Below are 71,896 nucleotides of genomic sequence, written 5' to 3'. Positions count from 1 at the left end.
GAGGGCGGGGTGTCTCTTCCCACATGCTCGTAGCGTGCCCCTGGGGCCTGGCAGCTCCGGTGCACTGAAGGGGGGGTCTGGTCTGTGGCTTCACCTGGGGCACGACTAACCACAACACTATGGAGCCCCCTGCCCTTAAAGATTTTTTTTTTTAATTAGGAAAATACTGCAATTGAACTTGGGAACATAACCGTGACTATGTCCTCCCACTTATTAGAAGAATTTCTATAGAATAGATTTTCTTTATATAAATCCATGTGATAATATGCTATGTTACGTTGAAGAAATTCTTTATAAACATTACTAAAATTCACCTAATACCAGTGAATTCACTGAATGTCAGTGAAAGGATGCTGGAGAGAAGGGCTGTATCTGTGTTATTACAAAGGACAGCCCCACTTCAGTTTCTAAGTGCTGTATTGGAAATGATTTTGCCTCAATTTAAGAGTTTTCTAAACATTAAACTGTTAAAACATAAAATGCTTTATGAGATAGCAAATGTCTTACTTCTGGAATAATTCGAAGAGGCCGTCAAGGGTGTTACAGAGGGGATTCCTGCGCAGGGTGGGAAGTTATGTTAGGTCACCTTTGCTGTCCTTTCCAACGCAAAGAGCAGATGATTTTATCATCTGGAATAACTTGGAATTGCTTCTCAGTTGTCTTGTTCTGATGGCCCATAACCCATCCCAGTTGCTCAGTTTTTCCAAAAAACAGATATCTGAAATTAGAGTTGGAAGTATTCTTAGAAATTCAATCTGCTCTTTTTATTCAGGGAAGTTGATTTGTCCAAGGTTAATGACAGAGACAGAACTGGAAACAGCTCTCCTGGGCTTTCTAGCTGCTTGATTATCTGGCCCAGTCTCCACAATGCTGCCACACTTGCAAACTATACTTGTTATTCGAAACCTTGCTGGCTTTGTCATCTTTTGGGGAGTGTGAGGGAAGATGGGGTCAGCTACCACGCCCAGGTCCTTTTCATGCCTTTCATACTGTCTTGATCCTTAGAGGAGCTTGTCACTCTGATCCTTGCCTGTTACCAATTCTTTTAACTCCCATTTCTGTTGGAGAGATGGGAATGTGCTTGGTGACAGTCTGGGTCTAGGAAACTGTAGAATTCAGGAAGTGTTTTTAACTTTTGAATTGACATTTCCTAGGTTAAGATGACAACTGAGTAAAAGTGACACAGGGTAAGCACAGAAAGGGAGCAGGAGAGAGTAGTGACAACTGGTTTGTTGGAGTAGTAGAATGGAGAATGATTTGCCTTCTTTTAAAATTTTCAAAGTTGCTGAGTTGTTAATTTTTCATTAATGATAAGTCGTGAGAAATATAGACATAAGTGTGTATAGGTTCTGCTCTTTATCTTTTAGTTCAGAAAAATGATGTGTGCGAGCAAAAGGCCGATCAGCTGTTTCGTCTACATGGGAGTGAAACTTAGAAAATAAAAGTGGAATTACTTAACATTGTTTTGAAGCATTAGTCATCGTAATTAAAAAAGGAAGTCATGCATATCACTGGTGGAAAAAAACAGTCACTGTTTGTGAATGATGTAAGCATATGTGTCATCATATTAATTAATAGCTGATATTAATACCAATAAGGGAGGTCAGTGGAGTGACCAGTTATAAAACAAATATTCAGAAATCTGTATATTCTTTTTAAAACAATAGTGATCATCATTTAAAAATTATAGTGGAAAAAATGTTTCATTTATAATAACAAAATGCATGAAATAACTTAGGAAAATTTTCACAAATACATATGTAGGACCCAAAGTGAAGACTCTATAAAGGTCATAAAAGATAACTTGTTTTTGGACAGAAAGACTTACCATTGAAAATATGTCAGTCCTCCATAAATAATCTTATTAAGTCAATGCAGTTCCAAGCAAATAACTCATGAGCTTCTTCTTTTTCTTAAAAAACAACAACAACAATTATTCTAAAATTTTTCTATAAGACTGTGTGGGAAGATGGCTAGAAAATGTGTGTGTGAGTATTGTGTTTTGCTAGCTCCTGCAAAATTTATTATAAAATTTATATACAGTAAACACTTTATTGGTGTACAGGTCTTTACATTTTGACAAATGCATGGAGTTGTGTAACCACCACCACATCAGAATACAGTTCCATCCTGCCCCCAATGCCCTGTGCTGCTCCTTTGTAGTCAGACCCTCCCTCCACCCTAATCCAAGGCAACCACAGATCTCTTCTCTCTCCCTCTAGTTTTTTTTCCATTTCAAGAACGTCATATAAATGGAATCATACAGAATGCATGTATGTCTTCTTTCACTTAATGTATTTGAGATTCATCCATGTTATGTATAAACAATGGTTTGTTTCTTTTTACTGCTGAGTAGCATTGCTTTGCATGGAAATATACCATATGCCACATGCTGTACCATTGTGTGGAAACAAACAGATCACAGTTCATTTATCTAGTCATCCACTGAAGGACACTACATTGTTTCTGTTTTTTTTTTAGTAGTTATGAACAAAGCTGCTATAAGTTTTGTGTACAGGTTTTTAGGAGGACATAAATTTTCAGTTCTATGGGGTAGTGGTAGACATGCTTGCTTTATCCTGGCCTTAGGGGGAAAACATTCAATTTTTCAACATTAAGTATAATGTTGGCTGTAGGATTTTTGTAGATGTCCTTAATCAGGTTAAGGAAGTTCCTTTATATTCCTAATTTGCTGAGAGGATTTTTTTTTTTCCATAAATGGATGCTAGGTTTAGTCAAATGCATTTTCTACATCTATTGAGACAATAATGTGGTTTTTATTCTTTAGTCTGTTAGTATAATGAATTACTACGTTGGTTGATTTTCTAATGTTGATCCAAACTAGCTTTCCAGGAATAAACTCTACTTAGTGATGGTGTATTTCCCCTATTGCTAATATTTCGATGAGGATTTTTCATCTATGATTGTGAAGAATATTGATCTGTAGTTTTTCTTTTTTTGGATAATATTTCTCTGGTTTTTGTATCAAGGTAATTCTGACTCCATAGAATGATTTGGGAAGTTTTCTCATATTTTATTTTCTGTAAGTGACTATAGAGTTTATATTATTCCTTAATTAAATGTTTAGTGACATTATCTGGGCTTGAGGTTTCTTTCTTGGAGGTTTTTTTTTTTTTCCTAAAAAACTTCCAACTCACTTTAATAGATACGGGAATATTTAAGTTATCTATTTCTTTTTGAGTGAATTTTGGTAGTCTGTGGCATTGAAAGAATTAGTCAATTTCATCCGAGTTCTCAAATTTATCAGAGAGATGTTTATAATATCCCTTTGTTCTCTTTTTAATGTCTCTAGGATCTCTATGATATTTCTTATTTTGATAATTTATGCCCTTTCTCTTTTATTCTTGGTCAGTCTGGCTAGAGATTTATCAATTTTCTTGATATTTTCAAACAACCAGCTTTTGGTTTTATTGATTTTCATCTATTGTTTTTTATTTAATTTGTACTTGTTCCTATCTTTATTATTTCTTTTCTTTTGCTTGCTTTGAGTTTAATTTGCTCTTCTTTATTTCTAGTTTCTTGGGTGGAAGCTTAGACTATTAATTTGAAAACTATCTCTTTTCCAGTATAAGCATTTAACTTCTCTCAATTTCCCTCTAAGCAGTGCTTTCCTGGCATCCAACACATTTTGTTAAGTTGTATTTTCATTTTCATTCCATTCAAAATATTTTATAATTTTCCTTGTGACTTACTTTTTGACTGAGGGATTATTTAGATGTATGTTGTTTAATTCCCAAACATTTGGGGGATTTTCTAAATATCTTTCTGTCATTAATTTGTAGTTTAATTCCATTATGGTCAGAGAACATATTTGGTATGATTTCAGTTATTTTAAACTTGTTAAGGTTTGTTATGTGACTCAGAGTATCGTCTTTCATGAGGAAACTCCATGTGTACTTGAAAGGAAACTATTCTGTTGGATGGAGAGTTCTATAAATGTTAATGGGGTTAAATTAGTTGCTAGTGTTATTCAGGTCTTTTTCATTCTCGGTGATTTTATGTCTACTTGTTTTATTAATTACTAAGAGAAAAGTGTTGAAGTCTCCAAGTATATTTTAGAATTTATCTATTTCTCCTTTCATTTCTATCATTTATTTCTCTATGTATTTTGATTCTCCATTGTTGAGTGCATATGCAATTAGGATTGTTATATCTTTTTGATGAATTGATGCCTTTTACAACTGTGTATTATTCCTTTTTACTTTTGGTAATTTTATTTATTCTAAAGTTATTTTGTATGATATTGATATTGCCACTTTAACTTTTTTTAATAAACAACTTTATTGCACTACAGTGTACCTACCATAAAATTCATTTAAAGTGTATAGTTCAATACTTTTTACTATATTCACAAGATGTGAAAACATCACCTTAGTCAATTTTGTAACAGTTTTGTACCCCGAAAAGAAATTCTGTATCCATTGGCAACTAATACTCTTCCCCACTCCCCTCCTACCTACCTTTAAGCTATAACCAACACTAATCTACTTTCTGTCTCTATAAATTTATCTATTTTTGATACTTCATATAAATAAAATCATACAATGTGTGGTCTTTTGTGGTTGGCTTTTTTCATTTAGCATGTTTTCACGAGTCATCTATATCGTAGCATGAATCAGTATTTCATTCTTTTATATGGCTGAATAATATTCTGTTATATGGACACAGCATATTTTATTTATCAGTTGATCAGCTGATGTATACATGTGAGTTGTTACCACTTTTTTGGCTATTCTGAATAATGCTACTATGAACATTCATGTACATTCATGAACATTCAATTTTTTATGAAGACATAGATTTTCATTTCTTTTGGTTGTATATCTAGGAATAAAATTGCTGGGTCATATTATAATCCCGTGCTTAAATGTTATGAGTAGCTTTTTCTAAATTAATGTTTTTATGATATATTTTTCTATTCTTTAACTTTTAACCTATTTATGTCATTATATTTGAAGTGGATTTTTTTGTAGATAGCATATAGTTAGATAGTTTAAAAATTCAATCTGACAATCTGTCTTTTAATTCATGTGTTTGAATATTTACATTTAATGTAAATTACATTTAAGTTAATTATTGATATGGCTAAATTTAGTTCTACCAGTTTATTATTTTTTTGTTTGTTTCTCTGTTTTTCATTTCTCTTTCTTCTTTCCTGCTTTCTTTTGGATTATTTGAATATTTCTTTTAGTATTTCATGTTAATTTGTTTATCAGCTTTTAAATTATATTTCTTTGTATCATTTGTAAGTGGTTACTCTAGAGTTACAATATGTATACCTACTTAGGGTTTTCCACAGTCTGCTTTAGATTAATATTTTACCAGTTCAGGTAAAATGTAGAAACCTCGTGATCATAGGTATTCCTGTAATTCCCCCCTTATGTTGTATTTCTCATAAGTATTATATGTATATCGAAAACCTGATCAGAAAATGTTATATTTTTCCCTTCAATAGACACTCATAGTTTCAAGAACTTAAGAAGAATAGTTTATAATATTTAACATTTCTGTTGTTCCTTCTTGATTCCTGAAGTTTCAAGTTTATCTTTGTTACCACTTTCTTCTACCTGAATAACATTTTTAGCATTTCTTTTATAAAATGTCTTCTTGGCAGTAAAACCTAGTTTTGCTTCATTTGAGAATGTCTTTATTTCACTTTTATTTCTGAAGTATATTTTTACAGGATTATGGATTATAGTTATTTTTTATTCGGCACTAAGAAAATGTTGTTCCACTGTCTTCTGGCTTCCAATGTTTCTGATGAGAAATCTCTAATTTTTTAGATCATTGTTCTCCTATGTGTAATGTATGCTTTTTCTCTGGCTGCTTCCAATATTTTTTCCTTTATCTTTGATTTTCAGCACTATGACTATGATATGTCAGGGTATGATTTCTTTGGGTTTATCTTTTTAAGAATTTATTGCACTTCTTGAATCCATAAATTTGTCTTTCATCAAATTTCGGAAATTTTCAGCCGTTTCTTTGAAGAATTTTTCTGCACTGTTTTTTGGGACTTAAATGGCATGAATGTTAGACTTTTTGATATTGTCCCATAGGCCTCTGAGGCTCTGGTCATTTTTAAAAATATTTTTTCTCCTGAGACTTCTGGTCAAGATGGCGGAGAAGGTAAATGCTCTCACGACCACATCAAAATTACAACTAAACTACAGAACAATCATTATTGAGAATTGCTTGAAGTCTAGCTGAACAGAAGTCCTAAAACTAAGGACATATATGAAAATCCATATCAAGACTGGTAGGAAGGGTGGAGACATGGAACTGGCTGGTGCCACACCCATGTGTGATGATTAAAAATCAGGAGGGCTATCTCAGCAGTAGAGGTTCCCCTAGAGAAACGAGGAGTCCTAGCCCCACAATGGGCTCCCCATCCCAAGGTTCTAGTGCCAGGTAGAGACGTCCCCACAACTTCTGGCTGTGAAAACTAGTGGAGGTGTGGATGAGTGAGATAGGAGGCTGCTGGAGTTCCAGGCATTCCTCTTAAAGGGTCTGTGTATGGCCTGACTGGCTGATGGACTCATGTGATCTGAGTTCCAGTCCTAGGACAGCGGTTTTGGGGGCACCAGGGATATATGGGAAAGAACTGAATTGTCTGGCTTCAGGGCAAGGGCTTGAGGGGCAGCTTTTTTCCAGACGGAAGTGCTGGAAGAATTCATTGTTCCTTTGTTGATCCTTCCCCACTCCTGGCATGCAGATGCCAGCAGGCACCATATCTAAGTCTCCATCAACCTGGCTAACACTGATCACTTTGCCCTGGTGATTTCCTGAGACTTCATCCCACCCAACTTGGGGGCCTACCTAAGCTGCTTCCAGTGGCTTTTCTACACAAATGGCCTGTCTTAGCTTACGATGTGGACTTTCCTGAAATCTCTCAAAGGTTCACAAAACCCAAACAAATAGCATCTGGCCTCTTGCTGAGCAGCCCCAATCCTGGCACTAGTGACAGCTGGCCTTGATTAGTGGCTTGGTCTCTTGAGTTACCTCCAAGCCCAGCACAAGTGGTGGCCATCTGAAGATTGCTTGCTGGTTCATGCCAGGTGGCCCTGGAAAGCGCACAGGCTGTGGCTGAACTTGGCCTGTGGTGGGGTCCTTTTCAGGAGGACCCTGGGCCATATCCAAGGACTACACACCCAAAAGGCAGACTAGGCAGGCATCAGAGCCCTGCTAAAGTGACTCCTGCTCTGTAGAGTCAGCCCGTGCACAACAGCTCCTCCACTATAGTCTCTGGCCAATCCTTACAACAAATTGGCCTGAGGTTCAATCCTTCCTATTGATGTGCAAAAGGCAACCAAGGCTCAACTACAATAGGAAGGCACATATGACCCATACAAAAGACACATCTGGAGCACCCAGCTTAGGTGACTAGGGAGACTGTGCCATTAGGCCCCACAGGACGCCTACTATATAAGGTCACTCTGTTAAGACAGGGAAACATACCAGCCCTACCTAATATATAAGAACAAAGGGAGACAGCCAAAGTGGGGAGAGAAACATGTCCTATATGAAAGAACAGAACAAAACTCCAGAAAAAGAATTAAACAAGATGGAGACAAGCAATTTCTTAGATGCAGAGTTCAAACCATTTGTTTATAAGGATGTTCAATGAACTTAGAGGAAAAGTAGATGAACTCAGTGAAAACTTTATTAAAGAGATAGAAAACATAAAATGGAGATAGAAAACATAAAAAAGAACAAGTCAGAAATGAAGAATACAATAACTGAAATGAAGACTACAGTAGAGGGAATCAACAGTAGATTAGATGAAACAGAGGATCTAATCAGTGATTTAGAAGATTCAGAACAGCAACAAAAAAGTGAATTAAAAAAAAAAAGGATAGTTTAAAGAGTCTCTGGGACAACACCAAGTATACCAACATTCTCATCATAGAGGTACCAGAAGGAGAAGAGAGAGAGAAAGGAACCGAAAACCTTTTTGAAGAAATAATGATGGAAAACTTCCCTAACCTGGTGAAAGAAACAGACACACAAGCCTGGGAAGCACAGGGAGTCCCAAACAAGATGAACACAAAGAGGCCCACACCAAGACATCATAATTAAAATGCCAAAGGTTAAAGACAAAGTGAGAATCTTAAAAACAGCAAGAGCAAAGCAATTTCCTACAAGGGAGCTCCCATAAGACTGTCAGCTGATTTCTCAACAGAAACTTTGTAGGCCAGAAGGGATTGGCATGAAATATTCAAAGTGAAGAAAACAAGGATGTACAACCAAGATTACTCTACCCAGCAAAGCTATTATATAGAATTGAAGGATAAAGAGCTTGCCAGACAATAAAAAGATAGAAGAGTTCATCACCACCGCCAGTATTACCAAAAATGTTAGAAGACTTCTTTAAGAAAAAGAAAAAGAAGAAAGATAAAAAATATGAATAACAAAATGACAATAACTACATATCTATCCATCATTACTTTAAATGTAAACAGAGTAAATGTTCCAGTCAAAAGACCCTTACATATGCTGCCTACAAGAGACTCACTTCAGACCGAAAGACACACACAGACTGAAAGTAAAGGGATACAAAAAGACATTTCATGAAAATGGAAACAAACACAAAAGCTGGGGCAGCAATACTTACATTAGACAAAACAGACTTTAAAACAAAGGCTATAATAAGAGACAAAGAAGGACCTAGTAATCCCACTTCTGGATATTTATATGAAGAGACCTAAAATGCTACTTTGAAGGGACATGTGAATTCATATGTTCATTGCAGCATTATTTACAATAGCTAAGATATGGAGGTGTCCATCAATGGATGAATGGATAGAGAAGAGGTGGTACTTATATACAATGGAATCTTACTCAGCCACAAAAAAGAAAGAAATCTTGCTATCTGTAACGTGGGTAGACCTAGAGAGTATTGCGTTGAGTGGAGTAAGTCAGAAGGAGAAAGACAAATGCCATATGATTTCGCTTACATGTGGAATCTAAATAACAAAATAAGCAAACTCATAGATACAGAGAACATCGTGATGGCTGCCAGATGGAAGGGAGTTGAGGGATGGGTGAAAAAGGGGAAAGGATTAAGAAGTACAAATTAGTAGTTACAAAATAGTTATGGCGATGTAAAGTATAGAATAAGAAATATATTTAGTAATATTGTAATAACTACATATGGTATCATATTAGTAATAGACTTATGGGTTGATCACTTTATAATTTATATAAATGTCTAATCACTATGTTGTACACCTGAAACTAATATAATATTATACACCAACTGTAATATAGAAAAATAAAAAAATGTTTTAAAAAATCTTTCTTCTCTCTGTTGTTCAGATTAGATCCTTCCTATTGATTTATTTTAAAGCTCACTGATTCTTCTGTCATCTATTTTGCTATTGAGCTATGAATTTCTTACTTATGTTATTAAAATTTTCAATTTAAAAATTGTTATATGAATCTTTTTTATGGCTTGTATTTCTTTGCTGAGAATTTCTATCTTTACTTTGTTCTGAGCATTCACCCTTACTTCATGGAGCATGGTTTTAATGGCTACTTTAAAGGCTGTGATAATTTTAACATCTGAAGCATCTTGAGTTTGAGAGTTGTTGAGATTTTCTTAATTCTTTGTATGTCAGGTAATTTTGGATTGTATCCTGGACATTGCAAATATTATGTTATGAATCTCTGGTTTCTGCTAAATTCTTCCAGAGAATTTTTCTGTTTTAGCAGGGTATCTGTGGGCTACGGTTCCAATGTTTGTTTAGTTTCTAAGGCCTCTGTAGTATTAATCTGATCACTCCACATGTACACCACCCAGCAGCCAGACTGGGACAGGGGTGGTGGGCTACACTATAGCTCAGTTCTCAAAGCTTTTGCTGTGTGCCTTTGGTTCAATTATACACACATGCAATTTCAAGGTGAACCCAGGAGTTGATCCACAGATTTAAAAGATCCCTTTTTCTAGCTTCTGCCTCTCCTGAGGGCACCTTTTCCAGGTGTTCTGCCTCGAAAGACAGGGTTTTAGCCTTTGTGCACTGTCATACAATTCTTGCAACTGGATCTGCCTCAGGGTGAAGCAACAAGAGAAAAGAGAGAAAAATAGTGAGGATTCCCCACATAGTCTTTGGGCCACCAGGCTCCCCTTTCCTAGTTCCTCTGTGCAGGAAGAAGGGGTTTTCTCTCAGTTTTGATTTTCTGTGATCTCCCACGCCACTGCCACCACCGCAGGAGTGCAGATCCATGATGCGGCTTGCTTTGGAGCAGGGCCAGGAGACTGAAAAGAAAAAAGAAGAGGGGATTTCCCCCGCTCTCTGTCCCTCAGGAGCCCCCTTTCCAGTCCTCTGGCTGGAAAGAGAGTTTCTCTTGAGGCGTTTTCTGTTCACACATGCTGTGTTGTTCTAGGATTTAGGCTTCCCTATAGTAAAGTCCAGAAATAAGGTGGAAAAAAATTCAGGAAGCTTATCTCTCTAACAGATCTTCAAATTTTTATTTCCTTCCCTAATCCACCTGCTATTATTGACTTTTCAGAGTCTTCACATGATTGCTTCAGATATCTGTTCAGGTTTTGCTTGTAGTCAAGGGGAAAGAGGATGGAGTGTGTGAGCTTAAACCATCAGGCTGGATCCAAAGTCCCAGGAAATGTGTCCAAAGCCACAGTAATCCAAATTGTGTTGATAAAAAGAAGGAATAGACAGAATAACTAAGGAGAAAGAAAGAAATGCAGAAATAACCTTACATGAGAATCATCGGGGGAAGCATTTTAAGTCAGTGGGGGAAACTAAGATGTTGAGACAACTGGCTAGTCATTTGGGATAAAAGATGGGATCCATACCCTACTTCGTATATCAGAATAAATTCAGGAAATAATGAAAAATAATAAAAAAATTATGAAACTACTTAAGGAAAATTTTGGCGACTGTTTCATAATCTTGGGATGGAGGAGTCTTAAAAAAATGACATGGAGTCTAGAAGTACTAAAGAAAAGACTGATTTGAGTCTCTAAAAATCAAAAGGTTCTGGACAGCAAAACAAAACAAAATACCATTAACCAAAGGACAAACCAAGAAAGCATGTTTGCAACATATGACCGACAAGGAATAAAGGTATATCTTAAAAACCTACAAATTCATAAAGAAAAAGATTATTTAATCTAATAGTGAGCAAAGGACATAGTAGGAAATTTGAATAAAAAAAGATAAAATGGCCTGTAATTACGGTGAATAAAAAAGGCTCAACCTCAACAAGATGCCTTTTGTTTATTAGATTAGCAAACAGGAGAGCAGTATGATGATGCTTGTGTTGGTGAGAGTGCCGAATAGTGGGTACTTTCATGCAGGTTGCGGAGAGCATAACATTTCCACAACCTTTCCAGAGGGCAGTTTGGGAAAATTTTCAAAAACTTCAAGCACATACTCTTTGACACAGTAATCCTAGACCTAAAAATTTATCCTAGGGCATACCTGGACAAGTTCACAAAGTTATAGGGGCAAGGATAATAATCACAACATTATTTAGTGTAGGAAAAATCTGGAAACAATTCAAATGTCCAATATTAGGGGGTAGTTAAACTGCTTTATCCACATACTGAGATATTAATCAGCCTTTAAAAAGGATGATCTCTCTCTCTTATCTATCGATCAATCTATCTATCTATATCTATCTATCATCTATCTATCTATCTATCTATCTATCTATCTATCTATCTATCATCTATCTATCATCTATCATCTATCTATCTATTATCATTTATCTATCTCTCTAGTCTACCTATCTACATCCATTATGATAGCAAGGGGTTTAGAAAATGTTAACCAAATGTCAATGGTGTTTATATTGGGTGGATGAATTTCGGGGAAATTTTATTTTTTGTCCTTATGCTTTTCTACATTGTGGAGATTTCCTACAAGTATCTTTTATCTTTATAAAAGGTAAAACCAATTTTAATAGGGGGCGACCCTAAAATAAATCAAGAGTGAAGAGCAGGGAAACAAAGGAATGAGTAAATGAAGACAGGCAATTAAATGGAATTACAAGAATTACATGGAAATTGATCTTTATAGTTTTTCTCAATTCTTCAAAAAAAATTTTTTTTTTACAGAAAATGCTAACCTTTAATTCTCCAACAGAAGCGAGATATATTTACATCCAAATTTCTTTATTTATTTCTGCACAAGTCCCCCCATCCTATATTCCTTGGTTAGCTGCTGATTTGACATTTCAGAATGGGACAGTATTTGTTTTAATAAGCTTAACATTTATCATTTAAAGAGTGCATCTAACCTATTTTCTCCTGTTGCTGAAAATGTTTTTAATTTTTTTTGTGATAAAATATACATAACACAAAATTTACCTTTATAACCATTTTAAATGTACAGTTTAGTGTTATTAAGTACATTCTCATTGTTGTGTAACTATCACCACCATCCATCTCCAGGATTTTTTCATCTTCCCAAACTGAAACTCTGTTCCCCTTAAACACTAACTCCTCATTCTCCTCTCCCTCCCAGCCCTGGTAACCACTATTCTGTTTTCTGTTTCAACGAATTTGACTCTTCTAGGGGCCTCAGGTAAGTGGAATCATATAGTATTTGTACTTCATTTAGCGTAATATCCTCATGGTTTGTCCATATTGTAGCATGTGTCAGAATTTCCTTCCTTTTTAAGGCTGAATAATAGTCCATTGTATAGACCACATTTTTTTTTTCACCCATTCATCCATTGACAGATATTTGGGTTGTTTCCACTTTTGGGGTATTGTGAATAATGATGCTATGAACACGCAATTACAAACCTGACAATCAAATTTTAAGAGGCATAAATCCAAAAAAGATGCAGCATATGGGGCAGTGGAGAAGGCAAGAGTGGGGCCAGGGGATTCAAGTACCTCGTTTCTAATTCTAAGCAGGGGAATGGCTCAGTTTTGGGAATGTGCACCCGAAGTTAGTCATATGAGATTCTGGCAGGGAAGAAAACTTTAATAAAACTTAAAATTTACAAAGCCTTTATGGCATATTTGTCCATCTCCAGTGTAAGAAAAATTGTAACCTGTTTGTCAAGATCCTGGGAACTTGAGTAGAGCACTTTGTCTTTTCCTGACCTACAGTAACCCATGTTTTATCGTGTGACTCAGAAGGAAGCACATTCTCCTGGGTCACGCTCAGCCTATCCTGGGATTTGCAGGAAGGAGCCTAGTTCCTTGCTGGAGCCACAGTCCATGTCAGCGTGGTCAGCATCTTTGGAGCAATATTTTTTGAGAAGTAACAAAAAATGTCACATGTTATTACCCACAACTAATATAGAACAGATTTCAAAACATGACCCTGGAGATTGCCCCAACAACACGGTTCATCCTCTCCCTGCCTCCAACTGCAAGGACAATCCCAGTGCACTTCTGAGAGGTAGTGTACTTGGCAGAGCTTTGCATTTTTGATGATAAGCATGGCAATTGTAACAGCTTTTCTAAGGGAGGAATATGGAGACAGCATCCTCAACACAATTATCACTGAATTATAAGTAAATTAAAATTTTCTAAGAGAGTGAAAATTGAACATAAGTTGAAATGAGACACTAAAAGAGTGTAAAATATGACAGAGTGTCTTGGGGTTAGTAGATAGAGCAAAACAAATGAACAGTAAGTGATTATGAGGGACTGGACCACGCCCTTAAATATTTACAAATATCTCTCAGTTTCTACTGGTGTTAAGAATGACTCCTGGCCCCAACCCCTTGAGGGGCTGGCCTTCAGGGCAGTCAGAGAGACTGTGTCCTGCTGCTTTTCTACACCTTGCTGGAGTGCAAGCCCTCAGCCCTCTTTGTTCCCAGACTGTGTCCGCAGTGGAACAGAGATGCAGCACGTGTCCCTGAGGAGCAGGCTCCACTGTGATTTTGTTTTGGGTGGTTGGCAGGATTTGGGTAGAACTTACATAAAGTAACCAACATGCTTTACTTCTTCATGAATAATTCAAATGCTTGGGGCTTATACAAAGCATTTATAAAAAATAATCGTGTTGGGTGGATTGTAAACTTCCTGTTCTTATAGCGTGTCCTTAGATACTATGGAGAAGGAGAACAAGAATCCCCAAATTTCCCTAACGATTGCTTTATCACTCACTGAAAAGATTCAGTTTCCTGGGATATCAGAGATAGTTCCTAGAGTATAATTAGAAGGGTAATGAATGGTCTCTCACTACCTTAAAATACTTCCCTAAATTGATCAGTTTGTGATCTTGTCCTCATCTGTAGCCACTTGTTTGTTTTAAGACATCAGAGGCAGCTGCTGAAAATACAAACTTTTGTTATTGTTTGGGAGCATAACCCACTAAGCAATAAGAGAATGAGCTTTGGGCTCTGATGACCCTGGGTTCTCATCCCGGCTCTGCTACTTCCTCATTGTGTGATGCCGAACAATTTACTTTTCTCTGCAAAGTCTCGGTGTTTGCATCTGAAATGCAGGGTAGCATCTACTTCACAGGGTTGCTGTGAGAATTAGTCGAGATAACACATAGATCAGCACTGTCCAGTTGAAATACAATGTGATTCATGGGCCTGATTTTAAATTTTCTAGAAGCCATATTAAAAAAGTAAAAATAAACAGGTGACATTAATTTTAATAATATATTTTATTTACCCCAATGGATTCATTATCAAGTCGACATGTAATAAATATAAAAATTATTAATTAAATAATTTACATTCTTTTTTCTCATACTAACTCTAAAATTTTTGGCGTATTTTACGCTTACAGAACATCTCAATTGATACCAGCCATATTTGGCATGCTCAGTGGCCACATGTGGCTGGTGGCTGCCATATTGGATGAAGCAGGAGTAGAATAGGGCCTAGCATGAAGGGAGTGAGTGCTCAGTACCTGGTGCTGTGTGGACTCTTTTCACCACTTTCTCCGTATGTAAATTTACCAGCTCCAAGCAGCCGGCCAAGCAGCTGGCACTCTCTTGATAGAATGCTACTCACGTCAGTTTCCTACTGCTGTGTCACAAGTTGCCACAAACTTAGTGGCTTTGAACAACACCCATCTGTCATCTCATAGTTTTGTAGCTCAGAAGTCCACGTGGACTCAACTGGGCTCTCTGCTCAGGATCTCATGGCATGCAGTAAAGGCATCGATGGGCTGCATTCTCATTTGGAGGCTCAACTAGGGAACCTAGCTTCTAAGCCCACTCATGTTGTTGGCAGAATTCAGGTCCTTGTAGTTGTAGGACTGAGGTTCCCCATTTCTTTGCTGGATGTCATTCAAGGACCAGTCTTTGTTCTTAGAGGCCACTCATTTTTTTCTCATGCTTTGCATGTGGTCCCATCATGCTTTGATTCTCTGACTTCCTCATCTGCCACCAGCTGCAGAAAACTCTCTGCTTTTAAAGGGCTCATATGGTTAAATTAGATGCATCCAGATAATCTTCCTCAAACTCAACTGATGAGTAACCTTAATTACACCTGCAAAATCTGTCATGTGACATAACATAAGCAGGGCATGATATCTCATCACCTTCACAGTCCCAGGAATTAGGGTGGGAAATCTTGAGGGCCATTTTTGAGTTCTATCCACTTTACTACTTCAAGTAGAGGTGGATGGAGGCATAAGGCTCAGTCTTGGCAGGCTCTCCTGCCTACCTGATCTGGGTGTCACTGTAAGGTTTATAGGATGGTTGAGGCCATGGCTCTCTGGAGGTAGAGGAAAGGAAAATGCTGATTGGGCAAAGGTGTCTGTAGGGCCCATACTTCCATTTGGTCTAGTGCTGGTTCTAGCGGTTGCTCCTGGGAATTCTCTCTTTTTCTCTGAACTAATGTATTCCCAATACATTAGTTTGACAAGGCCAGCTGCTGATGGGTCCTTCTAAGCACAGAGAGCGGGGGACACTGTGAGCTGATGCTGACACTTTTGGTCCTTTTGGATTTCTTAGGTTGAATGCATTGGCAATTTTAGGGCAAGATTACCTCGAATGTTTTGGAAGCAAAAACAATATTTGTTGAAAGACTGGTCATCACAATCTTTTTCCCCCTGGTCATGAGGATTAGATCTCATTTCTGGGAAGGGAACACTGATCCGCAGCAGGCAGTGCAGAACACCAGGCACAGCTAGAACGAGCAGATCCTGTGTTGGAGGACTGCCTGAGCCTCTCGAAGAGCTTGGTGTCATTGAGCCTATTTCCCTAAATATATTTTATGAGATGCTTTTGCACCTTTTATACACAAGTTAAATAGATGTTTACCAGAAATGTTTTTTAATCCTCTATCCCTATTAAAAGTCAGAAATCTTTTAAAAGTTTGGGTCTTTACATTTCATGTTAGTCACTTGGCACCGAAGCTAGGTATTGCATTATAGTCTGAATTTCCTGGGAAAGAAGCTTCAGGACACTACTGTGTCTGTGGCAGAATGCACAAATGACCATGAGTGACAGATGGCCCCTTCCTGGCCAGTGGCTACCCTACATGGAAGTCACTAAATTAGCGGGATTCCTAGGATGTCTTCTGTCACCAGATAGGGACAAGCACCAAGAAACCCTCCAGTGGGAGCCCTAGAAGTTTCTCCTGGCTCTTCATTGGGGTCCATGAGGTCCAGAGAGGGAAAGGCACTACAACACTATTGGGGTTTTTTTCAATCCTATACATTCCATTATATGCTTTTTAAAAACATTATTCTTAGTCATAACTTATATACAATAGATATACATACATTTAAAAAGTACAGTTCAGCGAGTTTTGACTAAGGTATACATCTGCATGACCACCACCATAACCAAGAAACAGAACATTTCCTTCACCCCCAAATGTTCCTTGGTGCCCTTTTCGATCAGTCCCCACCTTCTCCATTCCAGCCCAAGATAACCGATGATCTGCTTCCATCCACTATTTGACTAGCTTTCCCTCTTCTAGAAATTTATACAAGTGAAAACAAACAGCATATTCTCACGTGTCTGGCTTCTTTTGCTCAGTGTAATAGATTTAAGATGCCACCAAATTGTTTTGTCCATCATAAGCATGTTACAATGGAATACTGACTCAGTAATAAAAAATAAGGGATAAACATTGTTTATTCATCTACCAGCTGATAGACATTAGGGCTGTTTCCAGGAGTGTTTACTATGAGTAAAGCTGCTATAAACATTCATGTTAAAAAAAATTTTTTTTTTTTTTTTGACGAGGGGCCCATTAGACTCACCAGCTTGCCAAAGGAGATTCCTGTGGCTGCTGTAACAAATTGCCAAAAACTGAGGGCTTAAAACAATGGAAATTGATCTCTCACAGTTCTGGAGGCCGGAAGTTTGGAATCCAGGTGTCTGCAGGTTCTGAAGGGGAATCCATTCCATGCATCTCTCCTTGCTTCTGGTAGCTGCTGACAACCCTGGGTGTTCCTCGGCTTGGGGCTGCATCACTCCCATCTCCGCCTCCGTCTGCACGTGGCCTTTTCCTTGTGCATCTACATCCTCTTCTTAGAATGACATCCCAAATCCAGGATGATCTCATTCTGAGATCCTTAATTACAACTGCAAATACCTCTTTTCCAAACAAGGCCACATTCACAGGTCCTGGGGTTTAGGACATGGACATATCTCTTGGAAGGGGGTCACCATTCAACCTACCACAGAGCCCACAATACAAAAAAAGTAGAGCCTCTGTGAGCTTCCTAGAGGATTACTGATCTTTTCTGTCAAAATTTCATTTTTTCATCATTTTTGCCGCTGTAACTTGCTTGCATTCTTGACTTGCAAATTGAAAAATAATGATGAATTCCTCCCTCTCCCCCTTTAAAAAGCTTCTGCACAGGATTAAGTTTTGGTGAAGAATGACAAGTGCTTGCTTTTTTTTTTTTAAGTTCTCAAAAATCATCTAATCAGAAAACCACTGAATAGAGAAGACTTAAAATCTCTCCTTTGTCATTCTGCAGGTGACACTAAATGCTTTCTGGCAGGAGGAAACTCCCAAAGTGTTTGGGGTGATGCTTCTCAGTTTTGGGCTCATCTGTTTCGCGTAATTCAGTCTCAAGGTCGACACCCCTCGCCCCTGCCTCCCGCCACTTCTCCTGAGACACTGGAAGCCACTTCTGGGTCAGAGCTGGCTGGAGTTTTGCGGCTGACAGACCACTTTCACCCACATGACTTCATGTGGCCGACATGCTTGTTCCTCTCCACTCACATGCTCAGTTTCTCTGCTCTTCAGGTCTCGACTTAAATGTCATCCTCTCAAAGCTGTCTAACCATGGTTTCTGTCCTGTTCTCTCTTCTTTTTTCCCCATCTTTGTCCTTTACTGATGTTATCTATATAGTGAAGAGACAGGCAACCTCAATGTCTTTGGATGACATAATTTTTAAATTTTCTCCTGTCAAAACCAGAAGAGAGAAGTGGTAAACTTTGGGTGAAGCCGGGCCATTCGATAGCTTAGGATAAGTGTCAAGTAAAATTTCGGTGATTTTAGTTTGAATAGTCAATTATAATTTTTGTGCAATAGCACAGTAGCTAAAAATTGACCATATAGTGAGCATGGAATATTTCTATTCCCAGACCCCCTATCGGTATTTTGTGCTTGTTTCACGTCATCGCTTTTTATTGAGTTAGAATTCACATGCTGTAAAATGCACCATTTAACAGTGTATAATCCAGTGGATTTTAGTACATCCACAAGGTGGACCCAAGCGATATTTGGGTTGCTTGGCTACTGCAGAGGCAAAGAGTTTAAAAATTTTTTTCAGTAGGGATTTGTGTAGTGTCTATTAAGGTACCCAGTATTGAAACCACATTCAAAAAAAATTAAGGATATGAAAAATTAATATTTTCTTTATAGAGTCTGTTATGAGTCTGCATAGTCTCGAGTTCAGAGAGCTATGTGTGAGGGATAAGGCGGCGGATGAGATGCTGCCCAGCTGTTCGGTGGGAGGAAGCCGTGAGCCAGGGAAGGACAACTTCTTCTCTGGAAACCCCCAGGTTCATGGTTAGGGACACCAGCCACCCACGGAAAACTTTACCGAATGACACAATGCATTCTTTTATCTTGTCGCCAACCTGAGATGCGGATGCCCACAGAGGCTCCCTGCCCCACTATCTTCCTAAGGGACACTACAGTCTGTGTCCCAGGCCCGCTCAGGAGCCTGCCGAGCACATCGTCCAGTTCTGGCGCAGAACTATTGTAATCTTAGTTTCTGCATGTGTCCAGTGGGGGTGCTGGGGTTCAGCCTGTCCACCCTCCAGTAAGCAGCCTATGGGTAAGAGCTTCACAGGCTTTACGAAAGTGTGCTGCACGATGTCTTGTTACCTTTCCCTCTGGGTTCCTGCTCAGGTCCTTCTAACCAAATATTCTGCCCTGAGTTACAGTGATTTGTGCACCTGTCCATCTGCTCTACTAGAGAGGCTCCAGGCTCCTGAGAGAGGAGATATGGTTCCTCTCCTTTATTCCTCCTGGTCATTTGCCATACACCACACGTGTGCGTTTTCGAAACAGTTAGGTTAAGAAGTCAGTCCTGGCTCAAGGACCAATGCGGAGTTCTTTCCTTGTCCTAGATGAGCCCGTTTCAATATTTGTCTTGTCTCTGTGTTTCTCTGTGAGCACAGTGATTCTCGCCTGAGTCTCTCTCTTTTCTACCTGGTTCCCATCTCTGGGTTCGTCCTTCATCTGATCTTTGCTTTTAGTTGTAGCTATTCTGGCTGCTGACTCTTGTCTCAGACATGGTCCTACGTGTACTTTATGTCTGGGGTCTGCCTGCTGGGGCGCCCTGGTTCTAGGCTATCTGTATTCACCAGTTCTGAATTTTCAATCCTGCCCCCAACCCCCCACCGCCATCTGGACCCTGGGTCTTGGCAGCCAGGCTTCAAGTTGGCCGATCTTTCTGGACGTTGCCTCAAAGAGCTTACCTATTAACCTCCATGTTTATTACATGTGTGTGTTCATGTGAACATTTCAGGGTAGCAATATATACTAATGTTTTTTTCTTGTAAGCTGTTAAATTATGAAGAATGTAGAAAAGAAGAGAATAACTCAGTGAACATCCACCTCTAGTTTTGTCAATTTTAACATGATGAGATACTCACTTTGGATGGTTTTTAGTATATAAAATGTAACAGATGCAGCCAAAGCTTTTGGACTCTTCTCATGGGTCTCGTTTCACTTCCTCCTCACAGGTAACAGCTACGGTGAACTTAGAATACATCTTTCCTGTGCACGTTTTAATTTTATTTCAACATGTGTGTGATTCCATAAATGACACAATTCTGTTGTGCATGTTTTCGAACTTGATTTAGATGACGTGATATTGCATGTATCGAGTCTGCAACTGGTGGTTTTGATTCGAAATTATATTTTGAAGGTTTTATCATTGGAACCGTGATACAGTATTCTATTTCGCTCATATACCACAGTTTATCCATTTACCTGGTGATGTACATCTACGTTGCTTCCACATCTTCCCCATTAACAGACTGCCCATGTACATATTTTTGCTGTGTCTTACTGAGCAAATGAGTGAGAATTTCTCCAGAGTCTTTGCCTAGAAGTGGAATTCTTGACTCATAGAATATGAGAACTTCATACTTTTTAGACATTCTCACAGAGTTTTTTGATATCAGCTGGTAATATCAGCTTCACTCCACCAGCATGTTTGAGGCTCCTTATTTCTCTAGTTTCTTGGCCCAGCTTGGTACTGTTAGACTTGGGATTTTTGCAGATATGATGAGTATGAAATTCGACCTCAGGGTTTTCCTCATTACTAGTGTAGCATCTTTTTACGTGCTTATTGGCTTTTTGGATTTTTCTTTTCTATGAGTTATCCATTTAGATAAAAATACTTTAAAACGGCTTTATTGAGATATAATTCACACACCATACAATTCACTCGTTTAAAGTGTATACTTCAGTGGCTTTTATTATATTCACAGAATTGTGTAACCATCACCACAGTCAATTTTAGAGCACCAATAAAAGAAAACCCTTATACACTTTCCTCTAAACTCTTCAGCTCCATGTAGTCACTAATCTACTTTCTGTCTTCATAGATTTGTCTATTTTAGATATTTCATATTAATGAAATCATACAATATGTGGTTTTTGTGACTGACTTCTTTCACCTAACATGATGTTTTCAAGGGTCATCCGTTTTGTAGCATGTGTTAGTACTTCATCCTTTTTTATGGCTGAATAGTATTCCGTTGTATGGATGGGCCACATTTGTTTATCCATTAATCAGGTAATGGACATTTAGATCTTTTCCACTTTTTGGCTATTGTGAATAATACTGCTATGAACAGTGGTGTAAAGTTTTTGTGTGGGTGTATGTTTTTATTTCTTTTGGGTATATACCCAGGAGTAGCATTGCTAGTTTATATGGTAACTCTATATTTTATGATATATTTTGCATATTTTTCTTCTAGTTGTTTGCTTGTTATTTTGCTGTTTCATAGGAATTCTTATACTTCCTGGTTAACAGTCTGTCTGTACTCTTAGATGAAAATATCTTCTAGGTGCTGGTCTTGTATATATATTATTTTTTTCATGGTATAGAAATTTTAAATGCATGAATGATTTCCTGTATGGTTTATGATTTTTTTATGTCTTGTCTAAAAAATCCTTTCCCATTTCCTAATGAGGTTATTTCCCTATATTTTCTTCTAAGGGGTTTTGCCCGTTGCCTATTACAACGAGACCTGTAATCTATTGTAATTTTGTTGTGTGTTTGTTCTCCAGCATGGAACTAATCTTTTATTTTTCATATGGATAGTCAGTCCCAACCGTTCATCAACTAGACTCTCCCACCCACCCCCCGCATTGATTTCTAATACCTCCTCTGTTATACATCAAGTTTTCATGTATATGGAGAGACAGTTTCTGGGCTGATCCTGCTGTTCCATTAGCTTCAGCCTCTAACCTGTGTTGCTCTCACATTCTCTTAGTTCCAATAGATTTACGACGAGACTGGACATTGGGTAGGTTGAGTCCTTTATATCGTTCTTTGAAATTGTCATAGCTCTTCTCAACGATATTGTATTTTCCAATCCATGAACATGATGTAGTCTCTATTCAGTTGTGTTTTCTTTTGTAACTCCCAATAATAGGGCACTTTCTGTTTCCTCGATGGTGCCTTTCACCGTAACCTCACATGGTAGAAGGGGGTCGAGGGTCTCTCTGCAGCCTCTTTTATAAGGGGTAATCCCATTCATGAGGGATTTGTCCTCAAGGCCTAATCACTTCCTGAAGGCCCCACCTCCAAACACCATCACCGTGGCCTTAGACTTCAACATATGAATCTTGGCGGGATACCAAGATTCAGTTGGTAGCATCGTTCAAGGAAATTCAGGTGTTGAAGCAATAAATAGCCTAATCCAAGCAACAAGTTAAGAGATAAAAATATAAGAATAGTCTTTAGAGAAAAGAAAAAGACATACATAGCTTGAAAGGGTAACCCCATCTATTGAATATAGAGGAGTTTCAGCAGTGCTAAACAGCATATACCATCTCTCCAGAATCCTATATCCTGAATGAAACAACCCGGTTTTCCGTTTACTGAAATCTGAAGAAGAGTTCCTGGAAATTATTTTACAGAGAGATAACCCTTGGGGCCTCCAAGAGCAAACCAAAAAGCCGGAGCAGCGTGAGGAAAAAGAATTTACGCAACTCCCAGGCTTGGTGTGAACTTACACGACCTTTACACAAATGTAACTTTTAAACACATTCTAGGAGCAGAATGTGAAGCAGGTGTTGTTTGCATATATCTCTAGCTTGACTCTCAAGTGATGATGCATTTACATGATTGGGTGACAGGGTTAAAATGAAAAGCTCAGAATAGGAAGAAGGCTGTCGGGAAGGAAACAACTAACTTGTAGAGAAAATTCAGCCATTTGTGTTTTCTCTCCAGCACCTTCCCCAGTAAGTTCTCAGCTATTTTTTTTTTTTTTTTCCGTAGAACACCTCTGCTTGCAGAAATTAGGCATTTATTTAGATCTAGAAGAAACTCCAGTGCCTAACTTTTGACCCTTTAATTTTCCAGAAGAGGAAATATAGGTGTGAATTATACCCCCTCTGCTCTGGGTGTGAATTATACCCCTCTGCTCTTTCCATTCCTCCATCTCCTGAGCAAAGTGACATGGGGGAATGGAAAGAGCCTTGGACTTGAAGTCAAGAGCCTTTGGCCTCCCTGAGCCTCAGTTTTCCTACCTGTCAAATGGGGACAGTCATACCCTTCCCAACTTACAGGTTGTTTTAAGAGCCAAATGAGAAGATTTAAGAGCAAGTGTTTTGTAAAAGAGAAAGCAAATTGCAGATGGAAGTTGTTATTGCTAGTCTCACTCAGGACCACACAGTGAATTAGTTCTTTCCCTTCGTTCTCTGTTGAGTTCCTTAACACAGTACTGAGAATTCAAGGATCTTGCTTTATGTTTTGGCCTTGAAAATCAACTCTGCCTTGTATCCCTTCTTCGCGTTCCTCCTTTATAGGTACTTATGTGGCACATCACAACCAACCATGTGATTATAGTGAAATAAATGACACCCCGGTATGAGTTTAACTACCAAGTTCAGGAAATATATACTGAAGACCCCTTAGGTGACAGAAAAGTTGAACTGGACTCATGGAATCTTAAAATTGGAAGGAACTCGAATGTTATGGATTAAGTAGTGCACTCTCTCTGGTGACACGGGGAGACTTTTTGCAAAAATCTTTCGCAGGTGATCAAGCTCTCGTTCCTCTCATGCTTCCAGAGAGAGGCAGCTCCCACCTCACCAAACACCTCATCCTATCTTACACTATTAAGTGGACTGAAGTAAACATGGGAGCAAATTCTGCCCACTGACACACAACTACCATATGCCACAAAAGTCCTAAGTGAAGATTGCTTGCAAATAAAGACTATTTAAAACTCTCCAGTCTTGTCTCTTAGAACCAGTGAAAAGATGGAGTTCTAGCATACTATTTTAAATCTCTGAGAATCCTCAAAATTTGCGATTCCATTTAGAGGTAAATAATTATTGTTGAGCTCAGTTTTTTTCTGGGCTTAAGCCATACATTTGTCAGAGATCTATTTGTTGCATGTCTGCAGAGGTCACCAGGAGATAGATCTGGGTAAACTTATTTGGGATTGTTTGGCTTTGTTGTCAAGCATGCAAATTTCTGGATCCCACCCCAAAAACACTGAATAAGGGCCCTGAGTTACTTATGCATATTAAAATTGAAAAACACTCATCTATGCTACATGTTAGGGTTTATATTTTTGGTAAATCAATATCTTCTAGCAATAGCCCCAAATATTATAGATATTTTTGATCTATGCTTAAAATTCTTTTACTCCAAGGCTTGTTCTTTTTCAGAACTGTTTCAAGCTCTTCCCCTAGTAATAAAGATGAATAAAATTTACATTTAAAAGGCAAAAAAAAATTGTTGAATGCTTAATGCAATTCCTTATTTTTCCATTAAAGTTTAATATGCTTGGATCCTCCTTGGAGGATGATTATGAGTTAGATACATAGCACATTGCAAGAATTTAATTAATGCCCACAAATGAATGAACAACGCATTTTAAAGCCAACACAAAAGCACACCTAAGAGTGCTTTAGAATTTTTAGAATATAAACAAACATATCTCAGATTTTTATTTATCTTTCTAGAGTAAAGGAATAGATTGGGGCAATATTAATGAGTAAAATCATCTAAATCTACCTTGAACACCTAGAGCGATTGATTCCATAAAAGAGTAACTGCACTTACAGAAATAGAGTGAAAGTTTATATCTTTAGAATAGGCAGGTTTTACCCAGTTTCTGAATATTTCCCTTTTCAACATACTTGAGTCAGCCTCAGTTTACCACTTAGAAAAAAAATCTCACTTTTATTGTACGATAGCCTCTTATATGGAAAAATTGATCACATGTGTGTGTGTGTGTGTGTGCTCACACACGCGCACACACACACACACACACGTACGCACACACACACAGACACACACCCTGTGTGTTTAACTGCCTGATAAGCTATAGTCATTCGTTGTGTGTTAAGTAAACTAATCAATGAAACTTTTCCTTATCTGCCAGGATAAACTGCCAACTTTCAAGTACAAATTGGTTTTCCCAGGTGAATCATCTACCTTCCTGCACCTGTGAGCCCAGGGCTGCCCATGCGTGTAATTGAGTCTTAGTTCCTGACTTGGAGAAGGCATGTTAGGAGTCTTTGTTTGAGCTAACATCTTTGTTAGCTGTCAGCTGCTGTTGTATTCATCTTTTGCACAAACCTTAAGTGTTCAGCAGGATGAATTTTCCACATGTACACACTATGAACAAACCCCCCACATCAAGATGTGGAACATTCCAGCTGCGGGGAATGCTCTCTGGTGGCTCATCCCAGTCAATTCTAGCTCATCTCTCTCCCCTGTGACCTCTATTTGGATCTCTATCACCTAAGTTTTGCCTGATCTTGAACTTTGTGTAAATGAAGTCAGACTCCTAGGTGTGATTTTTGTGTTGACTTTTTTCACTCAACATGATGTCCGTGAACTTCTTTCTTGTGGAAGAGTGTAGTGATGATGTTCTTCCTATTGTTAGGTAGTATTTTTTTTCATTTGGATATACCACAGTTTGGTTTACCTGGTCTCCAGTTGATTGATATTTGGGCCATTTCCAGTCCAACATTTGGGGTTATTCTGAATAAAGCCGCAATTAAATTTCTTGAATGTGTATTTTAGTAGATTCCATGCACTCATTTTTCTTGGGGATGCAAAAGTTCTAAATTATTCCACAACTTTTTCAATATATGGTATTGTCAGTCTTTTTAATTTGAGCCATTCTGGTGGGTGTGTAGAGACATTGTATATTTGTTATCTTTTTTATTAAAATATAATTGGCATACAATATTGTATTAGTTTCAGGTGTTATTGGGGTTTTTAATTTGCATTTCCCTGACTAATGATTTTGATCACCTTTTCATATGTTTTTTGGCTATTTGATTAGTGCAGTGGCTGGTCAATATTTTTCTTTTCGTTTTTTCTTTAAGCATCATAATGCTTATTGATAGACACAAGAATGTAAAACAGGGCATGAACATGACTTATTAAATCAAGCAGATTTACTTTCAGTACTCTTATAAGAGGGACCAACTCAAATTTAGCATTTGTTTTGCATCCACAAAAACCACTTGAAAGACATTAACGATCTCTCAAAATTGATCAGCCTTGTCCAAGTAAATCATGCTTCTTTAAAAAAGCCTGAGGACCTTCCCAGGCTCAAAAATATTAAAACCCGGCATATAAAGATAGCGCAAGAGATTTGCTGGTTTGCCCATTTCTGGAATGGCTGATTTACTAATGTGGTAACGGCCACCAATTACAGTTGAGAATTTTTGTGAATGACCAAGTAGATCATTAAATATTGCAACAAGTCAAATACTACTGAGCAAAGTACATTTCTACAGTAGTCACTGACCTTACTGCATTCTAACTTAAAATGGCCTGTGCTGTCTGGTAGCCAAGAAGAGCTGTGCACTAAACTGCCTCTGCTTGAATTTAGGGTGGAATCTTTTTCTTATTGAGTCATAGGATTTCTTTTATCTATCTATCTATCTATCTATCTATCTATCTATCTATCTATCTATCATCTATCTATCTATTTATTTGGCGAGGCAACCCTTGGTTGACCTCACAGATTGCAAGGATCTTGTCCGTTTACAATCCCTTATTTTTTATTTTTTACGCCTACAGCACCTGGTCTTCCTAGGTGGTCTCCCCTCCAAGTACTAACCAGGCCCGACCCTGCTTAGCTTCTGAGATCTGGTGGGATCAGGCACGTTCAGAGTGGCATGACCGTAGACTAGCATTTCTTTTTATGTTCTGGATATAAGCCCTTTCTTGAAAATATGTGTTGTGAATATCTTTTCCTAGTCTTGGCTTGCCTCTGCACTCTTAATGGTGTCTTTTAATGAGCATAATCTCTTAATTTTAATGAAGTGCAATTTAATCTGTCTTTTATGGTTAGTGCTCTCTTTGTCTTGTTTAAGAAATCTTTGACTTACTGTGTTTTTGACTGTTGCCCATTCACAGTTTTCCCATTAGTACCATTTCTTACAACTAACTATCCTTTCTCTGATTTGGTGTCGCCGTTCTCGGAGGAAGACGATGTCATTGTCTTGATGTGGTCTTAAGCGGAAGATCTCTGTGGAAATACACAATCAGGAAAACTTTACACGTGTCCTTGGTCCTGAGTTGGAGGGCACTGGGGTCAAACTTGGGAAGAGGAAAAGATCAGAGAAGCAGTTGTGATCCACATGATTGACAGAGCTGGGAACCTGCAGGCACAACGGAGTGTGGACAATCCAGAGAGCAGGTTAAATTGAGAACTTTAAAGCCGAAAAGAGTAAAAAGAGCTCCATTCTCTTACTTTTTCGGTTATCTGATTAAGGCAGCATGAATGCTATGGCTGGGAAGAGCTGGGGTTTTCAGGTGGAGAGATCGCTATGGAGGGGCCGGCAGCATCTTCCTGGAAGACTGCATCTCTCCTGCCATCTTCACTCCTGCCATCTTCTGAATAGTGGCATGTAGTGGCTTTGTCCTTAAGCATGAGCCCTCAGCACCAGGGAAGCCGAGGAAACTCAACCTACCCTAGTAATGACAGGCAAACACAGGTAGCTAATGGCAGGTAAATATAGCCACCGGCACCTTTGGAACGAGTGTAGCAGGTTTTACCTGTTAAAGTTCCCCTTAGAATTAGGAGCATGTACAGAAAAAAGTTACATAGCAGGCCTGAGACGGTGGTCCCCAGAAAGGCCTGCTTCCAGGATCGGCTCTTGGCTGGCGTCTGGGAACTTGGATCTCAGGAGAGTCCCCACCGCTCTTAGAACTGATCAGAGTGGCTCCCTGTGCTTGACTGTACCAACAGCGTGGATGAGCTGAACACCTGCTTTTCCCCTGGGAATTTAGGATTTTGGTACGTGGCAGGCAGAGGATGCTCATGTGGCTGGTCCCCAACAAAAAACCCTGGGCGCCGAGTTTCCCTGGTGGACAACACTTCATTCATGTCGTCACAACTCATTGCTGGGGCAATTCAGTGCGTCCTGTGTGACTCCACTGGGAGAGGACTCTGGCAGCTAGCTGGTGGCTTGTTACTCCCGACTTCACCCTACATGCCTGTTCCTCTTGCTGCTCTTGTTCTGTATCCTCTCATGGTAGTAAATCACAGCCACGAGTGTAGCTATGTGCTGAGTCCATGAGTTCTCCTAGTGGATTACCAACCTGGGCTGTTCTCAGAGACCTCCAACTCAGAGAAGTATAAAAACAACACATCTCTTGGAGCACAGAGAGGTAGGCGACTTTGAGTTTCTCAAGAGTGAGTTGACATCTGTCCTCTCAGCAGACACATTTCAGAATTCTCTTGAACCCCCATCATGAAGCTGGGGCTTGGAAAGTGTGAAGCTAGAGAGGCGGGGACTCAAAAATGGAAAAGCTCTCTCCCCAGAAATCTCCTCTCCAATTCCCTTACCTAACCTCTAACGTCCCTACACGATCTCATTCCATCCTCACTTATCCTAAGAGGGAGGAATGCTTAAGTTGAACCATATGAAACTGCCCTTTCCGTAGATGGAAAACAGTCGAATATTGGCAATTTTACATAATATTATCACCAACACCATTATACAGATGAAGAAACTGAGGTTTAGGAAGGTTAAGTCATTTGCTCAAGGCCACACATTTAGTGAATCATGGAGCGTGGATCTGATGTGGGGCTAGACTCCATAACCTGTCATTCTAACTGCAGCAACAGGCTGCTATCCATGGAAATAGGGGTTCCTGTTGGGTGACGGTAAGAGATAAAGCTGGAAAAGTATGGCTTTTCCGGCTGTGGCAGCCATGGGGATATCATTGTAGATAAAAAGGCTTAAGGTGGGGGAGCAAAGAGTAGGATAAAGAGGGACATGCTATGAAGGCAGGAAGGCGAGTAGGCTGCTGTAGAAATCAGATGACACCAGGATTAGGAGAGGCCGGCAGGTAACTGGAGAGGAAGGAATGATCAGAGAGACACTTCGTGTTTTTTGTCTCCTCTCCTTGGCACATAGTAGTTGCTCAATAAATGCTCATTAAATAAGAACAGAACTAAACAGACAAGGTTAGAATTTGCTCCTAGGTGGTGAGGAATGACCACGTGGAAAATATGGGGTTTCAGGAGCAGTTTAAATGCAAACCAGTGTATTGTGAATGATTCCTGTAATGTATATAGTGACACCTACTGCCAATAAAATATGCTGTGACCCATCCACTGCTGACTTCTCTGTATGCTTTGCTCCTACCTTTACCTAAGTGGAGTGTTGAGTGGAAACTTGAACACACATCTTTATGCAGGGACAGCTGTAGGTAAGCTGTGGGCTTAAGAAGCACATTTGTGAAAAGCATATGAGTATAAATATATACAGCAGGCTGTTTTAAGAACTTCTTATGTCTTAGGTACTCTGAGTTCTGGAAGCTCATTGCACATCCTAACAAACATATTAAAATACCCTCACATTTTCTAAATACTCTTAAAGAATTTAACCTTTAAAAAACAGTTTTTAAAATTAAAATTCTTTGGTGACAGGGAACTCAGTTAATGTATGATTGCTGTGACTTCTCAGCAATCACGGTACTAGGAAGTTTTCACTAAGTGATTTCTAACTTACACACGGTTTTCAAATATAATGAAATGTTTATCAATAAATAAATTACAGTTATGAAGTGGACATGTTACGTTATGAGATTCCTTCTTTGAACATTTCTGAATTTTAAATTTGTAGAGTACTTATTGCATTCGGAGGCCAATAAAATTTTTTTCAGTCTCAAACTTTTTCATAGGTCTTTGAAAAACCTAATGAATAAAATGGACCTGTAAATATTGCCGCTTGTGTATGACTAGCCAACTAGGCAATGAAAGTCAGTTAAGACTCTCCCTTGCCTCTATTCTAGGTGTACCTCAGAATAGAACATGGGAAAACTTGCCTTTCCCTTTTGTTTCCAAGACTTTGTCCTCATTTCTTTTACAAGTGCTGTTCCCTCACTCCACTCTCATACGTACAATAAATGCCAGCTAACATCAAGGAGAGGCTGGAAACTGAAGCCATAGATACACAGGGACCCTTCCTCAACACAACTGATGTTTTCTGGGGAAAAGGTTTATGATGAAAATTTCCCTAATTGGACGTTCTCGCGCTAACATGCTAGACACTCCTGTTTTGATTTCTGATTTTCAGTGGTTTCAGACACGTTTGTTTCGTTTTGTTTTTAGCTGGGCATTTTTCTCCTGCCACTCTGAGTCAAGTGCCGATGATGAATGGTCATCTAGGACCCGGTCTGTAAGGGACTGGTCCTTTCCGCATCTCAGGTGGACTGTTTGCCAATATCTGGACATGTTTCTAGGGGCTTCATCCTGACTGGGGAGGCCTCCCACGCAGCTCCGGAACTTCGGCCACATTTGATGAGATAACAGGCTGGGTGGGTATAGAGGGTCACTCCGCGGGGACTGTCTGAGCATTGACCTCTGGGTCCCCACCATTTCAGCCTTGACCTCTGCTATCTGACCTCCACCTCGGACCCTAACTCCGCCATCTGACACTCACCATCCGACAGCCCTGACCTCCCCCATCTGGCCTCCACCTGGGCCCTAACAGCCAGGCATCGCCTTGACCTCTGCCACCTGACACCCATTATCCTCCCTGATCTTGACCTGAGCCGGTGGACGCCCCCGCGGCCCCGCGGGAATTCCAGCGGGCAACCCCATCCCGCGCCGCCTCCGGGACCCCCAGCGCGGACCCCGGAAGACGCCCGAACCTTCAGCCTTCGCAGTCTCAGCCCAAACTGATTTCTCGGAAAGCCGAGCTCTTCGAAGAAGGCGGGCCGGGTGGGCCGCGCCCATTGGGAGGTCTCCCGCGCCCATTGGCCAGCGCGGCTGTCGCTCGGAGCACCGGGCCCTCCTCGCTCTTAGACCCTCGCGGGCGCCAGAGCCCGCGGCCGCATCTCCCGAGCCCGTCGGCGAGCGTGGGAACGCGGGCGGCTGCGAGCAAGGCGGGCGGCGGGCGGTCAGAGCACAGCCGCAGGTAGGTGGCCTGGACGGCAGACCGGGGTTGGGCGGCGCGGCCAGGTCCCGGCGGGCTCCGATGGCGGGACCGCGAAAGTGCAGCTGCCTCTCGGTCTCAGGGCCAGCGCGATCGCTGTCCCCCGTCTCTGTTTTCTCCTATCCCTCTATTTCTTTTGCATCCAAATTAAAGGTCCAACTTGTTGATCATTGTGTGGCAGCTCCCAAGGATTGGCTGAGGCTTAAAAAAAAAAATCTCACTTTTCTTAAAATCTGGTTTGCATGGACAACTTTAGAATGGCTCATATAATGAAGGGAAATATTGACCCTTTATTCTAAGACTTTCTTCGTCCCACTCAAATCCTACTACATGGAATAACGCTTGTCCGGTCATGACAGTGAAACTGCCCAATAACTTACTCGTGTGAGTTAGATCGTGAAGGGACACGCGTACTGGATTTTAAAATTCTGATTGATGACAGTTAGGATTTCTCAGTGGAGTTTTAAGTCCTTTGCTTTCATCATAGTCCAATCGTCTTTGGCAAGAAAGTCTGTAAAGGGTCACAGCTAACAGGAACATTTGGTGTAAAATGACCCCAAAGCAGAGGGCAGACTCTTTAGATTGAGATATGTTACTTACCCAGAGCTTTGAAGTTCTCTGTGAGTGGAAACTAGAGACCAAATGTTCCAGGATTTTAAACTATTCCTCTGACATATTCGGGGATATAACACAATTTTTAAAACCTAAATTAGAAGCTTTTCCTTAAATAAGAGTTCTGAGCATGTTCTTTGGATTATGGCAGGTTCCCCCATGAAAAGAATGGGGGTGGGTAGTTGAGTCATTTTAACAAGACTGGGGCCAGAGAAAGAAATGGCTCTGATGCATGTTGGTCTTGTGGGGATGGAGGTTTGCGGTGGCCCTGAAAAGTGTGAGAGAAGATGAGTCCCGAGCTACCTCTCAGATACATCTTGAAATCCGTTGGTTGGGCCCAGGGCAGCATCTTATCACCTGCTGCCTGGGAAGCCTGACCCCCGGACCCATTTATAGGGTGCAGATTAGCTCCAGATTGGACTTGGGCCATAACAAGAATTATTACCTAAAAATCAGGGAAGAGGAAGTTATAAACATGTGACTAGGCTTATAAATATTTCCTGGCTTGGCATTTGGTGGCATTCATTCGTTAGTGTTCAATGGATCATAATGGATCATTATGATATATGTATCATTCATCATATTAGAATCTTAGGCTTCTTATGCTGCTTAAAATCTTGGAGCCGATTTCATGAAAATTCACGTGGGGCTGTCCGTGTGCTGAGATCCCATAACTTAATCATGGCTTTTCTCTGCGGAGTGAGTAAAATAAGAACCCCCTACTAGGGTGTCTGGGAGTTGGGGTGCCTCTCTGGGCCTCAGTTTTTCCTCTTTTGAATAAAGAGAGGACGGATTAGATGATTTCTAAAATATTTTCCAGCTTTCATATTCTATGACTCACTCTTCCTCTTAATGCCACCTCTCTTACTTTCTTTTCTCTTTTCTTTTTCTTATAAATCACCAAGACATTTGTCCTTAACAGTGTTAGGGTGATATATCCATTAGCAATTCTGATGAGAAGGTGTTGACCCACTTTCTAGAAAAATGCCCATACAAACCAAATTTTGCTTTTCATTTCAGGAGGCTCCTGGAACTTGGACTCTAGTTTTATGAATCTTGTACCAAGGGGGTGAGCAAAATGCTAATGAGTGGGCACATCTCCTTGAATTGACAGATCCACAGACACTGATCCTTCTGTTGTATTCTGGCCCCCTCTCGCCCTCCTCCACACCACTCCTTCCTCAAGCGAGGGAAGGTCTCCTGCCTTTCCTCCAGGAAAGATCTGTAGGAATCTGTACCCTGTCAAGTTATTTGCTGGAGGGAGCTTGGTGGTGACATTTCATTTCTCTCGCTAGGTTCTCCTCTCAAATCTGTCCCTTATTTATAAACATGAGGGACTCTTTTAGAATTCTAGGACACTTGAGATCCCAGGGATTTGCAGGTGAGGAGAGCCTCAGAAAGAGGTTTAGTGACTTTCTCAAGGTCTAGTTAGAGAAAAGCCTTTGTTGAAGTCCACAGTTTCCAAATCGAAGTCCAATGCCTATTTCACATACTTCACCCCTTTTAAATCTACAACTGGGCAGCTAGAGTTATTGGATGAAAAAGTTACATTTGATGCTCACGGGACCTCACCTCCTTCTCCCTGGCACCTGGACCCCCTCCCCGACCCCATGGCCACCTGCAGGATGGCGGGAGTTTCCAAAACGTGCACTTCTTGCTTTATGGACCAGTGTCGCTCTGGATATCACCATATTCTTGGGGACATTATGTCTTGTCACTGCTGATTGTTTCAAACTTGTTTGCCCAGAGAGGTCACATTTTAATCAAAGAATAGAAATGCTATTTTTTTTTTCCTTTGGGTGGGTGTCTGTCCAACTGCCTAGGGGATTTCCACCCCTGTTCTTGTAAATGTGGGCTGCGAGTTGATATGGCATGATTATTCTCTCTCTTTCTCTGTGCTGTTGGGACAACTGCCTGCTCTGGCAAGAATGTTCTTCCAAAGGACATATTCAGGTGCCCTGGGATGGTGAGGTTTCCTGATTCTGGTGCCTTCTTGTACAGTCTAGCCCAGAAAACTTCGTAGCCACAGTCGATTTCCTCATTTTTACCCACTATCTCCCAGATGGTCATTAGAGTTCCTAAAGAAGAAAGATGGGATAATAATAACAACATCTGTTATTCAGAGAGAGTTTTCGAAGCTCCAGGCACTCTCTCAGGTGCTTTATATGCCAGTTGGAGCCCTCCCTGCAATGATGCCAAGTAGACCCACCATTTCAGCCAGTGCAGCTGACACTTTGATGTTAAATGATGCTCCCAGGTCTCCCAGCTGGGACTCGAATAGGACCCCAGCTCTGTCCTTCTTAAACTTATGCTTTTATCATTAAACCAGCTGTAAAGGAACAATCTGGAAGGAGAGCCTGAGGATCTCCTCTTTCTCAGAGATCACAAATGTCATATTTGCTCACGAACACTGGTCAAACTGGGCATCAGGTAATGGAATTGGCTTTTAGAGTGAAGGACTGCTCATTGAAGGGACCTGAAAATGTAGAAGTGATTTTTCCTTATCTTGTGCTAAGAACGGAATTGTGCCAATAAGTGTTCCTGAAAGGGAACATGGGGTGAGAGCTGGACAGAGCACAGCCAGAACCGTAGGTGGGGCCAACATTTGGCTGAAGGGTAGCTAAAGATTTCCCAGGGAGTTTTCAGTTTTCATTCAGGGGTCTGAGGTCCTGGAGGCAGGCATTATCTTCTCACGGCAGGTGGTCTAGAGCCCCTAGATCTGTGCCCCACCCCCACACCGCATTCCCCCCAGCACTTGTGTTGTGGTCCTCTGATTTTTCTGCTAGCAGTTTTGACAGTTAAGTACATGTGATTAATGAGACAATATTTGTAATGTCAGAATATGTTTTTTTTTCTTTCCAAGGATGTGTGACCGGAACGGGGGCCGGCGGCTTCGGCAGTGGCTGATTGAGCAAATTGACAGCAACATGTACCCAGGGCTGATTTGGGAAAATGATGAGAAGAGTATGTTCCGGATCCCTTGGAAACATGCTGGCAAACAAGATTATAATCAGGAAGTGGACGCCTCCATTTTCAAGGTAAAGACTGGACCTCCCTTCCCCCACCGTGAATGTGATTTCTGTTTTCTCTCATGGGCCAGAGGAGGTGTTGAGTGACGTCTTTCTTATTTTCTTGAAAATAAATCCAATTTTTAAAAACAAACATTGGTTGAGGGCTGAATGTATCTAAAACAAACAAACAAACAAACAAAAAAAACCCCACATATAATTTAATCACTTTGAGATCAGTTGTATATTGCTGGCATTTTTCTGATGAGAAAATTGAGAGCACTTTCTCCACCTATACGACCGTTTCTTTCTCATGAAGACTAGTAAACTGAGGTGGCGAGGGGAGAAAATACTTCTCTGAGGTCCTGAGACTAAGACTAAGACCTTTACCCCCCGCGCTACCATCTAAATTTCATTTGGAATTTTAGGAAGGGTTTAAGGCTTCATTCTTGCAAAGTTATTACTTCTGTTTGGCAATGTAGGGTCAGTTCAGAGGAGAGAGACACCATCTGTCATTACTTCTTGGCTAGTCATGTGGGATGTCCTGAACCTGCAGCAGATGTCTAGAAATAGTCTGACTTCCCTTGAGAATAGTGAGTACTCCAAGCATGGAGGGACTTGCCATTTGGTTCTGCCATTTGCATCATGACAGCCAATGCTGATTGAGAATTTGCACTGTACCAGACCTGGCCTCACAAATTTTGTGTTCTCTCACACAGTCTTATGCAGGAGGTGGTACCCTTGTCCTTGTGCTGTAGAGACACTGAGAGGAGAAGGGACTTGTCTAAGATCTCACAGTTCTTGGATGATGGGGCCAGCCTTTGAGCCTAGGCAGCCCAACCCTGAGCCCATGCTCCCAGCCCCTAGTAGTACTGATAAACAGAGCTTTCTTTTTTTAGTATATGTGCTGCCAAAGTGGGTACAAAAAGAGATTTCTTGCCATTACATTTAATTTTAGGCCGAGGAGTCAGGAGCCAAGGCAGTGCAGCTCTGTAGCCCAGTGGGGTCATCAGAGTCCCCTGTGGGCTTCTCTAAGGCTCCAGAAGTGGCCCTAGGTCAGGGTGAGCCCAGGCTTCCATTTTTGCAAATGGAAGCGCCATAGGTGGTCTGACTCAGAGCCTACTTTGCAAACTGCTGCAGTGTGGGCTTGTTCTGTGGGCCTTTGGGAGTCAGGGGCAGGGAGGGGAGAGTGAGTGAGCATGCGGGAGGAGTGAGGAGGCTAAGTTGTGGAGGGCCAGAATCAGACCTGAGACCTTCGATGAATGAGGGGAGCAAAGCCCTGTGGGACCCCAGTGCAGCACCAGACTCTGAGCCAGGGATGACAGTCTTCCGACACAAAAAACCAAAATGACAAAAGATCATACCTTGGCCCCAGAGGGGAGCGTAAATCGGTCAAAGTTGGCTTATGAGGCAGTTCAACCCTTCGAGCCTCTGTCTGATGTTTGCAGTAGGGCTGTACATTTAGCAATTCTGTTAAATCTGTTACCTGGGTCTCAGATCTCTTTGAGAATCTGGTGCCAGTTATCGGGCCTCTCCAAGAAAAGTGGGCGTGTATGAGTGTTTTGCACTCACCTTCAAGGGGACCCACGTGGCCTGAATGTCCAGAAGATTTCTTTCCATCAATGACCCTAATTTATGAGCCTGGACACTGCCAAGTTTTCGAGCCACTAGTAGTGCCTCTGCTCCCATTCTTGGAGGTTTTCCTGTCTCGTAGAGGTTTTTCACCTTTAGCATCATGGTGAACTTCTCTTGGGAATGACTCTGGCTAAATTTAAATAGTGCTCAAGATCTATTCGGTCAGCTGGGAATTCTAGATTATAGATGGCTAAAAAACAGAGCTCCTCAGCCTCAGCACTGCTGATAGCTAGGACCAGGTAGTTCCTTGTTGTAGGGCTGTGCACTGTAGGATAGGCATCGACATACCTGACCTTGACGCACTGGATGCCAGTTGGCACCCTTTATCCCAGAGTGACAACCACAAATGCTTCTGACATTACCAGATGCTCCCTCCTTCATAGACAATCCCACTAGGAGCCGACCATGGCCAGGATGAACAGATTTAAGCAGAGGTGTGGGTGCCGAGGGCACAGTTGAAGGCTGGCCATTGCTAAAGCCTCTTCAGGAAGAGATTAGAGGGGGCTGGAGGAGACCCAAGGCCTCTCCCTTCACAGTGCTCCCTGCTTCAACTTATGCTCTGGGGGTACTGAAATAAAGCCCCAGATTTATACATCTTATGCAATGTTCTTCATGGCCGTTTCAACAGCGTTGAGAAAAGTGTGCAAGATTCCCAATGTTTCCGTTGATTACGCAGTCCCTCAATGTGGCAATCTGAAATGAGTGTACAATCTCAGCAGGAATGGAGGCGGGAGGGAAGCATGGGTGCCCACCCAGAGCTGGGCAGCCACTGGGAGGGTGACAGACTGGGCTGGTGAAATACAGATGGGGAGAACCCATCTGGTGCTTCCCTGAGTTGTGCTCACTCACTCCATCCTCTGAGGGGCGTATCTCTGCACTGCCGACCAAACGTGTTTTTGCCATTGGAAGAAGTCAATAGGTAGGCCTTGGTTAGATACCTCTTTTTCTGTCTTAGTAAATGGATTGTAAGAAGCCACTTATACAAGAGAATCCTTCATTGTTCGCAGGAGTCGTTCTGAGGTCAGCTTCATGGTGTAGACCAGAGGTAGCTGGGAGATTGCACCATTAGCTCATTTTGTACCACCTCCGAGGATACTGATGAGGCCCTGACATCAGCTCATATTTATGTTTTTAAAAAGTATTTTGCCTCCTTTTCATAAGGTTGGGGGAGAAAATCGAGTTAACGGAGGGTTATAATTCATTGATTGCTCTCTCATTGACCAGGCATTGTGATAGGCCTAAATGAATTAGAACTTACTTAGTAGCACAGATATTTCAAATTCAGTAGGCCTTCGAGGAAAAAAAAATAGCATTTGATTTTTAAAACACAAGATGAGAGAATAATGTTAAATTAGGAAGAATTTACGGTCCTGGGTTTACTGCTGGCTGCTGATGAGTGCAGAGTACCTTGTGGACAGGAGGCATGGGGTGTGGTAGGGACTGAATAGCTATATTGCCTGTTGTTAGTGGGGCTCGGAATCACTCTGTTCTGTCTGGGGTTAGGTCTAGAGTCTGGAGAGATCACCCAGCTAAGCTGATATTTTAGAGCCGGCCAGGGGAAACAGGGTACCTGATGCCAGCCCAGGGCATTTCCTGCCCACTGGCCCTGCTTTGCTTTATGATGTCCTGGCTTTCTTCATGGGGTTAGTGTGAGCCTTGAAGAAACCAGTAACTATGACAGTAGGCTAGGCAGTTCTGGATAAATACCAGCTGGTCCTAACATTGCCCGGAGATCCATGCTCTTCAAAGTCCACTTGTAAAATGGATTAACTTAGTGGTTCTCAAACAGGTGTGTGTATGTAGCACGATTTTACCTCCTTGGAGGACACTTGACGATCTCTAGAGAGACATTTTTGATTGTCACAATGGGGTTGGGGGTGCTATAGGCATCTAGTGGGTGGAGGCCAGGGCTGCAGCTAGATATCCAACCACACACAGAATGATCCGACCCCAAATGTCAGTAGTATCGAGGTGGAGACACTTTTATTAATTAATTAATTAATTAATTAATTTATTTATTTATCTATTCATTCATTCATTCATTCATTCATTTATTTATTCATTCATTTATTTATTGGCACTTTGATTTAATGTAATAAAAATTTTTAATTACTGTTCAGTGTGTACATGGTTTGCACTCACATTTCTCTGAAAAAAATAAATTTATGCATGGCCTATGATGCAGTTAATAAATGATTGAAAAAATATTGAAAAGGATTGAAAGCCATTTACTCTGAAACATTCGTTAAGGGGAGTTTTGCGTATATGTCGGAAAAGGAAATGACTGCTCAAGCTCATTAACAGGAGTTTTCTACAGTTTCTTTACCTCAGACAGAGATGCTAAATCTGAGCTCTGGGCAATAAAAGAGGAGGGAGCTGTAAGTGAGCTGTGAGGTCTTGTCTTTTAAGAGGAAAATACCCCAAACTTCTTTAAATGGAGCTGTGACTCATAGGGGCGTTTTGGAGTTTCTGGAAGTGTGGCTTCCTAAGTCATAATCACTGGCTAAAGATGCAGGTTCACAGACCTAACCCACACCGACGAATGAGAGGGGCAGGCCCAGGAATCTGCATTTCACGAGCTTTCCAGGGGATTGGCATTAAACTTGAGAACACTTGCCTTAGTGGAAATCCACCGGGTTGGAAGTCGGAACAGTTGGCTTTTAATCCCAGACTGGGTCATATTGGGGAAATTATCTCTTGGAATTGCATTTTTCTGAGTGGGGCTTGAGAATTCCCTGTAGATCTAGTATTATTTTAGGTTGGAAGATGTGTCTGATTTTGCCTAACGCCAAAGGTTATTTTCACCTGATAGTAGTGACCTCCTAATTGATGTGTCCCGTATTCCAATTTTGAACTTAAAACTATGCCGGTTCACATGTTTAACTTTTAAAAATATCTTCATAGCTATTTTGTAAGTATCAATTTGTACTTCTTAATCCCTCCCCCTGCCCCATTTTTAAAAAATACTGCCCCATTCTACGTTTTGACTTTAAGTTCCGAGTTTTGAGTCTCTCGTCCTAGTTTAGAGTCTAAGGTTTGGAGAGGTCAGAAAACAGAGCCATGAAAAAAACAACAGAGAGGAAAAACATTTCATTGCATTTTAAGCAGTGCCCAGGGGAGGTGGGGGGCAGGTTAGAATAAATGCCAAAATGCAAAACAAAATTTCTATTAAAAGTAGCAAGGCAGTAGATGACCACACTCCGAATTTTTGCAAATGTTTAGCTAAATTTTTATGCTAGGGGCTGATTAAAAAAAAAATTGTTCTTTGTTTTGAACATTCTAGTGAAACCATGTGAGACTTCCTCTTTATATTACTTGACCTCAGGCTCCTCCTGGCTCTCTGGTCCTGGGAAGGATTTGTGTGGGGGAGGAGCCTTGGGCTTGGGTTCCAATTCCAGCTCAACTGGGTGATCTTGGGGGACCCCTTCCTGGCCTGGACCTTTTCAGATCTGTCTAAGAAAGGAGTCTGATTGAGGTGTCTGAGCTTTAAAAGTTTCTTGAATGAGGGCTGGTGACCAAAAATGACTTTTAGGATGGTGAGAATGTGCTAGTCCTGACCTGGGCTGTGGGAGTCCGCTGTCGAGGGGCTGGCTGTGTGTTTCATGTGCTGCTTTCTCTTTCTTTAGGCCTGGGCAGTTTTTAAAGGGAAATTTAAGGAAGGTGACAAAGCTGAACCAGCCACGTGGAAAACAAGGCTACGCTGTGCTTTGAACAAGAGTCCGGATTTTGAGGAAGTAACAGACCGGTCCCAGCTGGACATTTCTGAGCCATACAAAGTTTACCGCATCGTCCCCGAGGAAGAGCAAAAATGTAACTATCCTTGATGGGCACTCAGCCTGATGGGGGCTGACTGGCTTGCAGCTTCCTGTAGGAGAGCCTGGGCCTGGGGTCGAAGCCGCCGCCCACAGGATCTGGGTCGGGTGGTTTTAGCTAAACAAAACAGTTCTCTCCTTTGTATAGGCAGATATGGAGCTCTCTTTCCGCTGACCTCACCCACCATCTGCTGCTGACCAAGTGGCAGCTTCCAGTTGAGTGAGAGGCAGCCCTGATGGGAGGAAAGGGCGGGGAGATTGGGTGGCAGCCTGCTCTGCTGCTCACGGTCAGACCAGGAACGTGTTGTACGACCTCGCTGGGGCTCAGTGATGAGATTGGATAGGAGCAGGGATCCGCTGACAGTGTGGAAGGAATTCCTCTTGTTTTCTGGCTACTCTCAGAGGAGGCTGGGGAAGATCAGGTAGACAAAAGGGATGGCTGATTAAAGTAGAGGGTAAGGTTCTTGAATGAATTTGTGGATGATAGCATTGTTGGTTTCATTGCTGGAGATAGGATATGACTCAGTATATTGTTAGATCGTGCTCATTGTGTGGGAACGCGGGATGTGATAATTCCTGAAGTCTCTTCCAGCTCTAAAATCCTAGGAGAGCATTTGTGAAGAGTTTAGGCAGGGATAGCAACAAAATGCTGCACAGGCCCCAGGCTCGATTCCTGTGCTCTGGTCAGACCTCACTAATCAATCAGGATATATGGAGCTCAGATCTGGCCTTAGAATCTTTTCAAAGTAGTGTGCTGTGCAGCTGCTCTGAATCAGAGCTGGTCCATGAGATAAAATCTAATTGCCATCTCTGGTTTAAAACATTCTTTTAACACATTGATTTTCTTAGCCATTCGATGTGGCAATTAGAATATTGACCCGACAACCCTTATCTTCTTATAGGTCCATTAGTTGCCTGAAAGAAATAGAACCCCCCAAAACTGCTTAGGACTGTGCAGAAATTCTGAGTTTGAGCTCTCCACTGTGACAAGGTTGAAAATATTGATGTATAATTTTTAAAAAGTAAAAATTGTGACCCTAACAAATATATGATGAGCTTGAGTCAGAGAGTTATTTGACTCATTGACTAGGGAGCTAGGGGAATGACAAAGGTTGTTTGACAAAACATGACACGGGTATACGTGGTCAGTGAAGGACAGAAGGCTGAGCCGAACTGACGAGTGTCCGATCTGGCAATACAACAGTAGTTTGGGGGTTATCATTTCTACTGGTCATTTGTAACTTAATCGCCTGTAAATTAACACCTGCCGTTACTGAGTCTGAAGCCTATTTGATAGTCAATAATACTAAGTAAAAAAAACTGACCTTGCTCTGGAGAATCAGATGATCCTTAGGGGAGATCTTTGAGAATTCAGCAGTCCTCAACCTTTTTGGCACCAGGGACCGGTGCTCCTATGAGAATCTAATGCCTGATGACCTGAGGTGGAGCTGAGGCGGTGATGCTGGCTCTGGGGAGCGGCTGCAAATACAGATAAAGCTTTGCTTGCTTGCCGGCTGTTCACCTCCTACTGTGTGTCCTGGTTCCTAACAGGCCACGGACTGGTACCAGTCCATGACCCGGGGGTTGGGGACCCCTGTCTTAGATGATCCTCTGGAGTGGTTTTCAGAGACCAGTTATCTTTCTGCTTTATTTACTAGTTTTGAATACTTTTTTCGTCATCATAAAGTAAATTGTGATTTGAAGGAATAGAGTTTTTCTTAGTCCTTCACCCCCAGGATTAGCCAAGCTTGAACTGACAGGTGACCCTAACTTGTTTATAGCATGGGGCACAGCCAGCATCACCTGCAAGGGTAGATGTTAAACAAGCAGGTTCTCAGGGGGCATAGAAATGTTACATTTGCATAATGCCTACATGGACCATTCTCCTCTGTACTTCAGTGATTTGCAAGCTACGTTGGGGGTGCCCCACCTGCCCCCTACTTCCCCCATTAACAGCTTCTAAGTGAATTCTTGAATCTATCAAAATAGAATCAAAATTCAGTGAGGATGACATAATAGGTCAGTTCTATAGATCACTGAGACTAATGAATTCCAACAAACAGGTATTTGTTGTTTATAATACATCTCACACTGATAAACTTAATCAGGTGAGTTTCTGGATCGAAAAGAGGCATAAGAGTGGAGAAGAAACTAGACTGGTCCAGAGTGCTTGTTGTGGAATCACTCAAGCACCTGTAGTGGTTCCTGATGAAGATGGGTTCAAAATGGGCATGGGCGAGTCTTTGTGGTATGCCATGTGTGTGCATGGCATGTGTGTGTACAGATGCGTGCGTGTATATTTGGAAAGGCCAAAAAGAGATTTCCTGCCAATTGTTTTTTTTAAAAAAAGACTTCAACCTGCAAACACATTTTGCCAGGAAATCTTTGAGTGTCTTCAAATACCCCACCTTGTAAATTTAACCTCTGTTGGTTGGTAAATGCCTGGTGTAAAGGATATCTGATATGAATTCACTTGAGATCTCAGCACACAGAAGGAAGAGACCACAGTGTCCTCCAAGTGTTAGAAAGAACCACCACGTTCTCTCTTTTGACTTTACTGATCAGATGACTGAAGAAGCATGGGAAAAAATCTCTAGGCCTTTTCCAAACTTATTGACTATTATTTCTCTCAACTCAGCACTTAAAAAAAAGAAAACACACGGGTTATGGCCTCGATAATGGTTGTGATGCCTCATGGTCATATTTTGTCATGTTTGTCTGATTTTCCTTAGGCAAATTAGGCATGGCGACTCCTGGCTGTGTGAATGAAGTCACGGACATGGAGTGTGGGCGCTCTGAAATTGATGAGCTGATCAAGGAAGTAAGTAGGGGCAACATTTCCAGGGGTCTAGCCCTGACAGCAGAAGCCTCATGTGTTTTGGTGAGCATGTCTCCCAGCAAAAGTCACCTCCACCCTGACTGAGATGGAATACAAGGTCTAGGCCAATTAGCAGCCTTGGGAGGCTTGCCTCTGCTACCTAGTTAGCTCCTTCATCCTGAGGGCTGGGGCAGAGCTGTGTGCTCAGTGTCAGTGACGTTCCCTCAGGCTCTAGACTTCAGATTTAGACATTCTGAATGGCAGTCTTTTATAATGCATCCTGTATCCCCTTGCCTTCTTAGCAGGCTGCAGTGAACAGAATGTAAACTCTCCTTTCTGCTTGGGGTTGTACTTACGACATGATTATTTTGCAAGTTCTCATGGCTGGTGGGCTGCCTACTCTCTTTTAATATGCAGCTTTTCATCTTTGTTGGGTTAGAAAGCCGTATAACCAAGCTTGTTTGAATTGTATGTAAGTCATACTTAATAGGCTATAAGTAAAGGATTAACAAAGTTTTAGGCAATGGGTTTTCGAATACCAATTTTAGCTATTTGGATGCCATTTCTTCTACCTTTAGCCTCTTAACTTTTTTTTTTTTCTTATGGCTCTTACAAGGCATAGCTAAAGTAATCACATAGCTCTTGCAGATGGTGGTGTGGGGGGCTATAGAAATTCTTCTTAATACTCATGTGGCAATGCTAGTCTTAGGAGTAGCTCGGTGGTCCAACAATACAGATAACAAAATGTAACCTACCCTAAGCTGCCTGGCTTTTCTGCACATGGCAGCTGTTACGTTTCTGGGTGGTCTTTGGCAGCAGACTGAGTGAATTCCTGGCTTCATGTCTCTCCAGCAATGTCCTGTTTTCCGTATGAAGCTTTTCTGCTGACTCAGCTAAGGGAGTGAGATTATTGGATTGACACACCAGGATCACAGGAAAAGCAGATTTTCAAAAACATTTCCTAACTGAATTTATCGACCTTGTTTGAAGAATGGGTCAGAGATGGAAAATCTAGACATGGCACATTGAATGAGATTCGCTAAAGCATGGCAGAGTTTGTTCAGTATCACTGTTTATTGGTGTCCCAGAATTTTCAACAGGCAGTTCCATGCAAAAGCCAATAAACTTATTAGGGGCCGTGAAGAGGCTAATAATTTGGTCATGTGGTTTGATCACTAATTCCGCTGGATTTTCTTGGATTTTTCAAGATGCAAAGTAAAACTTCCCTTCTGTCTCATGAGATACAGACGACGATATGGTTTTAGTTGGGCAACACTGGGGTCCTGCTTTGGAAGCTCAGTGACTGCACTGCTCTTCTCTCTCGCCCCCAATGACACAGCCTTCTGTGGACGACTACATGGGGATGGTCAAAAGGAGCCCTTCCCCACCTGAGGCCTGCAGGAGTCAGCTCCTCCCAGACTGGTGGATGCAGCAGCCCAGCGCAGGTGAGGATGGGAGCCCAGAGCTGCTCCAAGTGGTGTGGGGGCTGGATTCGTTTGAATGGTTTCAGCCTTATAGCATCTGGGGGTGAGGGCGGGAATACTGCTATGATTCCTGTTTCACTGTAGGTAACTGAGCCCAGAGAGATGGCCTTCGAGGGCAGAGCCCAGCCATGCCCTTAGCCCCATTCGCACTGCCTCTCAGAAAGGTGCATGTGTCCACTCTCCCCTACGCTCCTGGGAAGGTCAGATTGGAGGGACGGTGGGAGCTTCTCCAAGACCAGGCGGAATTCGCGGCTCCGGGCCATGTTAGGTCTGTTAGGTCTGCCATCCGGTTTCTTAGGACATTAGGGACCCCTCTGATCCACTCATAACCCAAAGCATTTGGGGAGCATGAGAGCTCAGGCCTAGATCTGAACCCCCAGTCAGGAAGTTGAGTATCTTATATGAGGCTCAGTTCACTCATCTAAAAAGCAGAGACACCAGTATCTGCCCCAGGGGGTCATGAGGCTAAATAAGGCATTCACCTGCTTATTAGTTTCTGATGACTCTGTGCTTGAAATGACCCCCTCTCCATAAATGTGAATGCCTTTGCTTCCTCCCTTGGCTTCTCTCCCACTGTCCCCTATAGGAGACCGGGAGGTGACAGCTGGCCTGGCGGGCCTCCAAGGTTGCCAGGGCGTGGAGTGGTGCCCGTCAGGGGCTCTCGGAGAACGTCATCTCCCTGTGCTCGGCAGCTAGCTTGGGCATGGGCTCCCCTCTGAGACAAGCTCTGGATGGTGGTCACACAGTCCAGCGATATTTCGGGAGCAGGCCCTCGGGGGGGAAGGAAATGTGGCCCCACAGTGTCACACTGACAAATGGTCAGAAATCCCACAGCACAGAGGAAGTCTCCCCCCGCTCCATGCTGGTTGGGTTGACGTCTGGTTTTCTGCGTTTATGAAACATGGGTCGCCACACTGAGAGGGAAAAACACCAAATTCAGCGGAAGCCTGTGGCAGGGCCTCAGGAGCACGCCATATGTGGCTTTTGAAGAAACTTTTGGAGAGGAGGAGAATTTGGCCTGGTTCTCCGCACACAACTGGGTCTGGCTGGGTCTGAATCTGCTTTTCTTTCTCCAGCAGGCTTGCCGCTGGTGACAGGATACACGGCCTACGACACGCACCATTCAGGTACGAGGTACCCTGGGCTGGGCAGGGGAGGGGGAGGGCACTCTTTGAAGACAAAGCTCAAACGACCTGTGTGGGTTCTCGAGGATCTGTGGACGAGCCACAGTCTGGTGTCAGAAGTTGGACACCTGATTCTTCCTTTTCACTGTTTGGTTTGGGAGCGAATAAGTGGCTGGCCTTTTTGAGTCTCTTCTTGGATTGGACCAACAAATAGATCCAAAGAGCTCTTTACAGACGTGATTTTATGTGGGAGAAATTGCTTGAGGACAGACACACTCAAGGCCAGCTCTGCCCCTCTCATGTGACCCCAGGAAAAATAATTGGACCACTCAGAGAGCCTCAGACCCCTTGTCTGTAATAGGAATAATAATAGCAACTACCTTGTGGAAGTGTTCTGGGGATTAAACATAGTGTTATTAAAACTTTTTGGTAGGGACATACTGGTCAATGAATGTCACCAGTGTCAATTTCTTTTACTCTCTTCCACACCCATGTTTACAACAATAATGATACTAATAACGATCATGGTGGTGACAGTGGTGGTGATGGTGATGATGGTGATGATAGTGGTTATCATGGTGATGGCGGTGATGGTGATAATAGCGATGATGAAAGTGGTGGTTGACATTAGTGAATGTTAACTGGGTCCAAGGTCATCGCTAGGATGTACATGGCCTCATCTCATTACCCTTTTGTAACACCTCTAGGTGGGTGCCATTATTCCCACTGGCTTAGAAACCCCTGGTCTCACAGTCTGTAGAGCTGGGGTATGGCCCCAGGCTGTCCTATCCATGCTCCTGCCCCCTGTGGACAGAAGACACCTGTGGGCCATCTCATTGTCTAATTACACTGGGGACTTGGACCATGCTCCTTCCAGTGGCCCCTGAAACTTACATTCAGGCTCATTGATGGCATCTTCAGAGCAAAGGAAGCCAGTGTCTTCTCCAACAGCTGCTGTGTTCTATGAGAAGGGAACAGCCTGACTCATCAAGATGGACCACAGAACGTTAGGGCTGGGGATCCGAGACCTCCTGGTGTAGAGGAGGAAACAGGGCTCAGAGAGAAGTGTCTTGACCAAGGCCCTCAAGGGACGGGTGTTTTTTGGGGTAGTGGAGGCAGGTTCTCACCCAGGCAAGAAAATTATAAAGCTCTTATCATTGCACAGCAGCCCTTGGGGACTGTTATAACTCCGGCTTCACAGATGAGGAAACAGCCTTAGAAGTTAAATTGCTCATCCAAGGTCACACTGCTGGTAAGCAGGGTTGCCAGGTTCAAACCCAGGCACCTGGCTTCAAGCCTGTTTTCAGATTTACACTGGATAGCTGCCATGCTCACCAGAGGCCCAGCTCCCGGAGGCCCTGGGTCATGGGACTGGGCCTTTGACCTAGTTAGCTCTGGGCTGTGGCCCAGGGAGTCTGCTGACCAGTGCTTTCTGGGGACAAGAGAGTAGTCAGGCACTGGGCCGTGGCATCTGGGTGAGAAGACACGGTCTGAGGAGGAAGCTTTCTCAAGTTATTCCAGAGCTGTCTCAGCACGCAGCAAATAGAGCAACTTTCTGCCATAGCCTCGTGCAAAGAAAATACTACAACGTTCCTCTAGAAGTGATGGACTTTGGTACCTCTGTTCAGTTCACCCCCCGCCCCATGTAAAAATGTTGATGTCGAGGGTCCCCAGTTCTTAACCCTGCAGGCTCGAGGTCATGTAGCGACTGGAATGGCAGGTGCAAGACAACAGGGAGCGGCAAAGTGGAGGGGCCGCGCCTCACGGGTTCGTTTGTGGTGGTTAGTGCCTTGTGGACTTGCAGACCCAGCCAGGCTTAATTTTCCCGTTTTTTTCTAGAGAAACCAGAGGTCTGGATTTTTAGGGGAAATCTTCCCATATAAAAAGGTAGCAGCAAGTCTGCATTAATAATAGCCCACTGTGCTGGTGGATCCAAACATGGCTGTGGCTGCTCATTTGTGCTCTCGACTGTATGTGTTTGAAATGATTGGGGTGAAAAGTGATGTTTGATTGGTGCTTAAGAACACAGATTTGGAGCTGCCTTCTGGGGAGGGAATGAGCAATAGTGCCATTGAGGGCAAGTACCTTAACCTGTCTATGTCTTGGTTTCCTCACCTGGAAAATTTTTAATATTTTTTTATTTTTAATTATAGTTGGCCTACAATATATTAGTTTCAGGTGTACAACATAGTGATTAGACATTTATATACCTTACAAAGAGCCCATCTGACACCGTGCATAGTTATTATAATATTATTGACTATATTCTTTGTTATACTTTACATTCCCATAACTATTTTGTAACTACCAATTTGTGCTTCTTAATCCCTTCCCCTTTTCACCCATCTCTCCCCGCCTCCCATCCTGCAGCTATCAAAATGTTCTCTGTATCTATGAGTTTGTTTCTGTTTCGCCGGTTTGCTTATTTTGTTATTTAGATTCCATATGTAACTGAAATCATATGGCATTTGTCTTTCTCTGTCTGACTTAGTCCTCTCAGTACAATACCCTCTAGGTCCATCCGTATTTTTGTAGATGGCAAGATTTTATTCTTTTTCATGGCCGAGTAATATTCCATTGTATATACGTATCACCCTTCTTTATTCATTCATCTATTGATGGACACCCAGGTGGTCTCCATATCTTGGCTATTGTAAAAATGCTGCAATGAATATATGGATTCACAAGTCCCTTCGAAGTAGTGTTTCGGGTTTCTTTGTATAAATATCCAGAAGTGGGATAACTGAGTCCTTCTTTGTCTCTTGGCATAGCCTTTGTTTTAAAGTCTGTTTTGTCTGGCATAAGTAGCGCTACCCCAGTTTTTTTGTTTGTTTCTATTTTCATGAAATGTCTTTTTCATCAAGTGTCTTTTTCATCCTTTTACTTTCAGTCTACGTGTGTCTTTCAATCTGAAGTGAGTCTCTTGTAGGCAGAAAATGTAAAGGTCTTATTTTCTTGTCCATTCGGCCAGCCTATCTTTTGATTGGAGCATTTAATCCATTTACATTTAAAATAATGGTTGATATATATGTAGTTATTGCCATTTTATTATTCATATTTTTGATCTTTTCCTCTTTTCTTTTTCTTCTTAAAGAGGTCCCTCCAACATTTCCTGTCCTATTGGCTTGATGATGATGAACTCCTTTAGCTTTTTCTTGTCTGGGAAGCTCTTTATCTGTCCTCTAATTCTAAATGATAGCTTTGCTTGTAGAAGAATCTTGGTTGCAGGTCCTTGCTTTTCATCACTTTGAATATTTCTTGCCAATTAAAAATGGGTATAATTATTAATAGTCTCTATCTCATATGGTCATTGTGAGGATGAAATGTGCTAATAGGCCATAAGCACTTGGCGACAGCATTTGGGACATTCTCTGTAGTCCAGGGACTGTGGCTTATAATTTCAGGAGTCTCATCTATGTAGTTAATCTATGTAGGCTCACCTTTTGTCCTGTTACCCCAATTTATTTAATAACTGCTTATATGGTGCTGGCATATACCGAGCACAAACACAAACTCATGCAACCCTCACAGCCACTCAGTAAAGTGGGTGTATTATTATCTCCCCTTTGCTGATGGAGAAACTCAGGCAGAGTGGGAAGCTGCTTGCCCCAGATCACACACTGGGATTACGCATCATGCAGGGGGCTCCGGAATCTGCTCCGAAGCCTGCAGGCTGCCCTCGGTGGGTGTGGATGTAACAGGAGCAGGACAGGGTTGTAGTGGGGCTCTTAGAATTGCAGAAGGGCTGGACCGAGGACCTGGCAGCCCTTGGATGGCTTCTGCTCAGTGGGTCTCCGCTGCTCACCTGTAGGAGCGGCGAGTCATGTCTCAGGCCTTTCCAGCTCAAACCTTCTTGGAGCCTAAGCTGTCCCATGGCTTTGGGGTCACTAGGATAGCCCTGCCTGGGCACCTCTGGAACACCTTGTCTGCTGCTCCCTCTGAAGTAGTCAGTTCACACGGTCAAGAGGCACTAGTATGAGATAAGATTGCAGCAATGACAGGGCAAAGGGGCAGAATGGCGACAGAGTCATCTGGAGTGTTTCATTCATTTGGGACAAAGTTCAGAGTTGTTCCTGTGTGAAGGAAGTAGAATGTGTCAAGTCATCAGGCAGTGAGGATGTTGCCGACGAGGCGGGTGGGAGGATATAAACATATATATATATATATATATATATATATATATATATATATATATATATATATATGTTTATATAAATATATATGTTTATATAAATATATATGTTTATATATAAAATATATACATATATTTAATATATGTATATCATAAAATTCAGTGAAAACCAGATATGAACTGAGGGTAACGAGATATCGGGTTGGATGCTGGTGCTGCCGCTTACCTGCTGGGTGACCCCACTGGGGCCTCAGTTTCCCCAAACATCAAGTAAATGAGTTGGACTAGAGCACCCGCAGCTCTAACTCCCAACCCTACATGATTCTAGAATGCAATTTAACTCCGGTATGGGAGAAAATGGAGCCTGTGAACAGTAGCAGAGAGTCTTAATATTTGACTGAGCAAATGTTTCTTGAACAGAGAGAGAGAGGCCAGTGGGAAGGTCTGAAGAATTGTGAGTGTACAGTGCTGTTAACCAGGCGGGATGGGTGGCCGCCCACCGGGCCGCTCCAGACAGTTGTGCAGGTCATGCAATGCACAGCTCTAGTGGTACCATGGAGCTGGGCAGCTCACAGCCTGTGTGGCTCCAGGGGACAGCCCTGGACTAGTTGGGGTCCCTTAGAAGGTGCCCCAGACTCACGAAGCTCATTGAGAGTGCATGTAATTCTTAGTTTAAGGCTTTTAAAATGCAGATTCCTCAGGTAATATCCCCAAATTTAACTGTCGTTTTCATTCTTACCTTAGTTTAGAGGTTCCCAAACTTTAGTCACGTAAGCTCCACCTTCACAATCAATTTTTATACCTGGGTACCACCTGGACTGTTATTAACATCCTATTTTTCTCCAAATCTTACTTTTTCAAACTTAAGTTTATTTTAAATGAGGACCATCTATCATGGTCTGTTAAAGGAGATCCACTGTCACTTTCTATAAGTAGGAAGTCAGAGGTCAAAGCAAATTCAGTGAAAACCAGATATACGGTTTAGCAGTTCTGGCCAGATATTACCACCTGCTCAAGGCTTGGAGCCCCAACTCCTGTCCTTTGTTAAAAGGGTGGTTGTCAGGATTCAGTGTTAAAAATCCATCGGCACCAAACTGGGGCTTTCTTTTTGAGGTGATCAGAGATTGAGAGAATATTGAAAATGGAATAATCTTTATTTATTTGATGCTGAGTCACTCCCACCTCCAGTCATTTTGTATGCAGCACATTCTGGGAAATGTTGCCTCGATTTAAACGTTTTTCATACTCTTTCCGGAGAATGGGTTTGGATGACAGGTTTCGGAGAGATTCTTAATTAGAATCCAAGGAATCTCAAGGAAACTGTGAATTTGCCAAGAAAAATATTACGTCTTTATTTTCACTAACCTCGAATTCTAGCATTTCCTTCTGTTGTGAATGTAGGCAACAGGCCACACACCTTTGTACAGTATATTTGACTATATATCTAGATAACATTGTATAATATATATTATAGAGTATAATGTTGTTTAATATATGTATATCATAACATTGTATAATATATAGTATAAGATCATGTAACAGTGTCACATCAGTGCCTATGAAATGGAGCTATTTTCCTAAGAAATTAAGTTGTCAAAACCTCCTTATCCTCCGGGTGACTGGTAAATTGCACAGATGTCAGGCCTTCCCTAATAGTACAGAGAGCACTACAGTAGTTTTTTATATTCAGAATCATTAGTTTTCTCAGTAATCCTGAGCATTTATTTATGTTTATAAAAATTGTTATTTCTAGAAGGGGTGCGTGAACTTCCCAGAATGCCATAGAGGACCTAGACACACAGAAAGTTAAGCTCCCCAGTTTGGGAGAAAGAAAGGTTCTGGGCATTTGCGCGGGAAGGACCAGGGAGCCCCCTTTCTATCAGTCTTGATATTGTCCCCCTGTTCCCCACAGCCTTCTCTCAGATGGTCATCAGCTTCTACTATGGGGGCAAGCTGGTGGGCCAGACCACCACCACCTGCCCCGAGGGCTGCCGCCTGTCCCTGAGCCAGCCGGGTCTGCCCAGTGCCAAGATGTACGGGCCCGAGGGCCTGGAGCTGGTGCGCTTCCCGCCGGCTGACACCATTCCCAGCGAGCGGCAGAGGCAGGTGACTCGGAAGCTGTTTGGGCACCTGGAGCGTGGCGTGCTGCTGCACAGCAGCCGGCAGGGCGTGCTGGTCAAGCGGCTGTGCCAGGGCCGCGTGTTCTGCAGTGGCAACGCTGTGCTGTGCAAGGACAGGCCCAACAAGCTGGAGCGTGACGAGGTGGTCAAGGTCTTCGACACCAGCCACTTTTTGCGAGGTCGGTACCACCATTACCTGCTGCCGAAATCCTAACGATCACTCCTCCTTCCCGTGGGCCATTCGCCACCCGCAGTCCTTGTGGGGACATGGAGGGGCCAGGGGCATGGGTGCAGCAGGAGCACCCCCTGCATTTGAATCCTGCTCCTCGCTTTCCTAACGAGCCATCCTGGGGAACCTCTCTGTGTGTAGAATGGGAGTGCAGCCGCGTACCTTTCCGGCGTGGCTGTCGGGAGAATAAAGGAGCTTAGCACCTTGCAACTCTGTTGCGGGTTGTCTCCAGGCTCTGGGAACTGGTTAGAAATGCAGAGTCTCAGGCCCCACCCTGGCTCTCTGGGTCAGAATCTGCATCTTTTTTTTTTTTTTTAAACGCCTATAGTACTTGGTCTTCCTAGGTGGTTTCCCATTCAAGTACTAACCAGGCCCGACCACGCTTAGCTTCCGAGATCAGATGAGATTGGGCACGTGCAAGGTTGCATGGCCGTAGACCAGATCTGCATCTTGACCAGATTCTTGGGGATTGATGTATGCTGACCTTGTACACACCGAGTCTGCAGGACAACACCCACACGCAGAAGTGCTGGGCATCAGCTGTTGTTATTCTGTGAGGGGGATAATTAGGACCCCACCCTTCGTGTTCCCCCTAGAAGGTCAGGGTGTCTGAAGTCAATCTGGCCACCTACAGTGCTGCGCACGACCCCCTTCTCTGTTCCCCCCAAACTCCCTGCTCCTCTTCCTGTAATAGCACCGGCTAGGAGCTAGTGTGACCCCTCTCCTGCCACCTGGTGTAAGAACTCCCGGAGGCCTCCGGGAGAAGGGGCCCTGGAAAGGCAGGCGAGGTGACGTGTGAGCTGAGGTGTGAGCACGGAGGAGCCCACTGGGTGAAGAGGGTGGCAAGGCCCCGAGTCGCCAACCTCCCCTCCCCCACCTCGTGTCTCTCCAGAGCTGCAGCAGTTTTATGGCAACCAGAGCCGGCTGCCAGACAGCAGGGTCATGCTGTGCTTCGGAGAAGAGTTCCCAGACATGACCCCCTTGCGCTCCAAACTCATTCTCGTGCAGGTAAGAACAGGGAGCTTCAGGGCTCGTGGCCGGGTCTCCTGGCCCACACGTCAGGACCCAGTTTCTACTTGGGCTGCAGGACAGGCGGCGAAGACAGGGGTACTCCACTTGTGTGCAGGCCCGAGCAAGACCTTCGAGTGGGGAAAGTGGGTTCTCACCACCTCTGCACCATCTTCTCATGTTCCAGGCCTCTCACGACTCAACGTGTCCCCCCAACTTTTTTTTTTGTTTGGTTGGTTTTCTAAGTCAAAACCTCCTTCCCAGGAAGATTCCACCTTGCCTTAAGGTCTAAGTGACAGATGAGGGCTTTGCAAGCCCTTATTTAACTCTAGTCAAAGGAATGAAACTAATGGTGGAATTCTGGACACTGGCCAGCCAGGTCGGGACAATATTGGGAAAGCATATCTAAGAGTCTTTGTAGGAATACCGCTTGCCCTTTCTTTGCATCTGCCTTTTCTGGGTTCATCCATTTGGGACGCGAGTGGAGGTTCTGAATGATAGCTTCGGACTGGGGTAATCCTACCTCCATCTCTTGCCTTGTGCACCATCCCTCTAGATTGAGCAACTCTACGTCCGGCAGCTGGTGGAAGAAGCTGGGAAGAACTGTGGTGCTGGGACCATGATGCAGGCTCCCGAGGAGCCTCAGCCAGACCAGGTCTTCCGGATGTTTCCAGATATTTGTGCCTCCCACCAGAGATCCTTTTTCAGAGAAAACCAACAAATCACAGTTTAAGTCTCTCTCTCGGGCACCCCACCCTGCCCACATCTCGAATTTCATTATTACAATTACTGTCGTAATTATTTAAGGATGCGGATCCCTCTGACCTGGGGTGGGGTGCTTCGCTCTGCTCTTAATTTAGTAAGGGCATTCTCTGAGGACTTGACATTTAAAGGCAAATTGTATCACAGTTCTACTCTTCAGATGTAAACACTGAAACTCACACCAAATGGTCTGGATGCTGTAACTAGAACTGTGATTAAAACATATATTTCCTGCATTTTTTCCTAATTATCATTAGTTGCTACAATTCTTTCAGCATTTTGGGATAACCGATATTTCCAAAGACTTGGCATTCAATTTGGCTAGCACATAGCTGCTTCCAGTAAAGAAATTTGGAGAAGATCAACTTGTGAATACAAGGCTGCTTTTCGTCGTTATCTTTTGTTAGAGCTATAAATTTATGATTTCATGTTCTTGATTTGATGTGGAGTGTCTTTTTACTTTTAAGCATGTTAATAAGGTTTTAAAATACTTAGATACTAGCCTTCATTTAATAAGAGAAAGCAAAACTTTTGGCTTGTTAGGCGAATGTATATTCTTCCCAGAATCTGGTGCTAGGACAGCATTTTCATCACCAGGTAAACCAATGTGTGTCTGAAATTTTTCAGACAATGAAAAATTTCCCTTTGGTCCTTTGTTGCCAGGAAGGTTAGAGCTAAATTTATTTTTTTCATTTCTATAATTAAACCACCCGAGATACCTCTCTCTTTTCTTCTTTGTAAATGGTTTTGACCCATTTTTAAAATATTTGTACTTTTAATTGTCCTATTTTACACGTCTTATTATTAGAAATTGCTTTTCTTCTTTTCTTTTTCTTTTCTTTTCTTTTTTTTTTTTAAATAAAGTGAGCAGGACGTAAACCACAAGTTCAAACAATAATTGTGACTCGTACCCGCATTTTGATTGTGCCTTTGATTCAGCAGACCCATTCATTCACCAGCCAATGGTGTTTGGTGTGTGGGCATGACTAGAGTGAATTGGGGGATGTGGATGACCTGTGGTAGCCTGTCACCACTGCACTGGCCATGGGGTAGACCGTGGCCAGGAGAAAGCCTTCCCGCATCCTTACCACTCCGTGAGCTTCAAAACAGCTCCACTCGGTACCAAATTCTCCTCTTCAACAGCCGTCCCATGGGATTTCCATGGAGAAGTTCCAGTTTTAGCCTTAGAAGAACTTACCCTATTTACTAGCAAATAAGATGCATTTATTACTCAAAAATGTGTCAAAATGTTTATCCTAAATCATGATACTAATCAAAAGCCAGGGGCAGAAGACAAAACAATGGCTTGGCTTAATGGCGAGGGCGGTTCACGCCATCTCGCTGACATTCCAGTGTGCAGTATGGCCCGTCTCTACAACCACTTTAAAATCACTTTCAGGATTGAAAAGCACTTGAACATTTTTTCTAAAAAAATGTTATATTTTGCTAAATTCGGGTGCCTTTTATTTGTCTGTGTGTCGGGCGTGGTGCACTGGCCCTGCTAGAGATAGGCACACATGGTGCGTGTCGAGCGCCTGCCCCATTTCTTGCCAGTGCAGAGTTAGTTGGTTAGACTGGGTCAGTCACTCCGTGGGTGTAGACTCCAGGCAGGTTTAGGGGGGTGGGGAGGGTCCTTTTGCCTCCCTTTTACTGTTTTAAAGGTGTAGAAAAGAACTTTCTTTATTCTTTTCCCTTTATCACTCAGCCTGGGTCACTACCACCCCTGACTCAGAATCTCACAATGAAAGGGCAAGAAGAAGCCGTATCTGTCAACACTCATTTTGAGAAATGGGATTAGGGGTTGGGATTTCAGGGACGAATTAGCCCAGCTCAGCCAACCTGGCAGCCTTGTGACCACAAAGTCTCTGATTTAAAATCTGAAAAGTCAAAGAATGCCTACTTATTATCCCATTGTTACTGCTATGAGGGTGATGCCGGTGTAGTGCTAAGTCAGACTTACTGATTATAGGGCCTTTAGGTGTGTCTGAAGTCAGATAAAAATATAAGAAAACTCCAGTAAGAGTGGCTTTTCTCCTTTGGCCAACAAAGTGAGCATTACATGTTTTAAGGATAATGGACCTGTCATCTGCAATTGTGTATGATAACAATAGGCTTTAGTCCTTAGCTCAAATGAATGTTAAAGCACACATCTTTAATATAGCAAATGAATATTTATTTTTGTATGCATTCAAAAAGTATATTGATCTTTTCTATTCTTTATTAAAATAAAGTGCTCTTTTTTAAAGCTGATGTGTGCGCTGTTTTTTTAAGTCACCACCAAATAGTTTATCATTTTCACCAAATTCTAGGTTCTTTAAAGGGGAAATTAAAAAATAATACTGCACTGTGATTTTCAGGATTTTTTGCTTATTTGTTTTTTATTCATTCCCAGAATAATAGCAAAAAGGTATGGAGGCTTGCAGATCATTCAGAATTTCCTGGAGCAGATACGGGCTCACACCATGTTTTTATTAAAATTCGAGGGCCTGTTTGGGTTTCTGTGACCTGACTGATGAATGTGCAGAGGGTGTGGGAAAAGTAGAGTTCGGCATTGTAAATGCTATCCCAGAAGCTGCTGGGAATGATTTGCAGGAGGGCCACCCAGGTTGGGTCTTCACATGTGATGGGGTGTGCATCCTTACATTCAGACACATGCTCACTGGGCTAGGTCCTAGGGGTCGATCGGGGACACGAGAGGCCCTGTTTGGCAATCGTGGAGATTGCTTCTAGTCTAGTGGGACATGCCTGTTGCACAACCCAGTACAAATCGATCAATAGCAGGGAGGCACAGACTCTGGCTAAGCCAGGTGGAGAGGTGTTACCCAACACATTCTGTCTTACACGGCCATGCGTATTCTTTCTCCAGACTCAGATAAACCCAGTGCGACTGGGGCTGTCCTTATTCTCAGCTTACAGATGAGGAAACCGAGGCACAGGTTCGTGCTTGACCGACTGTGGGCCATTTGTGTCCTGGGGGCACAGTTCAGTCTGAGAAGCTTTCCGACATCTTGCCGCTGTGCTTAAGGCTGCTAACACCACGCTAAAAAAGGTAGCAGCTGGGCAAATCTCTGATTTTCTTAGAAATCTTTGCAGTGAGTCATGTTAATTCCCGAATGTTGCAAGTAGGAGTTTTGTTTATAAGCAAGCCCTTTATTGTCCTGTGGATTCAGGGCCAGATGCAGAAACTTGATAAAGTCTGCTTCTCTCCAGAGTTCATCGTCCTTGTGCAGACAGTGGACAAACCTTCTCATTCAGCTTCTTGCAGCAGCCTTGGAGGGTGAGGAGGGAATTCAGAGGCAAGATGCTTCAGGAATAACTGGGGGCTCTAGAAAATGTTGTTACGACTGTAGATGTGAACTAGCTTTTGAGATGTTGACCTTTCTCTGAGACCTGAAGGGCAACGAGCAGGAGTGGGCTGATGAGACATTCTGGAAAGCAAGCAGCCTTCACTTTTTGTATTTTAAAAACATTTAAAGAAATGAAAGATATTTCAACAATTGCTTTCTGAGTGCCTCTTAGTGCACTAACTTCGACAAAATCCATCTGTGATATGAAATTTTTGTCTTTTTTTTTGTAATGTCCACATGGATTGAGATGATGACCCCTGGGGTAAATATCCACAGGCTCTGCTGGGCCCTGGGAATCCTGGGAGAATCCTCCTGAAGGGGCCGACTGGGCAGGCATCCCTGCGTGCTATGGGGACAATTCTCTCCATAAAGAAGCAATTGTGGGAACTTATCTGTGTGAGTGATTCAGACTCTCCATAATAGAATGTTTTGCAATTCAACCACTTAGAAATATTTAGAAATTCTTTCTAAAGAATGATCTATAGCTAATGACTGTAACAGCTCAGTAGGCTGAGAGTGGGGGAGGGGTGGATTCTCAATGGAAAGTCTGGCTGCTTTAAGTAAAAGTAGGAGGGAAGCAGCAAACGTCTCAACCCACTCATAATCTATACCTCCCTCTTGGAAACGCACACCATACACTGGCATATTAAAAGGTTTCACCTACAGTAAGGCACTCATTTAATCCAGTGTTTCCCAAATTTATTTGCTCTGATGTTATGCCTTTGCAATATGTCTATGGGTGAGTGATGCCTAATCCGAACTGAACAACCTTAGGTGTTGAGAGGAAAGTGTGCATATTTTTTTTTTCCTGCTCTTGGCCTGTCTTTCTGTCTAGATGGAGTCTGCCAGGGCGAGGATGGTTTTACTCATCTCTTTCTGTGTAACAAACTACTCCTAACCTCAGTGGCATAAAAACATTTTACTTTGCTCATGGATTTTGTGGGTCAGAATTTAGACAGGGTACAATGGTGTTGGCTTTTCTCCATTCCGTAATGTCTGGGGTCTTATCTGGGAAATTTCAAACCATTGAGAGTGACTTGAGGGTCTAGGGGGTAGAAGCACTTGAAGGCTTTTTCATCTATATATCTGGTGCCTGGGTCAGGAAAACTGGAAGGCTGGGTACAGCTGGAATGTCCACGTGTGGTCTCTCTATGTAGTTTGGGCTTCCGCGCCATATGGCAGCCTCAGAGCAGATCAGTGGACGAAGGGGAAGCCGAATGGCTATTTATGACCTGGACCTAAATGCCATTTAACATCATTTCTGCTACACTCTATTGGTCAAAGCAGTCACAAGGCTGCCCAGATTCAGAACAAGCAGAGACCCTCACCTTCTGATGATAAGAGTGTCAAAGAATTTGCATGTTTTAAAACTGCCACAGGGGCCCATAAGCATCTTCTCCTTTGCTACTCATCCCACCTACCTTTTTAGAAGTCTTCTGCTCTCACCCCAGAAGTCCTGACCAACTCCTTGAGTCCCAGGCAGGTAGACCTTTCCTCACTCCAACACAGAAGTATGTCAGTGGACACTTGCTTTCTTCAGAATGTAGCCCTTCTCTTGCAAATATTGGCCTCCTCTCAAGGCATGACTCTGATATGTTACTGGGTGAGGACGGGGGTGTATGGGGAACTTTCCAGTTAGGGTTAATCTTGGCTGCTATGGTGAGAGTCCTGTGTGGAGTCCCTTTCCATTCCATCCATCTGCTCATCATTCCTCATGGTTAGGGAGGGCCCCTCTCCCACCCCGCCACCCCCCCACTATCCCCAACCTTATGGCTCTGCCAAAATTTCAAAAGATCATGCTGGTGGTTATGGTTTTTGTGGGGCCCAGGTTGAACTTTCGACTCTATCACCTGTAGCTAAGTGAAAGAGGGCAGGTTAGTTAAATCCTCCATGCCTCAGTTTCGCTATCTGTAGGCTTGTGAGAATAAAGTGAGTTGACACATCAAAGCAGCTTAGAACAGTGCTTGGCAAAGAATCAGCAGTGTATTAACATGAGCATTGATTATTGAGAAGCCGCGCGGAATCCTGGCTTGGATTCCCCCAGAAACAGAGCCAAGAACAAGGATTTGAGTGTAAGTCTATGTGGGAGGTCATCTCAGGAAAGGCTGGTCAAGGAAGGGGACGAGCCTATGGAGCTTCATTGTCAAGTTGGTGATGCTGTGGCTGCTGGAGCGTGATCCTGCTGGGACTCTGGGAAGTGATGAGGCACAGCCCGGCAGACGTAGCCCCCAGATTAGGGGGATCAGGATATTTACGCACCTACTTCCATCAGTTGTTGGAGACATTAATTACTTCGTAATTCTGGCTTGCCTTGTGTGCAGGAGGAGTGGGCTCTGGCAGCTGGAACAGCCTCGGCCAGGTGCTGGCAGCTGAAAGTCGTCTGTTCCATAAAGCGTCGTCACAGTTATCGAGAGGGAGAATGTCTAATGTGCCAGAGTGTAGCCTTCAGGCCCCAGTCGCCCAGGGTCCAAGTTTCAGCTCAGTGCTTATTAGCTGTGTGTCCTTGAGACTGTCACTTAAACTTTCCGTTCCTCAGTTCTCTTATCTGTAAAATGGGGATAATAACACTACTTATTGCAAGGATTAAATGACTTAATAAGTATAAAGAGCTTAAAACAGTACCTGACACAAAGTACTAAAAAAAGTATACAGTATGTATATTTATCCTTAATGTAACTAAATGACCTTATATTTAAATATTGATGTCTTATGAATAATTAAATAATTATAATTATTTATATTGACTATAAATAATTAAACAGTTATATGTAATTATGGAATAATTCCTAATTAAATACTTGATATGATAAATTATTTATAGACTTTTATACCTATTTGATTATCTTTTATTGTAATTACTTAACTTTTTAATTATATTAATCATTACATTAATATATCATTAGTAAAGAACTGTATTATTATAATCGTGTAAATAATTAAACACAGTAGTCTCCCTTTATCCATGAAAGATACGGTCCAAGACCCCTAGTAGATGCCTGAAATCGCAAATAGCACCGAACCCTATATATCCTATGTTTTTTCCTACACATATGTACCTATGATAAAGTTTAATTTACCAATTAGGCATAGTAAGAGGTTAACAACAATAACTAATAATAAAATAGAACAATTATAACAATATACTGTAAGAAAAGTTATGTGCATGTTCTCTCTCTGATCTCTGAGACAGCTACTAAATAATTAACAGGTGGGTGGCAGATACAGTGTAAATACACTGGACAAAGGGATGATCCAAGTCTTGGGCGGGGCGGAGTTAGACAGCGTGAGATTTCATCATGCTACTCAGAACGGCGAGCAACTGAAAACTTACGCATTGTTTATTTCTGAAATTGTCCCTTAATATTTTCAGGCCATGGTTGACTGCAGGTAGCTGAAACTCCGAAAAGCAAAAACTGCTGTAATTATAATGCCATGAGTAAATGACTATAACATGATTTCTTATTTATTATCTGCTCTCGTGCAAGGGCAAGGACCATCTGCCCTGTTACCACTCTGACTCCAGCACCTGAACCGGTGCCCGTGTACCACGGGGCTCAGTTGACGTTTGCGGAGTGAGTGACCAGTGCATGTATGTAGGTCAGGGCTCTGGTGGCGAAAGCAGCAGTCAGTGGGAGAGGCCACCACAGAACATGAACGTGAAAATGCAGGGCGCTGTTAGAGGAAGAAAAGGCCATAGGAAGCACGTTCAAAGCTGCCTGGCACACAGTAGGAGCTCGAGGCATGTTTCTTTTCTATTCCTTCTATCCCTTCTCCCCATGAAAAGCGGAGAAATGAGAGCAATTTCACAGGGTTCCTGTGAGGTTAAATGAACCCACGGAAGTCTGGATTGTGAATGAGTTTACAGATTTCTCTCTTCTTTCCAGTCTCCCAATGAGAAAGCTCAAATTGTAAGCTCGGTGTTTGACTTTTCCTCTCTTCCTAGATGGACTGTTTCTTGCTAGAGAGAGACTAGGATAATCTATAGGATAAAGAAAGGGAGTCAGGTAAGAAAAGGAAAGAAAGCAGGACCCTTGAGTGCTGAGGGAGCTTTAGGACATCGGTGATAGCGGCACATAGGAGAGAAAAAGGCTTTTTACAAATGCTGTGATGGGTTATCTGTGTGATCTACATCCTTAGTTCTCGAGACATGCAAATAGGGAATTGGAGCTAATCTGAAAGTACAGCTGGTTATGGAGCTTTGTTTTATCAAGAGAGACATTTCTGAGACTGAGCCCCATGGCTCTTGGCTTTATCAAGTGGCTGGTACCTAGTAGTCATCTTCTTCTTCACCTTTTAGTAAAATATAAATACCAGGGAAGAGTTAGAAAGAATAAAGAATCCTGAAACTAAAAATCTCTCAGAGAAACATAAGAAGGAGGGACCCTGGCTGTTCTTTTGAAGATCTTTCGTGGGGGAAAAATCACAGTGCACTTAGCAGACTCAGATGTTATCTCTCCAGCCAGCATTTCCCTTCCTGCAGCATCCGCGGAAGCCTTTCTTCTGCCTTCCTCCCTGCTCCCTCCGTCTGAAACAGGCATTGAGCAATCCAGCCAGTTAGAAATCCTGAGCCCAGAAATAAAGTGACTGTTGCTTTGGTGTCCTTGCACGTTTGCTCTGGGTCCTGGCAGAGGCAGAAAGCAATGTTTGGAGGAAGCAGATGGCCTGGTCTACTGTACATTTCAGAATATTTCAACTGCAAGGCTGGCTGGGGCTGTTGCATCACTGGCTCAGACAAGGCCACAGGACAGTGGCAGGGACCCTGGGCGGCAAGCTCGGTGGTCCAAAGGCAGGCCTAGAAGGGAGGCGACGGTGGCGTTTGGAGAGGAGAAGGGGAAAGGTGGGATTTCAACTACAGGTTGGGGAAAGTGCCTGAATTCTCACCTCTGTCCAGCATAGCGTGATGCAAAGGCACATATATGAGCCGAGAAGTCAGTGAGACCAAGAGTTCAAATCCTGACTTGGTCGCTGATTAGCTTTGAGACACTGGGGAAATGACTTCCCTCTCTGAATTTCAGTATCCTAGGCTATAAATTAGCCATCATTCCTACTTCACATGGATACTGTGAGGATTAATTGCCCTGACCTCCTGGATAGGTGAGCGGATTAAAGGAAGTCATCTGTGTCAAGTGCGTAGATGATCGCCCTGCACATCGCGCTGGAGAAATGTTAGCCGTATAGGGATGTTTCTAATGACATCATTATAATGACAGTGATGATGGGAGAATGCAGCTCAGCGTCCGAGGTAGAGTGTTTGGGTCAGCCTCTCTTTGTGGGCGGGTGATGCGGGCAGCAATTTGGGGGACTGCTTCGTGGGTATGGAATTGAACAGAGGGAGCTAAGAGATTTTCAAAAGGGCCTGTCCATGGAAGTAGTTTAATACTCTTTGAATAACTACCTGAGCAGACACTGTTTTAAGCTTGTCATGCTAGATGACTTCTGCTGTCCCCAGTAACCACCCTGCTTCCTCCCTGGGAGGCTGATCTCTATGGACAACTAACAGGCTCCCCTGCCCTCCAGCATCCGGGAGAGCTCAGGAAGTGGGTGCCCCTGTAGAAGATAGGAGGGAGGGAGGAGAGAGAGGTCAGGGTTGCTTACAACCCAGCTTTCTCCCATAGTCTCCCTGAGTTGGCTGTGTCCCTCCCAAGGCAGTGGACTCTATGTGACTTCCTGGGCTCCAGTAACTACTCTCTCTTCTTGTCCCTTTGGGCACTACCTCTTTTAGGTGATGACAGCTCTGCTGTTGCCAGTCCTGGTTCCTGGACTGTCTTTTCTGATTCCCTTAGACCGGGTGCCAGAAAAATCTGGCAAATCTGGCCCACCGTCTGTTATTGTCAATAAAGTTTTATCGAAACACGACCACACTCATTTATTTACATATTTTTTTATGGTTGCTTTTGTGCTATGATGACAGAGCTGAGTAGTTGGAACAGAGACTGAATGGCCCCCAAAGCCTAAAAATTTATTATCTGGTCCTTGACAGCTTTTCATTCATCTTCGTGAAAGGAAGGAGAATGTTTGTCTTGCTTACTATTAAATTTCCCCATTTAGTATGTGCTTTAAAAATAGTTCCTGATGAATAAACGAATGCTTACTGCCCAGTAGAAATCTGGCTAATCATGCTTTCTAAGGCACTGTGTGATCCATGTGGCAGGGCATGACAAGGACACTGGCGGCTCAGGGGATGGAGACAGAGGGCACGGGGTGGGGCTTAGCGGACCCCTGATGGAGGGGGATGGAGGTGGCCAGTGGGAAGGCATCTTGGACTGGGGCCTGGAGACTGGGCTTGGTGTGAGTGGGAGATGGGGTGAGTGTCTCCCAGGGTGCAGATGGGGCCGATTCGTAGGTCTTCAGAGGCAACCAGGGCCTTTGTACACAGGTTGCTCTTGTGCTTTGCCCAGCCAAAGCTCCAAGACTTCCAGCCAAGAAGGACGTGTACTCAAGACGAACCTACTTTCCGGAAGTCTCAGCGAAGGTGCGGGACTCAGGCGGTTCTGAAACTCAAGGTAATTCCTGCAAGTGCGCCTTTCGTTTCCTGAGTCTGACAGTAGCTGAGAGCACTTCCCTCTAAGAGTGAAAACTTGTGGGAACCAGAGGTCAGCAGCAACAGACCCCTCGGCCCCTGCCCACAGCCTGGGCCAGGAAAGGCTGAGGATGGATGGCTCTGCCCGGCGCTGCACATTTGTGATAGCGCGGCTTCTCTGACCCTCAGTTTCCTCACCTGGCAGATGGGTGAGAAGCCACAGTGAGATGACGTTTCTTTTTAATTAAAATTTTTTTCATTTGCCGTTGACATACAATATTATATTAGTTTCAAGTGTACGACATGGTGATTAGACATTTATATAACTTACGAAGTGATCGACCTGAGAAGCCTCGCACCCATCTGACACCATACACAGTTATTACAGTACTATCTAAATCCCTCCCCCTTTATCACTCACCCCTGCAACTCCCCTCCCGCCTGGCATTATGTTTTGTGAAAGGACCTTGGGGGCTGCAGAGTAAGCCTGGGGTCAATGTACCCTCCTCTCCTTGGGCTTGCTGGCCTCTCATGCTGGAGTCTGTGCTTGGTTATTGCTTTCCTCTGCCTCATCAAGGGGGAAGGTGTTGTTTGGGAGGACAACGGTCTCTTGACTTTTAGGGTAACTACCTGCCTCCTTTTCTTTATGCTTTTACTACCAAGTAGCAGCCCCTAAATGCACACTTGCTTTTTTGGGATGTTACACAAATAGGATTATATAGTAAGTGTTCCTTTGCATGTGACTTCCTTGCTCACCATCATGTGGTAAGCATCTCCTCTGCTGGTCGTGTGCATCGGGGGTCGAACATTATCTTCCGAGGCTATATTGCATGCCATGGTGTGACTACATCATGATTGTCCTCTTCCTCTGTGGATGGGTGCTTGGTTTGTTTCCAATTTTTGTCTAGCGCCGATGGTCCTTCATGAATGTCCTGGTACACACACACCTTTTAGATTTCGGAGCCACAGGTGCGCGTATGTGCAGCTCGGCCGCGTGCCGTCGCACAGTCTCCTGCATTCCCGACGGAGGGTGAGCATTCCTGATGCTTCATTGCCTCACCAACACTTGATACTTTCAGTCGTTTATATTGCAGCCATGCTGGTGGGTGTCCCGATGTCTCATGTTGGTTTTACTTGACATCTCTCTGTTGGCTAATGGATCTGGGCTCCTTGTTGTATATCAGACAAGCTCTTTACTGAAGTGCTGTTAGTTTTAGCTTTTGCCCACTCTCTCATTGAGCTGTCTCTCTTTTTCACAACTTGTGGGGATTCTCATGGTTTCTGCTTCTGATCCATGGTAATTCGACCAAGTAAGTGTGATTCCCGCCTCTGACACCAGGATGACAGCATATCCACATGGTCAAGGGCTCAGGCTCTGGTAAGACATGATTCAATTTTCTAATTTTCTGTTCACTGCCATGTGAACGTGGACAGGTCAATTACCACTCCCTACCCCAAGCCTTTCTATTTTCCTCTGGGGTCAGGAGATGGGGTTGGGACCTAACCTGCAGGGATGCAGGTGGATTTGCTCGGACACTGCATAAAGATGGAAGGACCGCTTCGATGAACATCAGCTCCCGTTGTAACTGATAGCAAGTTTCATAGAAGACTCATCCCTCTTACTCAGACTCTTAGAAAGATCAAGAGGGAAGGAACTATGAGACAGGATAATGGTCCCCAAGATGTCCATATCCGAGTGCTCAGAGAAAATCTGGGGGCACATGACCTTCATGGCAAAAAGAACTTTGCAGATGTGAATAAGTTAAAGACTTTGAGATGGGACATTATCCTGTACTATCTAGGGATCCCCGTGTCATCACAAGGACCCTAATAAGGAGAAGGCAGGAGGATCAGAGTCAGAAAGAGACTGAAAGGTGCTCCCTACAGGGTGCGAAGATGGAGGAAGGGACCATGAGCCAAGAAATGCGGTGGCCTCTAGAAGCTGGAAAAGACAAGGAAACAGAATCTTCCCCTGGAGCCTCCAGAAGAAACCGGCCCTGCTGACACCTTCGTTTTAGCCCAGTGAGACCCATGTCAGATTCTGACCTCCAGACTGTAAGAGAATAAATGTGTGTTGTTTTAAGCCACTAAGTCTGTGGTCATGTGTTACAGCAGCAAGAGGAAACTCATGCAGAACCTTAGTGAGACGATGAGGAAATTGAGGCCCAGAGAGGGCCAAGGTTCCACGGTGGGGACACGCTGTCACAAGCACCCTTCTCTCTTTCTCAGACTTACTTTCTTTACAGTTCTTTTTGGTGAGTCCAGGGCCCTGACGGTGTCATGTGGGAGCTGCACTGCCCAGAGTACTTTGGGGACATGGGGTAAAAACCCCAAGGGTGAAAATAGCTCTGTGCCCTGTGTAGTTGAGTTTTTGCTTCTCAGCCTTCTGTGAGGTCGACAACTCACAAAGCCACTTCCTGACTCGCTTCTGCCAGCCGCGTCTTCACTGGCATCTTCCTTTTCTCCATTCCCGCCCATCTCGAGTCCTCCGTGTGCCAGGCTCAGCCTTGAAGTATCTCTCCTTGGAAAAATCCCTGACTTGTTCCCAGGCCAGGCTGCGACTAGTGACTAGAGGTTTCAGGTTTAGAACATTGTTTCATGTGTGTGTAAGCTGCAGCGCGTGTGTGTGTGTGTGTGTGTGTGTGTGTGTGTGTGTGTGTGTGTGACTATTACGGCCTTCCTTGTTTTGAGGTTAAAGTCAGTGCTTCCTTTCTCTGGTGTAAAATTCAACCATGATGCTGTCACTGTCAAGAAGATAGTTTCACTCAAAACCACCGTTAGTGCAGTGAATTAAGAAATTTTCCTTAGCTTCCAATGAGTTCTTGGGCTTGACCTAAAAGCCATTTGCTGGAAAATCTGAACAACATCATCAGACTCATTGTCTTAGGTTGTGTGGGAGGAAAGAAATTTTTTTTTAATGAGGCTTACAATTTCTGTTTCATTTCAGATAGGAGTGCTTCAAAATGCCAAAGATCTTAAAAAAAAAAAACAAACAAAAAAACCTGTGCTTACCATAGAGACTCAACCTAATAATTGCCCACTAGGTGTCCAGCTTACTCCCTGGCACATGGTAGGAGCTCAAGGGATGCCAGGGATGTTTGTCAAATGAACAATCAAATGAATGAACTGGTGAGTGAGTGAGCTATGAATTTCGAAGCAACTGTAATGTTCCAGACCTGACCTTCATGCTCTTCCTCTAATGCGGATCTTGTGCTCCCTCACCATTTATCAGGTGAGAGCTAATGATCTCAAGTCTTCTGGTGGCCATAACACTGGCTAGATGGGGACCAATGTGCATTTCACTGTAGCTCAAACTTCCTGAGCCAGAGACCCAGACTGGAGTAAACTTTTTTGAGTCTGGAAGAAATAACAAGGCTTTGACTCATAGGTATACCGATGATTGCAAAGGCCCTGTGGGGGATTTAGCATGTAGGGGAAATAAATGCTTATCATATTGACAGTAGGGTGTCTTTCCAAGTTCCAGGAAATATATCTTTTTTTCTTTCTTTCTTTGTCTTGTAGCTAATTACACCATGTGCAACTACAGAATACTCATTGTTTTATCTTACAGATATTTGGTTAATTATTAAACAGCCCTATGCATGTTGGCTAAATTTCCATGTGCCAAGCCAATGAATAAGAACATAGGGTGCATGCCATCACTGTGACTTCTCACCATTGGTGTTGACTTTGATCACTTAGCCGAAGTTGTATTTGTCAGGCTTCTCTGCTCTACAGTTTCTCTTTTCCCCATTTCTATCCCATGCTCTGGAAGAAAACTGAGGCCCGGATGCTCTATGGGCCTTTGCCAAGGTATCAGAGGCAGGAAGTGGTGGACAGGCTCAGGCCTTGCCCTCTCTGCTTGGGAACCTGTCATCTCGTCTACACAGGAAAGCTGTGGCAGAGGCAGTGGCTCCGTGGCTCTTCCAGCACTGGCTGTTCAGGGGTTTTGACACAGGTAAGATGCCCTTAATTTAGCAGCTATTCAAATTCTTATTAGAAAGTTGATCTGAGCAATTTTTTTCAAAAGCCAAGGAGCATGGTGCTCCATAAATTCCTCCCATGGCTTCTCATTACTCTCAGGATAAAGATCCAAACTTTTCGTGTGGTCTGTAAAGCTCTGAGTGCTCTGGCTCCATCAACCGCTTGAGCCTCCATGCTCACCCTTGCCGACCAACCTCCAGTTACCTTAGATTTACCCCGCATGTCCCAGCCTCTCCATTAACCCCGGGGCCTTTGCAAAGGCCATTTCTTCTGTCCGGAATCTGTTTCCTTTCTTCCTGGACTAGTTAACTCCTGCTTCCTTCAGATCCTATCTTAAATACCATTTCTTTAGGAAAACCAGATTAGGGCTGTTCCCCCATCACACATTCGCAGGGAACACCATGTCAGTTAGCACTTATACACTCTCGTGTGAGGTTTTTCTTCTTCATTAGCATGTCTCCTCCACAAGACATTAAGTTCAGGGAGAATGGGATTATGTCTGTTTGTGTTCACTGCTGTATCCCCAGAGCCTGTATCACTGGACAACTGGCATATAGCAGGTACTCAGCTCAGTAACTATCCGTTGGGTGAAATGAGTGAATAAGGAAGACTTGGGCGTTAGACGTCTCAGACACCACAGAAGGACTAGAGTTCCCAGTTGCTTTTTTTTCTCCATTTCCTTTCCTTCCCTTGTGGGGCACTTAAGAGTATGTTTCAAATGGGATGAGATAAAATTTTTGAGTCAACTAATTTGGGATTTCCCGTCTCTGGTCTACGTCTCAGCCTGCTCAGACTGGATTTTATCAAACCAAAGTGGGAGTGAGATTCAAAGAGCCTGACCCTTGTTGGTCTTGCAGCCATATAACACAGGTTCACGGTGTCCCATGAACCACACGGGCCATTTCTTCTTTGCTAGAATTCCCCTCCATGGCATTTCTGACAGCTGGTGTACCAGTTCTCCACTGCTACAAAATACCCTGCCCCAGGCACAGCGGTATAAAACAATGACCACTTTATTCTGACTCATAACTATGTGAGTCAGCAGCTCAGGCAGGGCTCAGCTGGCTGGTTCTTCTGCTCCATGGGACATTGACCAGGGTCTCTCAGTGGGACTCAGTTGGCCGATGGGCTGCTCTGGAGGGCCCAATGTGGCTTCACTCACTTGCCTGCTTCACTGATGGGGATACAGGAAGGCTGGCCCAGCTGGGCTCTTTCAGTCTCCTTGGAGTCTCAGGGCCTCTCCATAGGGTCTCCCCTGGAGGGTAGATAGACTTCTTGCATGATAGCTCTAGAACACCAAGAGTGTTCTGAGAGACAGGAAGAGGAAGCTGCCAGATTCTTAGGGCTCAGGCCTGGAAGCGGACACAGTGTCATCTTTCTATTCTACTGGTTGAAGAAAGCACAACGCTTACTAGATTGACGAAGAGACCATAGACCCCAACACTTAATGAAATGGGTGTCAGAGAATTTGTGGTCATCTTGAGTCTACCACAGTTGGCCATTCACGGCCTTGAGTACTCGAAGTGATGGGGAGCTTACTATTTTATATAGAGCTGCCTGTTCCATTGCAGGAAGACTTGGATGTTGAAGTTTGTCTTTTCTGTTGAGTGGATTCCTCCCTATTGTTGGGCAAATTTGTCTGGGCCTGTCCTCCTGAATTTCACAGCAGCTGCTTCCTCTCTCACAGGACAGCTCTTTGGAATCCTGCCTTGCCTGATCACTCTTTTTTGGGTAGTTACAATCTCTACATGTCTTAAATCCCTGTGCTCTCAGATTGTATGCCTTATCTCAGGCAAGAAGTACCGGAATTAGCAATTCCATTCTGTGGGTGTGGGAGTAGGGGCTCAGTAGGCTGAGCCCTTTCCTAAGGTCACCCCGTCAGCTAGGGGTGAGTAAGGCCTGCCCATGTTTAGGTCTGAGTCTGTGTTAATCTCAAATCTGAAATTATTAGCATCCGGCTGCATTTTTTTTCCTTCAGATTTGTTCTGCTAGCTATCAAGTGAAGGAATTTTCAGAACACAGTTTTTCATCCACACATTCATTCAACCACCCATCAACCAACTCACCCACCCATGTACTCATCATCTAACCATCCATCAACCTTCCATTCATCCATCCATCCATCCGTCTGTCCATCTGTCCATTCATTATCCATCCATCCATCCATCCATCCATCCATCCATCCATTCATCCAACCATCTATCCATCCACACATCATCCATCTACCCACCCATCCATTATCCACCTACACATTCACTCATCCACCCATCTAACCTTCCATTGAGCTAAGCATGGTGCCAGGCTCAGCACACAGGGTCAAAGGATTTGCTTCTGCCTTAAAGTAGCCAACAGCTTTGGTGACCTCAAACAATTCTAGCCAACTCCTGTTTGGCACTTCTGAGGCTTTAGGATGTGGTTATTTCTTTCTTTGGACTGGGCACATAAGATGGGTTCAAGCTTGGACCATCACATTTGCATTTTTTTACCCTTTTGGTCTTAGTTTTGCAGAGGAAACTTTTTGGAAGTCTTAAAAAAACGGAAGAAAAAAAAATACACAGGAAACTGTGTCTTGTGTTCTTTGTAGCGCATCTTGAACCAAGACTAATTTTGAACCAAGCTTTATTTTTCTTTATTTTTAAACCCCAAGTCTAGAGTGTGAAGAGAGAAGCTTCCTCTAGTGAAGTGTCAACCCCAGCCCTGGACCTGAGGTTGGAGGTGGGCATGAGAGGAACCCTTGGGGTGGTGCAGCAAGGATGAAAACCATGCAGAGAGCCGGGGACAGGCTCCAGAAGCCACAGCTCAACACTCACAGCCACTACTATCCTGACAGCCAAATGTCCAGGCAGGCGAATAATGCAGGCCTTTTGCTGGTGTCATAATTGAAGTGTGACTATGAGGAGGCAGAACATGCCGGCAACGAGTGCTGCTCAGTGACAGGCATCCTGGTGGGAATCTTGTCTCTGTCACCTACCAGCTGTGTGACTTTGGGCAAAGGGCTACATCCTTCTGTGCTCCGGCTTCCTGTTTATAAACTAGGGGTGCACCAAAAGCATCTATACTTCTAAGGCAATTGTGACGGTAAGAATTGCGAATGCATATACAAGTGCAGTTCCTGGGGGGCCTGGATTCCCTGGCACTTCTCATCTTGGCAGCAAAGCAGATGCAGATGGCTGGAGGAATCCTTCAGGTAAAGAAATACAGGGCATCCAGCTGCCACTGAAGGGGTAAGAGTGAGGAATATGGGGGTCTGCAGTGACTGCTACGTGGGTATCTGGGATAGAGCCCCCAAGGTCAAGAGAAACTCCCCTTCTTGGTGCTCAAACATTTCTCAGGTGTGTTGGTGCCGTTGCCAGGTGGGAACTGTTACTTCGTCTGCCATCTCTCAGGATGTTTTCATGTGACCACATCTACTCCTGTGACTCAGCCACCACCGTGGGCCGATGACTTCTAAATCCATGTCTTTAGCACCAATGTGATAGAATCCAGGAGAGTCTAAGGAACACCCCTTTGACCTCTCTGCCAAGATGGCTCGTAGGCACTTTGCTCAAAATGTCTTAACCCAAGTTTTTTATTTCAACCATTTCCCTCACCCCCAAAGCTGGCTCCCCCTCCTGGCTTTTGTAAACTGAATATCACCCTTGCCACCTTGCTCCCCTCAGGCAACCATCATCTCTTGCCTGGATTACTGCCATAGTATGCTAACTATTTTTCCTGCAAACCTTCAGCCATCTTTCTAATATGTACTTGTCACAGCAGACAGAGTCATCATTTAGCTACACAAATCTGACCATGTCACAGCTCCCTACCCTAAACCCTATAATGACTTAGCACCGTGCTGTCCAATATGGAGGCCAATAGGCCCACATGGCTATTTACATTTGAATTAATTAAAATGAAGTCTTGACAGTCTCCCAGCTGGTCTCCAGGCTGCCTGCTTTGCTCCATCATCTGTACAAGAGCCAGAGAGAATGTTCTAGAATCCGTCTCTTGTGAGGCCACTGCCCAACTCTCACCTTCTGCTTAACCATCAGTGGCTGCCGCACTCTGTGGCCCACACTCCTGGCTGCCCCTCATCAGCCCGTCTAATTCCTTCTCCCTGCCTCCCTCCCATGTGCCCTCCTACGTGCTCCCACCTTCCCGTTTCCTTGGCACCTCCACACTTCATGCCTTTCCTTCACCATCCTCTCTACTTCCTCACCCCTCTTGCAGGACCCCAGGTGGCATATTTGCTGGCCATCCAAGGAAGA

At 43.0% G+C, this 71,896-nt stretch overlaps 1 protein-coding gene, 1 non-coding gene and 1 pseudogene across 4 annotated transcripts; 1 reads left to right on the top strand and 2 right to left on the bottom strand.

Annotated features, from left to right (window-relative positions):
• Nucleotides 1–26,672: 26,672 nt before the first annotated feature.
• On the bottom strand, nucleotides 26,673–26,791 carry LOC120623195 (5S ribosomal RNA). Its single transcript, XR_005658696.1, has one exon. It is a non-coding gene; the product is annotated as a 5S ribosomal RNA (ribosomal RNA).
• A 3,881-nt stretch (nucleotides 26,792–30,672) lies between these two features.
• Nucleotides 30,673–55,947, top strand: IRF8 (interferon regulatory factor 8). Of its 3 annotated transcripts, none has more exons than XM_039888737.1 (9): nucleotides 30,673–31,036; nucleotides 34,530–34,704; nucleotides 39,936–40,119; nucleotides 42,854–42,942; nucleotides 44,279–44,384; nucleotides 45,500–45,550; nucleotides 51,592–51,978; nucleotides 52,921–53,036; nucleotides 53,593–55,947. In XM_039888737.1, the coding sequence occupies exons 2-9, from the start codon at nucleotides 34,531–34,533 to the stop codon at nucleotides 53,767–53,769; spliced, it is 1,284 nt and encodes a 427-aa protein (XP_039744671.1). In that variant the 5' UTR covers nucleotides 30,673–31,036; nucleotide 34,530; the 3' UTR covers nucleotides 53,770–55,947. The 3 variants fall into 3 exon arrangements, with proteins under 3 accessions (XP_039744671.1, XP_039744670.1, XP_039744669.1); XM_039888736.1 differs by having other exon boundaries at nucleotides 30,885–31,036; nucleotides 45,503–45,550; XM_039888735.1 differs by lacking the exon at nucleotides 30,673–31,036 and adding an exon at nucleotides 31,099–32,365.
• On the bottom strand, nucleotides 52,348–52,466 carry LOC120581052 (uncharacterized; annotated as a pseudogene).
• Nucleotides 55,948–71,896: the final 15,949 nt, after the last annotated feature.

This window comes from Pteropus medius, unplaced genomic scaffold (genome assembly GCF_902729225.1).
Source record: "Pteropus medius unplaced genomic scaffold, Ma_sr-lr_union100, whole genome shotgun sequence".
In the NCBI taxonomy this organism is placed as follows: Eukaryota; Metazoa; Chordata; class Mammalia; order Chiroptera; family Pteropodidae; genus Pteropus; species Pteropus medius.
This window is presented reverse-complemented; position numbering and strand designations above follow the sequence as displayed.

What these genes read in the sequence shown, in the direction of transcription:
- IRF8 (XM_039888737.1), top strand. Translation starts at nt 34,531, where the DNA reads ATGTGTGACCGGAACGGGGGCCGGCGGCTTCGGCAGTGGCTGATTGAG. An exon ending in TGGACGCCTCCATTTTCAAG is followed by an intron (nt 34,705 to 39,935) that starts GTAAAGACTGGA and finishes CTCTTTCTTTAG; the next exon opens with GCCTGGGCAGTTTTTAAAGG. An exon ending in CACCAGCCACTTTTTGCGAG is followed by an intron (nt 51,979 to 52,920) that starts GTCGGTACCACC and finishes GTGTCTCTCCAG; the next exon opens with AGCTGCAGCAGTTTTATGGC.